The sequence below is a fragment of the Nicotiana sylvestris genome, chromosome 10, assembly GCF_000393655.2.
Source record: "Nicotiana sylvestris chromosome 10, ASM39365v2, whole genome shotgun sequence".
NCBI classification, from domain to species: domain Eukaryota; kingdom Viridiplantae; phylum Streptophyta; class Magnoliopsida; order Solanales; family Solanaceae; genus Nicotiana; species Nicotiana sylvestris.
The window spans coordinates 2,875,845-2,947,933 of NC_091066.1; the positions used below are offsets into that span (position 1 = coordinate 2,875,845).

The window sequence follows — 72,089 nt, forward strand, 5'->3', positions numbered from 1 at the left end:
ACATCTTCAGCTGAGCAGCAGCTAGAGCCCCCAGTGGCAGCTCCTACGAGGGGCAGAAGACGAGGCCGATGCCATGCCAGAGGCCGAGGCAAGGGCAGGGCTCAGCCTAGAGCTCGAGTAGCAGCACCAGCGGTGGAGCCTCAGGTGGAGTTTGATGAGGAGGCTCCATCCCGGACCTTTCCAACAGGACCAACTCAGGTCCTAGAGGGGTTCATCGTCACCCCAGTACTTCAGAATGCTTTGGTCCATCTAGTGGGCCTAATGGAGAGTGTGGCATATGCCGACACATTTACTATACCACCAGCCATCTCTCAGGTTGCGGGAGGAGCACAGACTCCCACTACCTACACTACAGAGCAGATGGCTCCTCAGTTTTAAACTCCAGCAGCTCAACCTGTTGAGGTAGTTTAGTTGGGTGTTGCGGTACAGACCGTTGATGGATCAACTATGCCTTCTGAGGATTTATGGAGACTGGATAGGTTTACCAAGCTTTTCCCAATTCACTTCAGCAGTGCATCTTTAGAGGATCCCCAGGAATATCTGGACAATTGTCATGAGGTGTTATGGAACATGGGGATAGTGTAGACCAATGAGGTCGACTTCGCTGCATTTCATTTGTTGGGTTCCGCCAAGAAATGGTGGAGGGATTTTATGTTGACCAGGCCAGCTGGGTCACCGGATCTTACTTAGGACCACTTATCTCAGCTATTCCTTGAGAAGTTCCTTCCTATAACTTAGAGAGAGGACTATTGGAGGTAGTTCGAGCGTTTGCAACAGGGTTCTATGACTGTCACTCAGTACGAGACTCGATTTGTAGATTTAGCCCGTCATGCTTTTTTCTGCTTCCTATCGAGAGAGAAAGGGTGAGGAGGTTTATTGAGGGACTTGCTCAGCCTCTCATATTGCAGATGGCTAAGGAGACTGGGAGTGAGATATCTTTTCAGACGGCTACCATTGTTGCCAGGCAAGTCAAGATGGTACCAGCTTAGGGGAGTGGTCAGGGATCTAATAAGAGACCTCGTCATTCTGGTGGATTCAGTGGTGCCTCGTCTGGAGGAAGGGGTACTTTTGCTAGAGGTCATCCTCCCAGGCGGTTTCATTCAACACTCCAGGCTTCTTACGGTGCTTCAGGTGGCAGTGGCTCTTATATGCATTATTTCGATCAGCTAGCCTACAGTGCACCACCAGTTCCTATTAGTGCACCTCTGCTCTAGAGTTTTCAAGGTGGTTACTCAGGCCGACAAGGTCAGTTTTAGGGTCAGCAGTCGCAGCAGTCGAGGTCTTGTAATACTTGTGGTGATCCGAGGCACATTCCTAGGTTTTGCCCTCGAGCATCGAGCAGTTATCAGCATCAGGTTTCTTGTGCCATGATCCTAACACCAGGTGTTTTACCACCCGCTCAGCCAACTAGAGGTAGGGGTCAGGAAGCTAAAGGTGGAGGTCGGGGCATTAGAGGTGGAGGCCAGCTAGACAGGGCCCATCCTCGAGATTTAGTTCAGTAGGGATGCCTCAATACTATTTGATCCGGGTTCTACTTATTCGTATGTGTCATCCTATTTTGCTTCATATTTGATTATGCCTCATGATTCATGATTCTTTGAGTGCTTCTCGATATGGTTGATTTTGATGTCATTTTGGGGATAGAATGACTGTCAACTTAACATGCTATATTGGATTGTCATGCCAAGACGATGACTTTAGCCTTGACAGGGTTGCCTCGATTCGAGTGGAGAGAGACTCCAGGATATTCTACCAGCAGGGTTATCTCTTATGTGAAGGCTCGACATATGGTCGAGAAGGGGTGTTTAGCTTATTTGTCTTATGTCTGCGATTCTAGTGCAGAGGTTCCTTCCATGGATTCAGTACCGGTCATTCGTCAGTTTCCAAAGGTGTTTCCTACAGACCTGCCGGGAATGCCATCGGATCATGACATCGATTTCTGTATTGATTTGGCTCCAGACACTCAGCCCATTTCCATTATGCCATTATCGTATGGCCCCGCCAGATTTGAAAGAATTGAAGGAGCTATTGCAAGATTTTCTTAATAAGGGCTTTATTAGACCTAGTGTCTCGCCCTGGGGTGTACCCGTGTTATTTGTAAAGAAGAAGGATGGATCGATGAGGATGTGCATAGATTATCGGAAGTTGGACAAAGTCACCATCAAGAACAAGTATCCATTGCCAAGGATTTACGACTTATTTGATCAGCTTCGGGGTGCCAAAGTGTTTTTAAAGATCGATTTGAGGTCTAGCTACCACCAGTTGAGGATTAGGGCATCCGATGTCCCTAAGACAACTTTTCAGACTCAGTATGGGCATTATGAGTTTCTAGTGATGTCATTTGGGCTAACAAATGCCCCAACAACGTTTATGGATTTGATGAATCACGTGTTCAAGCCCTATTTGGATTCCTTTGTGATTGTGTTTATTGATGATATTTTGATCTACTCCCTTAACCGAGAGGAGCATAAAAAACACCTTTGGATCGTTCTTCAGACTCTGTGAGACATCCAGTTATATGCTAAGTTTTCAAAATGCAAGTTTTGGTTGAGCTCAGTTGCTTTATTGGGGCAGGTTGTGTCAGCTGAGGGTATTCAAGTGGATCTAAAGAAATTTGAGGCAGTCAAGAAATGGCCTAGACCCACTTCAGCTACAGAGATCTGGAGTTTCTTGGGACATGGTATTACTATCGGTTTGTGGAGGGGTTTTCTTCTATAGCAGCCCCATTGACCGGTTGACTTAGAAAGGTGCCCCATTCAGATGGTCAGACGAGTGTGAGGCGAGCTTTCAGAAGCTCAAGACTGCTTTGGCTACAGCGCCGGTGTTGGTGTTACCCACAGGTTCAGGGCCTTATAGAGTATATTGTGACGCATCTTGTATTGGGCTTGGTGCAGTATTGATGCAGGGTGGCAAGGTAATTGCATATTCTTCACGGTAGTTGAAGGTTCACGAGAAGAATTATCATGTCCATGATTTAGAGCTGGCAGCCATTGTTCACGCGCTAAAGATTTGGAGACGCTATCTTTATGGCGTGTCGTGTGAGGTGTTCACGAATCATCAGAGTTTGTAGTATTTGTTCAAGCAGAAGGATATCAATTTGAGGCTGAAGGGGTGGTTAGAGCTATTGAAAGACTATGATATCACCATCTTGTATCATCTCGGGAAGGCCAACGTGGTGGTTGATGCTTTGAGTAGAAAGTTCGTGAGTATGGGCGGCCTTGCGTACATTCCAGTCGGTGAGAGACCTCTTACATTAGATGTTCTGGCCTTGGCCAATCAGTTCGTGAGGTTGGATGTTCTTGAGCCCAGTCGTGTTTTAACTTGTATGGTCTTTCGATCTTTATTGTTTGAGCGTATCAGTGAGCGGCAGTATGATGACCCTCATTTTCTTGTCCTTAGGGATATAGTGCAGCACGGTGATGCCAAACAGGTTATGATTGGAGATGATGGAGTTTTGAGGATGCAGGGCCGTGTTTGTGTGCCTAATGTGGATGGACTTCGTGAGTGTCACGACCCTAAACCCGGACCCGGTCGTGATGGTGCCTCTCGAGAAGAGAAGGCCATTCGACACTTCCCATATGCAATTATTAACAATTAAACCATAAGAAATAAATCTAAAGCATGATAAGATAATCCAAAGTTAATAAATAATATCATAATTCGCGGAAAAATAACCCAACACAGCCTGATACTGGGGTGTCACTAGTCATGAGCATCTAGCAAAAATGGAATACTCCAAGTATAGCTACAGAGTTTAATACAGAAAACTAAGAACATGAATGACTAAGATAGGGAAGAGCTCCGTGTTACGAACGCCAACAGCTACCTAGAGACTCCTCGGATCCGCCTGAGCCAAAAATGATCAGCACTCGGGAGCGGGACCAGATACGCCTGAATCTGCACACAGGGTGCAAGGAGTAAAGTAAGTACTCCAACTTAGTGAGTAATAATCATAAATAAAGACTGAAAGCAGGAAATCATGTAAGGCACAAAAGCATGCTATAATGAAGCAATAAAACTATTAAAACAGTAAACCAGTGAAAGATAGGTAAAAATCCTTTAACTTAAATTTAACTTCATGAAAAGTCTTTTTCAACAATTAAGCAGGTAATTTGACAAGCAATTAAGAAAGGATAAACACATAAAGGTTCTCCCCTCGGACACAATATCAACAAATCCGCCCCTCGGGCAACATCTCAGAACAGTACCAGTCCCTCGGGCAACATCTTAGACAATATTAGCCCTTCGGGCTCAATCTCACATCATAATGGGTATCCGCGCTCACTGGGGATGTACAGACTCTTGGAGGGTCCCCTTACGGCCCAAGCGCAATATAAAGCCAACTCATGGCATCATCACTAGGCTCTCGGCCTCATATCAATCAAGCTACCTCATGGCGTACATATCTCAGGCCCCCGGCCTCATAGTCAGTATCAAATATTTCCTTACAACATAGGCCCTCGTTCTTACTCAGTCAAAATCCTCACAAGCCCCTCAGGCAACAATAAAACAGTGATTCTCAGCCCAATTATCATTTAAAAGATCATTTAAGTATTTAAAACATAGTAAACATGGCTGAGTACGAAAATAGTGAAATATATCATGACTGAGTTCAAGTATAAAGTCAAACCAGTGAGGAAATATCAATAAAAATTCCCGAAAGGTTCAAATATTTGGCACAAGGCCCAAATATGGCATTCAACCGAAATCATGATGATAGCAAAGAGATTTCAGTCAAATAAGTGGTAAAACAGTCATCCGGGATGGACTAAGTCACAATCCCCAATAGTTCACGACCCCATGCTCGTCATCAAGTGTCTGCGTCACCTCAATATAGCACAACGATGTGCAATCCGGGGTTTCATACCCTCAGAACATCATTTACAATCATTACTCACCTCAAACCGGTCAAATCTCCAGCTCGTGACGCCTTTGCCCCTCGAATCAGCCTCCACTCGCGTCGAATCTATCCAAAATCAGAGCGAGGATGTCAAAATAGGCTAAGGGAACAAAGCCCAAGCGAAAATAATTAAAATATGACACAAATCCCAAAATTACCAAAACCCGACCCCCGAGCCCACGCCTCGGAATTCGATAATTTTTACATGAATAGATTCCTTATCTGCCCACGAGTTCATACATATCAAAAGTTCTAAAATCTGACCTCAAATGGTCCTTCAAATCCTCACGCAAAGGTCTAAGTTTCCAAGCCTTAGTTCTTCAATTTTTTTGGCTTAATTTCCATGATTATTTAGGTGAAATTCACATTAGAATCGAGTTTTAAGTCCAAGAATCTTATCTCCAAGTGATTCCCCTTGAATCCCTCTTCAATCCCCTTCAAATCGCTCCAAAAATGACCAAAAATGGAAGAAATAAACCCCACATTTGTGACAAGATGACCTTTTAAACCTTTTGCCCAGGCCTAAATTCCTTCATCGCGATCAGGGGACATCCTTTGCGATCGCAAAGCACAAATTCTCAGCTCCCAAAATTAACCCTACGCAAACGTGTAAAATCCCAAGCGAGTGGGATGCTTAGGCATCTAACACTACGCGATCGTGGACTGGCTATCGCGTTCGCAATGAACAACTTCAAGCCAAGACCCCTGGTCCAGTTAACTCTACGCGAACGCGACCCACTCCACGCGTCCGCGATCAATAATGCCTTCACCTTATGCGATCGCATCCCCAGCTTCGCGAATGCACTGAGCAAACTGGATTGCCCCCATAACAGCTCTACGCGATTGCGAGACCTCCTACGCGATTGCGAAGAGTAAAAATTCTGCAACAGCTGAACTCTAAAATCTGCAACTCTCCAAGGCATGAAATGATCCGATTGACCATCCGAAACTCACCCGAGGCCCCCGGGACCTCAACCAAAGGCACAAACATACCCCAAAACCTCATTCAAACTTGTTCCAATCTTCAAAATACCTCAAACAACATCAAATCAACCTAAACACATCGGATTCAAGCCAAACTTTCTAAAATCTTTCGAATTTCGCTTTTGATCAAAAACCCAACCAAACCACGTCCGAATGACTTGTAATTTTGCACAAACATCCCAAATGACAAAACGGAACTACTGCAACTCTTAGAATTCCATTCCGACCCCTATATCAAAATCTTACCAACCAACCGAAAATCGCCAAAAATCCATTTTTGCCAATTCAAGCCTAAATCTACTCCGAACCTCCAAAACTAATTCCGATCACGCTCCTAAGTCCCAAATAACCTCCTGAAGCTATCCAAACCATCGGAACTCACATCCAAGCCCTCTAACACCTAAGTCAACATCCGGTTGACTTTTCTAACTTAAGCTTCCTCAAAAGAGACTAAGTGTCTCAAACCTTACCAAAATCATTCCGGATTTGATCCGACCAACCCGATACCACAAAACACAAATAAACAAAACATAAAAAAGCAGAAATGGGGAAAATAGAGCGGTAACTCATAAGATGACTGGTCGGGTCATCACATCCTCCCCAACTTAAACAAACGTTCGTCCTCGAACGAGTCAAGAAATATACCTGAAGTCTCAAACGGGTAAGGATATCTGCTCTGCATCTCCCGCTCGATCTCCCAGGTAGCCTCCTCTACGGGCCGACCTCTCCACTGCACTTTCACTGAAGCTATATCCTTTGACCTAAACTTTCAAACCAGAAGACCCAAAATAGCTACTAGCTCCACATCATAAGTCAAATCATCATCCAACTGGACTATGCTGAAATCCAAAACATGAGACGGATCCCCAATATACTTCTGGAGCATAGAAACATGAAATACCGGATGCACGCTCGACATGCTGGGTGGCATATCAAGCTCATAAGCCATCTCCCCAATCCTCCAAAGCACCTCAAAAGGTCCAATGAACCGCAGACTCAATTTGCCTTTCTTCCCAAATCTCATAACACCCTTCATGGGCAAAACTTTCAACAGAACCTTTTCACCAACCATGTAGGACAAATCTCGAACCTTCCTGTCAGCATAACTCTTTTGTCTTAACTGTGATGTATGAAGCCTCTCCTGAATCACCTTCACCTTTTCTAAAGCATCCCGTACCAAGTCTGTCCCCAATAACCTAGACTTACCGGGCTCGAACCAACCAACTGGAGATCTACACCGCCTCCCATACAAAACCTTATATAGAGCCATCTGAATATTCGACTGGTTGTTGTTGTTATAAGCAAACTCTGCAAGCAGTAGAAACTGATCCCATGACCCTCCGAAATCAATAATGCAAACATGCAACATATCCTCCAATATCTGAATAGTGCGCTCAGACGACCCCTCTGTCTGAGGGTGAAAAGCTGTGCTTAACTCAACCTGAGTACCCAACTCTCACTGCACAGACCTCTAAAACTGCGAAGTAAACTGAGTGTCCCTATCTGAAATGATGGAAACTGGGACACCATGCAAACGAACAATCTCCCAAATATATATCCCAGCCAACCGCTCTAAAGAATAGGTAGTACACAGAGGAATGAAGTGCACGGACTTGGTCAGTCGATCCACAATCACTCAAATAGCATCGAACTTCTTCAAAGTCCGTGGAAGTTCAACTACAACGTCCATAGTGATCCGCTCCCACTTCCACTCTAGAATATCCATCCGTTGAAGCAAGCCACCTGGTCTCTGATGCTCATATTTCACCTACTGACAATTGAGACACCGATCTACAAATTCCACAATGTCTTTCTTCATTCTTCTCCACCAATAGTGCTGCCTCAAATCTTGATACATCTTCACGGAACCCGGATGAATGGAAGACCGCGAGCTATGGGCCTCCTCCAGAATCAACTCCCGAAGCCCATCCACATTGGGCACACAAATCTGGCCCTGCATCTCAACACCCTATCATCACCATGATCACATCTCTGGCATCATCATGCTGAACTCTGTCCTTAAGGATAAAAAAATGCGGATCATCATACTGGCGCTCTCTGATGCGATAATATAAGGAAGAACGAGAAACCACACAAGCCAATACCCGACTGGGCTCCAAAATATCTAACCTCACGAACCGATTGGCCAAGGCCTGAACATCTACTGCAAGAGGTCTCTCCCCAACTAGAATATATGCCAAACTCCCCATACTCATCGCCTTTCAGCTCAAAGCATCGGCCACCACATTGGCCTTTCCCGGATGGTATAATATAGTGATGTTATAATCCTTTAGCAACTCTAACCATCTCCGCTGCCTCAAAAAGATCCTTCTATTTGAACAAGTGATGGAGGCTACAATGATCAGTAAACACCTCACAAGACACACCATACAAGTAATACCTCTAAATCTTCAACGCGTGAACTATGGCAGCCAACTCCAAATCTTGAACGGGGTAGTTCTTCTCATGGGGATTCAACTGACGGGAAGCATAAGCAATAACTCTACCCTCCTACATCAATACACAACCAATACCAACTCTCGAAGCATCACAATACACGGTATATGAACCTGAAGCTGATGACAAAACTTACACTGGAGCTATGGTCAAAGCTGTCTTGAGCTTCTGAAATCTCTCCTCACACTCGTCCGACCATACAAATGAAGCACCATTCTGAGTCAACTTGGCTAAGGGCGATGCGATAGATGAGAATCCCTGAATAAAACAGTGATAATAACCCGCCAAACCAAGAAAGTTGCGAATCTCTGTGGCTGAGGCTGGTTTAGGCCAACTCTATACCGCCTCTATCTTCTTCGGATCAACCTAAATACCCTCACTGGACACCACGTGCCCCAAGAAAGCCACTGAACTGTGCCAAAATTCACACTTGGAGAATTTTGCATAAAGCTTCTCCTCTCTCAATCTCTGTAACACAACTCTCAAATGCTCTGTGTGCTCCTCCTAACTACGTGAATACACCAGAATATCATCAATGAAGACTATGACAAATGAGTCAAGATAAGGCTGAAACACGTTGTTCATCAAATGTATGAACGCTGCTGGGGCATTGGTCAGCCCAAAAGACATCACCAAGAACTCATAATGACCATATCGGGTCTTGAAAGCTGTCTTAAGAATATCTGAGTCCCTGTTCTTCAACTGGTGATAACTTGAATAGAGATCAATCTTGGAGAACACTCTCGCTCCCTGAAGCTGGTCGAATAAATCATCAATGCGAGGCAAAGGATACTTGTTCAATTGCCTATAATCAATGCACATCTTCATAGTGCCATCTTTCTTCTTTACTAATAGAATCGGCGCACCCCAATGTGACACACTAGGCCGAATGAACCCTTTAAGCTTCTCCTTTAATTCCTTCAACTCCGCTGGTGCCATACGATATGGTGGAATAGAAATGGGCTGAGTGCTCGGCCCTAGGTCAATACCAAAACCAATATCCCTATCCGGTGGTATGCCCAACAGATCTGCAGAAAACACATTGGGAAAATCCCTCACAACTGGAATAGAATCATTACTGGGAGTCTCAGCACCGACATCCCTCACAAAGGCTAGATACAAAAGAAAACCCTTACCAACCATACGCTGGGCTTTCAAGAATGGGATCACTCTACTGTGAACATAATCAGTCACACCTCGCCACTCAATCCGTGGCACACCCGGTATAGCCAATTTGAGTGTCTTAGCATGACAGTCCAGAATAGCACGACACGAAGATAGCCAATCCATGCCCAAAATGACATCGAAATCCACCATACAAAATAACAAAAGATCCACACAGATCTCCAGACCCCCAATCGTCACCACACATGACCGGTACACACAGTCTACAATAACAGCATCACCCACCGAGGTAGATACATGAACAGGTGAAACAAGAAACTCACGGGGCGTACCCAAATAACGAGCAAAGTATGATGACACATAAGAAAAGGTAGAACCGGGATCTATCCAAAATCAGAACAAAGACATCAAAATATGCTAAGGGAACAAATCCCAAGCAAAAATAATCAAAATACGACAAAAATCCCGAAATTACCAAAACTCAACCACCGGGCCCACGTTAATTCAATAATTTTTACATCAATAGATTCCTTATCTACCCATGAGTTCATACATATCAAAATTTCTGATATCCGATCTCAAATGGTCCTTCAAAACCTCAAGCAAATGTCTAAGTTTCCAAGCCTTAGTTATTCAATTTTTTTGTCTTAATTTCCATGATTATTTAGGTGAAATTCACATTAGAATCGAGTTTTAAGTCCAAGAATCTTACCTCCAAGTGATTCCCCTTGAATCCCTCTTCAATACCCTTCAAAAAGCTCAAAAAACGACCAACAATGGAAGAAATAAATCCCACATTCGCGGACAAGACGATCTTTTAAACCTTCTGCCCAGGCCTAAATTACTTCATTGTGATCATGGGACATCCTTCGCGATCGCGAAGTACAAATTCTCAGCTCCCAAAATTAACCCTATGCGAACGCGATGCTCAGTCATCTAACACTACGCGATCGCGTACTGGATACCGCGTTCGCAATGAACAACTTCAAGCCAAGACCCCTGGTCCACTTAACTCTGCGCGAACGTGACCCACTCACGCGTTCGCGATCAACAATGCCTTCACCTTATGCGATTGCATCCCCAGCTTCGCGAACACATTGACCAAACTAGACTGCCCCCACAATAGCTCTACACGATCACGAGACCCCCTACGCGATCGCAAAGAGTAAAAACTCTGCAATAGCTGAACTCAAAAATCTGCAACTCTCCAAGGCATGAAATGGTACGATTGACCAACTGAAACTCACCCGAGGCCCTCGGGACCTCAACCAAAGGCACTAACATACCCCAAAACCTCATTCAAACTTGTTCCAATCTTCAAAACACCTCAAACAACATTAAATCAGTCTAAACACATCAGATTTAAGCCAAACTTTCTAAAATCTTCTGAATTTTGGTTTTGATCAAAAACCCAACCAAACCACGTCCGAATAACCTAAAATTTTGCGCACACATCCCAAATAACACAATGGAACTACTGCAACTCTATAAATTCCATTACGACCCCTATATCAAAATCTCGCCCACCAACTAGAAATCCCCAAATATCCACTTTCGCCAATTCAAGCCTAAATCTACTTTGAACCTCCAAAACTCATTCTGATCACGCTCCTAAGTCCCAAATCACCTCCCAAAGCTATCTGAACCATCGAAACTCACATCCGAGCCCTCTAACACCTAAGTCTGTATTCAATTGACTTTTTTAACTTAAACTTCCTCAAAAGAGACTAAGTGTATCAAACCTTACCAAAACCATTCCGAATTCGATCCGACCAATCCGATACCACATAATACGGATAAACAAAATATAAAGAAGTAGAAATGGGGGAAATGGAGCGGTAACTCATGAAACGACTGGTCGAGTCATCACAATGAGTTGATTCTAGAGGAGGCTCGCAGTTCCGGTATTCTATTCATCCGGGCACCGCCAAGATGCATCAGGACTTGCGGCAGCATTATTGGTGGAGGAGAATGAAGAAAGATATAGTGGCATGTGTGGCTCGGTGTATAAATTGTCAGGAAGTAAAGTACTAGCATTAGAGACCTGGTGGTTTGCTTCTGAAAATAGAGATTCTTGAGTGGAAATGGGAGCGGATCACTATGGATTTCATTGTGGGACTCCCACGGACTCAGAGGAAGTTCAATACAGTTTGAGTTATTGTGGATAGACTGACTAAGTCACATCATTTCATTCCTGTGGTAGTTACCTATTCTTCAGAGAAATTGGTAGAGATTTCTCTCCATGAGATCGTTCGTCTTCACGGTGTTCCCGTGTCTATCATTTCTGATCAAGGTATGTTGTTTACCTCGCATTTTTGGAGGGCAGTGCAGCGTGAGTTGGGCATGCGGGTTGAGCTGAGCACATCATTTCATCCTCAAACGGACGGGCAGTCCGAGCGCACTATTCAGATATTGGAGGATATGCTCCGCGCATATGTTATTGACTTCTGAGGTTCATGGGATCAGCTCTTGCCGATAGCGGAGTTTGCCTACAACAACAACTATCAGTCGAGCATCCAGATGGCTCTCTATGAGGCATTATATGGTAGACGGTGTCGATCGGCGGTTGGATGGTTTGAGCCAGGGGAGGTTCGGTTATTGGGTACAGATTTGGTACAGGATGCCTTGGATAAGGTTAAGATCATTCAGGATAGACTTCGCACAGCTCAGTCTAGGCAGAAGAGTTATACCAACCATAAGATCAGTGATGTTGCATTCATGGTGGGGAGAGAGTGTTGCTCCGTGTGTCACCCATGAAGGGTGTAATAAGGTTTAGAAAGAAGGCAAAGTTGAGCCCTAGGTACATCGGGCCTTTTTAGATCCTTGAGCGAGTGGGAGAGGTGGCTTACAGACTTGCGTTGCCACCTAGTTTATCAACGGTACATCCAGTGTTTCATGTGTTCATGCTTCGGAAGTATCACGATGATCCATCCCACGTGTTGGACTTCAGCACTATCCAGCTAGACAAGGATTTGACCTACGAGGAGGAGCGGGGATCTATTCTAGATCGGCAAGTTCGTCAGTTATTTTTGTAGACCTCCTATATATATATATATATATATATATATATATATACATAAATAAGAGGAGCATTATTGTCTTTTGTATAAAAAATCTAAACCCAATTTTCGTCTTTGTTTTCTTCTCTCCCTTGTCAATGACATCCCTCTCTATTCTATCTTCGATTTTTTCTTTCTCAACTAAGTACAAACATAATTTTCAAGGAAAAGAGGTGCTGGAAAATGGAAGAGAGAAAATTATTTAGCTCAAATATATAATTATTTTTAAGAAAGAGATTGTGTTTTCTCTTTAATCGGTTGACAAGTTTTATAATTGTGGGTTGTGGTTGGTGTCACCATTGACGAGCAGATGCCAATGCTTTTTGCTCACTAAATCTAAAGAATCCAAATTTTAGTTTCTATAGTGTGATGACCCGAAAGGTCATCTTGTATTTTAAAACTTAATTCTGTGCTTTTAAGCCTTAAAATCTCATTTTGTTTACCCTCCTCAATTTACGTGTGTAGTTCAAACGTGTTTCCGAAAAGCTTTTATGTTAAAAGTTGGTGAAAATAAGAAATTTTGCCTAAAAACTTCATTTGAGTTGACTTTGGTCAATATGTTTTGTAAACGGATCCAGATTCATGATTTGACGGTCCCGATGGGTCCGTATTGTGATTTGGAACTTGGGCGTATGCTAGGAATAGAAATCGGAAGTCCCTAGCCTGAGATATCGGACTTTGTCGAAATTTAAAGTTAAAAACTTAATGAAATGGAAGTATTTGAACAAGGTTTGACTTTTGGATATCGGATTCGTATTTTGGTTCCGAAACCCGGCTTAAATAGAATCGTTTGGTTGATAAATTGCTAGATTCTATTGGTCCGGAGGCTTGTTTGAAGGGAAACGCTATGGTTGAGCTTTGAGTTGATCCCGAGTTTAGCAGCTGGACTTTATCGTCAGGAGACCAAGGTAGATTTGCTGGCATCCGCAGATCCTGGAGTCTCTTCCTAGTCTTGTTATTTTACTGTTTCTTTTCCTTCAGAACAGTGTATTATCTTTCAAACTCTGTTTGTAGTAAATCGTAGTATCTCGTGAGTTGTGGACTCCAGATCCTAAATTTTTCAGATATTTTGGATTTTATAATATTCCGCAAACTCTGTTTAGCCTAATTAGTTGTGTTATTAAAAATTGGCTGAAGTTAATTTTGTGAATTCTCTAACGTTGGCTTGTCTAGAAAGTAAAATGTTAGGCACCATCACAGTCCCGAAGGTGGGAATTCTAAATCGTGACATATAGAAACTATCTAATTATAAAAATTAAGAAGAGAGAATGATAGAAAAGCAAAAAAATCGTAAGACATTCAGATGCCTCAAACTTTTCTTCATAGAGGGGAGAGCCACGTCTAAGGAAGAAAGGAAAAAATGGGAACTAGGTTTAGGTTTTGGTGGAAAGACAAAAATAGCCATCTTATTTATTCATTAGTGGTATTGTGTTAAGGGTTTTATAAGGAAAGCAAATGTGTGTACAATGTTAACCTACTACAACTATGTAGTATATTAGCATAACCTTATATATATATATATATATATATATATATATATATAGGTCCTTTGATTCAATAGTAAATCTTGAATGGAGAAACCCATGGTAGGAAGCAATTGGGGTATTACCACTTTTAGCCCACGCCAGAAACTATTTACATCCGGTAGTCGAAAAAGTGTATAAAATTTGTATAATTTTTATATATAACATACAAAATATATATATATTTTATACATTTATTCGGCTATTATGTTTACAGCAGTTATACATTGTCATTTCTCCTAAGCAATTTCCATGTTAACGGGCCATATGCAGCTCAATTTATGTTGGAAAATAACATTGTATAGCCACTCTCAAAATAATAGCTGAAAAATATATTTTTTTTGTGTTTTTTTTGTGTATATATATACATTCTGTATATTATATACAAAAATTATACAAATTTTATATACTTTTTCGGTAATTTTTGACGCGGACTAAAAGTGATAATACCCTATTTATATTATTTAGGTCAGTAAACTGCAAATATCAGATGGTTAAACTCTTTTTGAGAGAAAGGTAAATTTGCTTTTTTCACGAAGAGAGAAAGGTAATTGAAAAGTTTAAAAAGTGAGAGCTCCTTCCTCTTGGATTAATTAGCTTAAACCGAATGCTTAGTTTGAAAGACAGAAAAATGTTACCTGTCACAATGTATTATGGACGTATGAGTTATTGACAAAATATCATATGGCAAAACCACAACAAAAAATGCATTTAAACTACCATAAAAAAAATGCAATATATCCATAAACTAATACTAATCCATACATTATAATATATCCATGAAATAATTCTTGTATTAACTCTCCAGTTTTTACTATATTTCCACCACTTTTTCCACTTCATTCCTTCCCCTTATAGTTACGTTGCATGGGTTTCTTATTGGATCGTCCAAGGTTTAGTTTTTTCTGCAATATTTGTCATTGCCCATGAACGTGGCCACAATGCCTTTTGTGATTACCAATGGGTTAATGACACTGTTGGTTTTATCCTCCATTCTGCACTTTTAGTCCCATACTTCTCATGGAAAAATGGTCATCGCCGTCATCACTCTAACACTAGTTCCCTTGAACGTGTCATGTACATTTTTTTTGTGCCAAGGCTTAAATCCGAACTAAAATGGTACTATAAATACTTGAACAATCCATTAGGACAAGTAGTCACACTTGCCTTCACAATCATTCTTGGCGAGCCTTTGCACTTGGCATTCAATCTCTTCGGCAAACCTAGTGATCTCTTTGCATGTCATTTTGATCCATATGCTCCTATATGTAATGACCGTGAGATAAAACAAATTTACATTTCAAATGCAGGTGTGATTGCAGCTACTTATGTGTTGTATCGTCTTGCTTTGGCACAAGGGCTACCTTGGCTTATATGCTTCTATGGGGTACCCCTCCTAATCGCGAAAAACCTTTATATATTAGTCACTTTTTTGCACCATACTCATCCTTCATTATTAGGAGAATATTACCAGTTTGATGATACCCCAGTTCATAAGGCAATATGGAGGGATTTTAAGAAGTGCATCTATGTGGAGAAAGATGAAGAATCTCCTGATAAAGGTGTTTTTTGGTATAAAAATAAGTTCTAAAAGTTGAACACCGATGACTATTTACCTAAATTGGTTTAATGTTCAATAATACTCATGGTAATAATTATTTTGGATTGTGTATCGTATATGTTGTTACTTTAAATAAAGTGTTTGTTTCCCTCGCTACGTACGTAAATATGATAATATCCATTTTACATAACCACCAATTTGGTGTGACGGAATTATTATGTTATTTTTCTTTTCATTCTGTCATGTTATATGTGAACTGAATAATACATGATACCATCACCCAAAAAAACTCAGAAAAAGTGTGTCATTCTTTTTGGGTTGACTAAAAAGGAAAGAGTATCACATAATTTGGGACAGAGGATGTATTCCATTTGACGGCAATTTCTTTGTATTTTTGCAAATAAAAAATCAGCTTCATAAATATTGTTCTTTCTCCTCCCAAATCGAATCGGGAAGTTTCAAATATTATGGACAACAAATTTGATTTAGTTTCATAATTAATGAATAGTATGAAGTTAGTTTATGATAAAAAGCGATCATAGATCCTTAAGCAATTATGATTTGAAATATAAAAAAAAAAACGTTTATATAGTACTCATAGTGGCTTTCCACGAATTATGCATGTCATTAGCATATGAATTTGCCAGCAATTTTTGTTTATCATGATGGTTACGTGAAGATTGCGGCGAAATTTCAACTAACATCGTCATATTAAAAAATTTAACAGAATATAAAGGGAAAATTCCAAATCTTTACTTTAACAGTCCAGCCCGCTAGTAATATTGTCCGCTCTAGGTCTAGGCCCTCACGTGTTTAAAACGCATCGTTAGGGTCTAAGACTTGTTAATTTATCTGCAGCATCCCTCTTGTGTTTTGCTGATGTGAGACTCTATCTAAAGTCTGGGGTGTTACATTTACGCGGTGAATGGGGGATGTAAATGAAGGCTTACATATTATACTTGACAACAATTTATTTGTATTTTCCTGTAATACATGGCAGTTTCGTAAAGAATATATATATATATAATTTGATAACAATTTAAGTTATACATAGTGTTTCAAATCAACCACCTGTTGTTGAGAAAACAAAGAGTATATATAGTGTTTCAAAATCAACATTCCGTTGTGCATAATCACTGAAACTTGGACTACTTGGAGTGTATAATCGGTTGTTAATTATAACAATTCGAACTTTGTGGTAAGCTAATAACAGGACGATTATATATAGTTGGTGAAATACAGACAGACCCTTAAAGTTGACATGATCACGAGTCTGGTAACATTATTGGGACATTATTTTTTCTCTAACGTACATGTCCATTTATTTATATGGATAACAAGACATATATGATCAGATTCAACGTCTTCATCAGCTAGTTTTTCTAGAGTGACGAGAATATGGGGACGCCTGTTAAGGTACTTCCGCCATCAACAATGAAAACATTGCCCGATACGTATTGCGAAGAATCATGGATTAAGTACCGGACCACAGATGTTAAAGCCGGATCTGTTGTTACAAAAGTTTTCAGAGGAACAGTTTTGAAAACAACATTATGGAAACGTTTCTGTCGGACAAGGTTCTCTGTTATCTCAGATTTGAAAACTCCTGGTGCTATTGAGTTCACTCTGATCTTGTGTACTCCCAATTCAAGGGCCATTATCTGCCATTGTTTTTTGAATAATTAATGCAAATTAATATATGTATAACAGAGAAGAAAATTGCAGATAAATCAATGGTAGATGCATCCTTGTGGGAATTAAACCAATTAAGACAAGTGAAGCTTGCTCAGTTGGTAAAGTATCTCCACCCACGACCGTTAGGTCCTGGGCTCGAGTCACGCTAGGGGAGAAGTGTGAAAACACTATAGATCCTCCTAAATTGGGAGGAAATTTATTTTAAAAAATGTAGTATGTAGCCCAATGGTGTATCCTAGTGGTAGCAAAATGGTTAAAAAAATAGTTATCTACCCATATTATTCAGTAAAAAATCGGTTGAATAATTAACTTTTTAAAAACAGGTCAAATATGGATAAGAACCATATTATCCAAACTAATGGGTTTAACTTTTGCATTTGTAAAGCCTCAAATTGAAGGTTCTTCAAGTTTAAGAGACTAGGAATTCTCCCAAAAGTGATCATATTCAAGAAGCTATGGATCCATATTAAATATGGGTCGGGTAGATTGTATAAGTCAAAATCTGCCCTAAGGGAATTTAGCATAAAGTGGCATCAAGGAAAATGATGCGGCCGAAGTCGACTAGTAAACAGTGGGACTCGTAACCGGGCAGTTAACGATGGTCGAGGTCGAGCACCAAAGGCAAAGCACTAACGAGTAGTTTTTGTAATAAGATATTAAAGAGAATATTCCATTGAATATTCTCTGCACTTGTACTATTAGAGTTGATTAGGGATATGTTCCATATAAATAGAAAAGGAGATAATGGATAAAGCATGTAATATTCATTTGGTAGGAACACTTTTTGAGAAGAAGACTCTCTCTCTAGAAAAGATACAAACTCTACATTTCTACTAAGATTCCATCATCCATTATTTCATACTTTTCCATCAGATCCGAGAATAGTTCCAGTATTCAAATATTTGTCTGTCATTCATCACTGTGAGAAAGAAAAATCATCCACCTCATTCAATATTGGGTGAAACGTTCTCCTTATTTACATAAATATCATTTATTGCTATTTATTGCTTGATATTCCTCTATTATTGCTTAAATCCTTCGGAATATTATGCGCACTATTTTTAATTCCCCATCAACATTATCTCAAGTTATACATACAAACTAGTTATAAATCTAGAGATATTATTATTAACTAGGTTTAACTCTTTATTATATAAGATTTAATAGTTTAACTGAAAGTTTATGCTTTTTGGTCAAACATGGATAATTTATCCGTTTTTGTATTACATGTTTTCTGTTACACCCCATATCTTCGTACGAAAGAGTATTCGTAAGTCAATTGATGTAAGCTCAGAAATGAGATCATTTTTCAGAGTATATAAAGTAAGTTAATCATGTTACCTTGGAGATTACAAATCTTTAATATCATGGATAACAAGTACGAAGAGAGTTGAAAGGCTAAGAAGCTTAACAAATTGAAGAAAATAAGTTTCGTCGAATGTTGACAAGTTGAGAATATTATAACGTGTACTTTTGTGATGAGATTAGGGTGCTTAACAAGATAAGGAGGTTGTGTTATGAGTTATTTTAGTCGTATGATAGTCACGTGCTATGTTTTTAAGTCAAGCAAGTTGTGGAACAAAAGTTGGCTAAGACCATCACAAGTTACATTCAAAAATATGTTGATGCGATTTTATCCCAATTTACTTTGAATTATGGGGTGATCTACCTACCAAATTGATGATCTATGAGTCTAGGTTCTAACTCATTAAACCATTTGTCGATATGACATCAGCGTAGAGAGATATTTGCATTTTCGCGAGACTACCAAGCAGCTCTCTATGGGACCCACAATAGCGGTTGAGATATATTGATATATAAAAGACACCCCAATCCCGATTTAACTCATTATTTTTCAGTATCTTCATAACCTAGACACCTAAAAAGACTCTCTCAAGGTTGTCTCATGATCCAAGAACCAAACTAAGGGCAAACAACACAAATCAAGTGTCGGGAATCCTATCGCGCTAGTAAGTTTCTTGTTCTTCTTGTTAATATTGATTTTTGGGTGCTTCCAGCTCGTGTGGGAGGTTGTTTTTAAGTGGTTTAAGTTCTGTAAAATACTCTCCCAAGGTTTTTATATAAACCCTATGTTATTTCAAGTCTTTCAAATGGATTACACCATATTTCAACATCAAAAGTTAGTTCTAGTGAAGAACAACACCTCTTTGAGGTTGTGTTGTCATTGAGGATGGTAGTAGGCTGTGTTTGGATGGAATTTTAAGTTGTTTCTACTGGATAAGATGAGTATAAGAGACTAATAATTGTGCTTAATCTTGCTTGTATGTTAGTTAAGTTGTTAGGATGATAAACTACAAGATAATACTTGGATTAGCTCAAGTCACTTCTATGATGTTGTATTGCCATTGAGGGCTGTTGTAAGCTAAATATAACTTGGATTTTGACTTTAAGCTACTGTAAGATGTATTTTTATTGTGTTCTTGCATGTGCTTAAGGTTATCTTGATGTTTATTAAGTTAAATGAATGTACTAGACATGAACTAGTGAATACAGTTGCTAATTAAAGATAGTTAGAGTTGTGGATTATTTCTTTTGTTATAAATATATGGTATAAGGGTGGAATCATTGATGAATGACTTCATTATCATGTTAATAATGTTGTTAAGTTAATGTAAGAAGTCTATTAGGGGTGAGAATGGGGTTGAAGGATGCTGAAGGGATTCAATCCGAGCTTGCCGCTCATCGTGATAAGTTGATGACTTGTTAATGAAATATTTTGTACCCTATTGTTGATGTTGTTCCTATTGTATTGCTCTGGTTGTTGTTTTTGTTATATGGTATTGGAGGAGATCCTTGTTAAAAGGGAGATGCTGCCAAAATTTACATAAAACGAGCTACTAGCTTAAGTTACAAACTTAGCCTTTACTCAATACTGATTTTGAATCTCCTTATGCTATGGTAGACTAAGTTGAGTTGTTTGAAGAGTTTCTTGAAAGCTATTAAGGACTCAATGAGAATAAGGTATATTAAGGCTAAACATTTCCTTTATTTTGGCATGATCCTGTAAGTACTTGAGTTTGATAACGAGGCATAAAGAGAAGTTCGTATTCCTGAACTTATGTACATTATCCTAGTTTCATAAGTTATAGCATTTACCCTTATCGGGACTTCATATTCAGTTAGTATTGTCTTCTTTTAGCAAGAGATCATAGAGTATATATATATATACAGTATTATAGTATTTTCACCACTATCGAGCTATAATTGATGGGCAGACCCCTATTGGGCATCCTCTGATCAGATGGTAAGTTATATATCGAGCGTACTATGGCCGACTGCCTATGAGCGAGCCCAAAATAGCCGAGATATAGAGCCTAGTATGTCCGAGCGCCTATGAGCTAGCATACTAAGGTAGAGCAGTTACACATACCTAGCCTTATAAAGTCGGACAACTATTTTACTTACTATATTGATAGAGTTGAGTCAGTATCAACATGTAAGCATATCTTCAAATTATCTTTGACTCCCGGTTACTTTTTGTTATTATACTATCAGTTCAGTTTTAGCTTTAAGTTATTCTGCCTTACATACTCGGTACATCATTACTGACTTTCTTTTTGCTGGGGATGCTCCAGTTCATGCCTACAGGTCTTGATTGACAGTTAGACAGACCCTCTCAGCAGACAAAGTCAAACATTAGCTTGGAATCCATTTTATATATACATGTTTGATGGGTAGGTCGAGGCCCTGTCCCGACCATGATATAGTTCAATTTTCTCTAGAGGCTTGTAGACGAGTCCTGTATATTTTGTGTATCAATAGATGTTCATGGCGGCTTCATCGGCCTGCATAGATATATATATTAGCTTTTGTGTATGTTTACCCCACATATAAGAGCGACGTTATTTCCAAACAATTCAGAATATGGTCTCATCGGCCTAAGTTGAGGGTTACACCTCCAAAGTTCACAGTTATAGAGCGGTTCTCGGGTCGAGTATGGCACCGGGTGCCGGCCACGCCTCCCTATTTTTGGGGTGTGACAACCTTGGTATTAGGGCAGTTCTTTCCTAAGGAGTCTACAAGCCATGTCTTGTAGAACCTTGTTTATAGATGTGTTGTGTCATGAGAGTTCGAGCCAAGACTTATGTTTGCTAATTATAGAGATGCTTGAATTAGAAAAATTACAGCTAGCCAGAGGGCTAATACATCAGCATGTAAGGGCAATAGTAGAGAGAGAATTCTTAGCGATGTGGCCCTGTTTGAGGCCCTATTAGATCGTGCATACAAGATGGTGCACTCTAGAATAGTACATGTTAGATATAAATACTAGAACTTTCAAAAATATCAGAAGACATGTAGTGGCATCCTAGAAGGGATAAATATTTACTTTAGTATGACTCACGCCCCTAGTAAGAAGAGAATAGCAGGCTACCCTAAAGAGCTAGTGAGATGGATCAAGGGGAGACAAAAGGGAAAGAATGTTTTGTTGAAGTTTTTAGAATAAGGTAATAAATAGATATATTAGCAGGAGAATAAGAAGAGAGTAAATGAAGCATTACGAGTAAGATGTGATAAAAGGGTGGTAACAGTAAATCATAATATGACAGGATGACATAGTCTATAGCCGAGTAAAGGAAAAGACAAGAGGTGACATGCCCTGAGACTATAAAAGAGTATAAGCCATAAAGTCATATCCTCATTTCAAGAAAATGAGTTGGCGACTCCAACGTAATTACTAGAAGACTAAGTTAGACCCCTTGGATTAATAGAAATCAACACAAGCTAGTAAACAAGAAAAAAAATCGAACATGATTTAGGGACCAAAGGATTCGATAATGGTCGGCATCATAAAAATTTCAGAAATCGTGTTCCGGAAAAGATATAATGGACAACGGAAGAATAACCTTTAAAGGTCATTCAAGAAGACGCTTCCCTAAAGCAAAGCAATGTGAACAGAGTTATGCTTAAAGGACTAATTGTGCCACTTACACTAGGTGCCACCCTCGCACGTAAGAAATTCAGTTATCCCTGGTATAGAAAAGTCACCACAAGGAGAGTAAGAGTCTGTGAAGATGTGAAAATATGCCAAAGATGCAGAGGTAACTATAGACTAGTAAAGGAAGAATGCGGTAAAAAGGCGAAAAGGGTGAGATTGCTTTTATTCAGATCCTACATATATGTTATGACTCCAGAACATTATACAAGCACGATGGCAGGGGAGATGTTGTAAGGGTTCCCTCCCAGGATGTTATTGATAAATAAGTGCAAATGAACGCTTGATACATAAGGAGCCAGTGTGATAGGCAAGTTAAGACAAGGGAAACAACCCAAGAGAGATTACGCGGAATATAGAAATGAGAATGGACCAACGAGTAGTTAGTAGTTGGTTCAGTAAGAGCCTAGTTATGTATAGACAAGATGATATAGATAAATCAGTAGATCATGCAAGATAAACGTAGTATACCTCAGCATAGTGAATTTAAACCCACGTATATGACATCATAATCCTTGAGAAATATTCAGATAGGACTTGGGGAAGTTGAAGGTACCGTGTAAGTGTTACAGAAATAAAAGAGAATGCTATTGGGTAGACAATAAAAAATTTTAGTTCAAAAGTAACCCTACGTGCACAATGGCATAGAGGTAAGTAACTGAGGATAATTATGGGCGAGTAAGAACATCAAAAATTATATGGGGTATACAATGTAATAAGCTCGCAGCTTTACATGAGTCAAAAGGTCTTCCCTAAGTGCTACAACAAAAGACTAGATAAGGAAATAAGGAAGAAGGCTTCAACATAAGCATAGTGACCTAAAAAAGAAATGATCTTGTAACAACATCGTATGCACTCTCTAAGAAAGCGGTACCTATTGTGACTAAGAAACGGGAAGTAAAATCCAAAATCATATTTGAGATCATATGAGTTGCACAAATGCCAATATATATGAGGCACTAAGATAAGCCAAGTATTTATGCAACAAGTGGCTGAATGACCAAGAAAACTAATTGCTTACTTTTAACTAAAGTTGAGAAGGCACGAAAGAAATTATTCGATCTATGACCCAGAGTTTGTAACGTTATGAACATACTTAAGATTTTAGAGTATTATCCATGCAGAATATATGTTGACAATGAAACAGCCATATGATACTCCAGTATAAGTTAAATGAAAGAATTGAGTCCACATCACAGACAAAAGCTTGAATTGCTAGAAGGTTATATCATGGACGTTCCATAGCATCCACGATGGGCTAAAGTAATAACTAATAACCTGAGCCATAGATCAGAAGATAAAGTAAGCCTACTTAAAGGCTGAGATAGAAGAGGAAACTAAAGATTTTCATCGGTTATGATTATTAGACCCCAATGAGTATAGAAATCGTAATTCAGAACATTGTAGAATCACTCTAAATGTCAGAGGTACAAAGAGATAGTATAATAGCCATATTCTATAATGGCTCTACGATAAATCTAGTTAGAACAGTACCAACCTCGTAAGAAGTCAGTATGAAGCCTTCGTCGGATTGTGTATGCACTTAATGTGCAAGTATTATAGTAGTGCTTTAAGATGTGGATGTGAATTCTAACTATGTGGAAGGGATGTTATGAAAGAGATAGAAGACACGATTCAAGATTTAAAGGTAAGTAAGGAACAAGTGAAGAAGGTACGAGATGCCCAAGTACAAAAGGTTACAAATAATCCAGATATCTGATAGAGGGCTAGAAGCGTCATAATTCTGTATCAAGAAATGATAGTGTTGTCGTTAGTGGCATATGTTCCAGCCTATGGTTTCCAGGTACAAAAAGGTCTAGATAAGAGAGTAAAGAAGAGTTGGAGACGATATGATGTCTCGTTTAAGAATAACATAAGGAAATCTATGGTGCTAGTAAGTTAAAGAAGGTTGCGAGTAGTATAAATAGATATATGTAGGTCGCAAGCGAAAGTATGGTAGAGCGACAAGGTTTTAGGTGGACAGGAGTAAGGATAAGAAAAGGTGAGTGAGAAGGTGATGAGAATAGGTAAGTCCCCAGGATTAAACCCATCACAACAAGAGAGTTGATGGTTTCCATAAATTAAAAAAAGCTCAGTATAGCATAAGTAAGCTCAGAAGAGTTTAAGACTAGTAGAATTTAGAAGAGATTGAATATTTCCCTAGTGATAGAATAAGGGTGTAATTGTGATAGCTAACCAAGGCTATTAAACAAGATATAGCAATAGTCGTAATTTTGACAAAGTACTGAGCGAAAAATATCAGTGCACCTATAGATTCCCAGAGGGACAACTTGTCATAGTTCTGTATATGTTCACAAAGTGAGGCCTAGAGATTGGCTAAAATCTTAAGGAAAAAGTAGAGAAGAGCCACAAAGATGCACATATAAGGACAGAGTCGTACATGCGGCATGATATAATGCAGCAATAGTTACGATATTGGAAGAATTTCGACCACAAGTCGTGGTGTGAGAAAGAGGCCTAAAGGGGGGACTGCCATGGCCCTTGAATTTTTTACAGAACAATTGCCTATATGGAAAGGGCATCAGTAAAGTACTTGCAAGAGCTATAGTTTATGAGACTAATAAGCGCATCAGTCAACATTGGAGGACGAATGTTCTAAAGTGGGGAATGATGTTATACCCTATATCTTTGTACGAAAGAGTATTCGTATGTCAATTGATGTAAGCTCATAAATGAGATCATCTTTAAGAGTACATAAAGTAAGTTAATCATATTACCTTGGAGATTACAAATCTTTAAGATCATGGATAACAAGTACCAAGAGGTTTGAAAGGCTAAGAAGCTAAACAAATTGAAGAAAATAAGTTTCGTCGAATGTCGACAAGTTGGGAATGTTATAACGTGTACTTTTGTGATGAGACTAGGGTGCTTAACAAGATAAGGAGGTTATGTTATAAGTTATTTTAGTCATATGATAGTCGTGTGCTATGTTTTTAAGTAAGCAAGTTGTGGAACAAAAGTTGGCAAAGGTCATCACAAGTTACATTCATAAATGTGCTAAAAATTAGGTAAAATATAAATGCGCTTTTATCCCAATTTACTTTGAACTATGCGGTGCTCTACCTACCAAATTGAATATCTATGATTCTAGTTTGTAACTAAGTAAACCATTTGTTGATACGACGTCATCATAGAGAGAAATTTGCAGTTTTATGAGACTACACAAGCAACCCTCTATGGGACCCACAATGGTAGTTGAGATATATTGATATATATAAGATGCCTCAACCCCGTTTTAGCTCATTATATTTTAGTATCTTCAGACCCTAGACACCTAAAAATACTCTCTCAAGGCTCTCTCGTGATCCAAGACCCAAACAAAGGGCATACAACACAAATCAAGTATCGGGAATCCCATCGCGCTAGTAAGTTTCTTGTTCTTCTTGTTGTTGTAGATTTTTGGGTGGTTCCAGTTCGTGTGGGATGTTATTTTAAGTGGTTTAAGTTCTGTAAAATACCCTCTCAAGGTTTTCATATCAACCCTAGATATTTCAAGTCTTGCAAATGGATTACACCATATTTCAACATCAAAGGTTAGTTTTAGTGAAGAATAATACCTCTTTGAGGTTGTATTGTCATTGAGGATAGTTGTGGGCTGATGAGATTTTAATGTTCTTGCCTTATATTTTGATGATCTAACAAACTTACTGTTAAAAAGCAGATAAGGAACCTCACACACTTGGTATACATTTCAAATGAACGAAGTCCAGCCTGAACTCCAGCTAAGGTGAACTGCTGCAAACAAAGAGAAATGAGGAACAAGACAGGGGCCTAATCCCTTGGTGTTCTCTGACATAAGTACAAGTCAACTATAAAGTTGGAAAGCAACTGTAGATAGTAACTGCCTGCAACTATACACGCGACAGTGCAGCAGTCACTTCCCATTGGGAAGAGATTTGTACCAACCAAGAATTGACATCATCCTTGTGATGTCTTTGGTTATATAACAACATGGTGCAAGGCACAAGATATTCACTTGAGCATTTAGTGATATTCTCTCAAGCATTAAAGATTTTATCTAGTATTGAAGTCACTAGTGTGTGAAGAACAAGAAGATAACTACACTAAAGGATCAGTTTCACAATGAGTCCATGTGTATCCGTAGTTTAGTTGTAATCTTTTTAATTGTTCTTCATTGTAATTCCTAAATTGCTTAGCTAGAAGCATTGCTTTGGAACCCCTTTGTAAAACCATAAACTTTCTAAGTGTGTATTATGACTAGATATAGTCATAAGTTAAAGTCTTTGTAACTAGTGAGTGACAAAGTGGCGTATGGTAAGTGTATCACAAGTTAGTTAAGTTGAAGTCTTTGTAATAGAGTCATTACAAAGTGGCTTGTAATAGTGTGATTATAAGTTAGTGAAGTTGAAAGCCTACAAGTGTAGGTCGTGGTTTTTTGCCCCCTTGAGTGTGATTTTTCCACGCAAAAATCCCATGTCTCTCTTACTTACTGCTTACTTAGTATTCTCAATGGAAACTCATATAGGACCAGATACTCTATAGTTTGGTGGACTCATATAAACTAACAATAGGTGTTAGAGCATGTTCTTTCTAAAAGGTTAACACCTAAAAAGGATCTCAATGGCTGCTCCACCCAACTTTAAGGAAGGACAATCAATCTACAGACCTCTTAGATTCAATGGTCAGTACTACGGTTGGTGGGAGACTCGTATGCATGATTTTATAATGGCTGAAGACTCAGAACTGTGGGACATCATTTGTGATGGTCCACATATTTCTATGAAGAAGCTTGGAGAAACTAGAACAATGGTGCCGAAAGATAGAAAAGAGTGCAGTGATATTGACAGAAAAGTCATAGAAAAGAACTATCATGCCAAGAAAATCTTGGTATGTGGTATAGGATCTGGTGAGTACAACAGAATCTCAGCTTGTGATTATGCCAAAGAAATATGGGAAGTATTACAAACCGCACACGAAGGAACTACTCAGGTTAAACAGTCCAAGATTAACATGTCACCACTAAGTATGAGCTCTTTAGGATGAAGGATGATGAGTCTATACAAGATATGGACACTAGATTAATATCCATTATAAATGAGCTTCATTCACTTGGAGATGTTATTCCCAGAAACAAGCTTGTAAGGAAGATTCTCAGTGTTCTACCTAGCTCTTGGGAGAGTAAGGTGAATGCCATCACTAAAGCTAAAGATTTACAAACTCTAACCATGGATGAGCTGATTGGAAATCTGAAGACATATGAGATGAAAAGAAAGAAAGAAAGTGAAAGGGGAGAGTCCAAAAAAGAAAAGAACTCGGTGCTCAAGGCTGAAAACAGTGACTCAAGTGAAGAAGATAGTGACATAGCCTATCTTACCTAAAGGTTTCAAAAGGTGGTTTGAAGAAATAGTGGTATACCAAAGAGAGGCAGTTCAAGTTAGGCAAGGAAAAATGATCTATGTCACAAGTGCGGAAAGCCAGGACATTTCATCAAAGACTGTCCACTTCTGAAACAGGAGCAATACAATAAAACCCTAACAAAGAAGCAAAATGGAACCCGGTTCCGGACAAATGATTCAGTCGAAATAGTGCAGCTGACAATATTGTGAAGTAAGCCCTTGCTGCTTGGAAAAACTCCTCCAGTTAATCAGAAGGGGAACCAGATGCAGAAAACAACTCCATGATGGCAGTGGAAACTGAAGCAACGAAATATGACTTACTGTTTGCACTAATGGCTCAATCTGAAAATGATGAAGAGGATGAAAATGATGAGGTAAATTTCAGGGATGTTCAGAGAAATCTGAAGTACTACTCTTCTAAGAAATTAAGGTCATTAGCAAATGTTCTAATTGATGCATATTATAGCCTTATTAATGATAATGAGTTCTTGACCATAGAGCTAGGAGATGCTGAACATTCTAGAGATGATCTGGTGGTCTGTGTAGTGGATCTAAATGAGACCATAGCTAATCTTGAAAAAGAAAAGGAAGCTTTGAATAAAAAAATAAATAGTGTAGAAAATGAGAGAGATGACTTGGTGACAGTGGTTGTTGATTTGAAGGAAACTATAGAAGGCTTTAGCAATGAAAAGCACACTCTAGAAGAGAAAATTGCAGTTACTAAGCAAGAGAGGGATGATTTTTTAGTGTTAATTACTGACTTAGAGGAAACTATTGAGAGACTCAAATAAGAACTTAGGCCTACAAGTATTGAGAAAGGGAAAGAAGTAGCCAGTGAGTCACACATCAAACTTGAAAAGGAATTAAATGATGTTAAAACTAGTCTATGTGATGTACTTGAGAAAAATTAGCAGCTTCAAGATGAACTGAAGAAAGTAAAAATTGAACTTGAGAAATCTCTCAAGTGGACCTGGTCCTCAGATGCTGTCACTACCATGTACTTCAACAATAGTGGAAACAGGCAGGGAATCGGGTTTCAAAATGAGAAAAAATCCTTACAACCTTCACAACAAGTATGTCACAGTTCCTGACAACTAGCTTTGTACTCACTGTGGGAACAATGGGCACTTCAAAGAAAATTGCCAGGCCAGGGTTCAATCTGTTTAGATAAACAAATTGTTTACTGAAAAAGTGACTACTAAAGAGGGACCAGGTACCACTTGCAAGAAACGAATATTGCTTCCATGGACTAAAATAGCTCTTATTCATCCTTTTTCTCGTAATAAGGGACCCAAACTAGTTTGGGTTCCTAAATATAACCCATAATTTATGTGTGCAGGAAATAGTGAGAGGAAGAAGACTGTAATGGTTCATGAACAATGGATGCTAAAAGCACATGACTGGAAAATCCATGGAGTGTCTCTCACTGAAAGCCGTGCAGAAAAAGGGAATGTATCCTTTGGAAATAAAAAAAGGGAGGGTACATTCTCGATATTGAAAAACTTGGAAAGTCTCTTTCACACTCGATTGTGAACGTGTACTATGTGCAGTGCCTAAAGTACAGTCTCTTGAGTGTTGTTCAAATAGATGATAAAAGGAACAAAGTAGAGTGCTTATCAAAAGTGCGCATAGTTACCAATCTGGTAACTGGTAAAGTGGTTTTGGTAGCCAAAAGATACAAAAACATCTTCGTCGCTAACCTTAAATCTCTACAAGCTGGTGATGTGAGCTGCTTGAAGGCAATTGTGCAGAACTTTGGCATAAAATATTGGGGCATGCAAGCTTCTCACGTTTGAATGAACTGATTCAAAAGGACATGGTTCAAGGGATGCCAAATTCAAGATCCACCTGGACACTGTTTCTTAGGACAAAGAAAGATACTTTTGAGGTATTTGCGACATTTGTCATGAACATCCAAGTGAAGATGGAACTGAAGGAAGCATATATCATATCTGACCGCGGGGCAGAATCTATGAATGCCAAATCTGATGAGTCTTGTAATAAAAATGGGATCACTCACAACTTCTCAGTACCAAGGACTCTACAACTAAATCGTGTTGTTGAAAGGAAGAATAGAACTCTAGAAGACATGGCATGGACAATGCTCATCGACTAGGGAATCGTCAAAATTCTGGGTAGAAGCAATAAACACTACTTACTACCTGGTGAACAGATGTATGATTAGGTCCCTCCTAAACAAAACCCCTCATGAGCTGCTCAACGGAAGAAATCCAAAAGATAACTCATTTTAGAATCTTTGGATGCAAATTCTATGATCTCAACAACAGAAAGAACCAGCTTAGGAAGTCTGATGCAAAAATGGTGAAGTAATCTTTATGAGATATTACTCTTAAAGCAAAGTCTACAAAGTCTGTAACAAAAGGACATAATGTGTGGAAGAAAGTGGTCATGAGATATTCAATAAGACTTCTTCTTCTAACAAGGGAGGAAACAATGATGCTCAAGATAATGAACCATTTTTGGCTCATGGGGAAATATCTGATGTTCCAAATGGCAAGGGAAATATGATCAGTCTAATGAAGGAGACAGATAAAGACAATGCAACATCTTCTTTCACCTCTCAAGAGGAACCTAGTACTTCAATTATTATCAACTGAAGCTAAAGAAAGAATTGGAGATGTAGTGCAAGAGACTTCACAAGTAGCTGAACAAGGAGTGCAAGGAAATCCACTTAATTTACTTAGTTCCTCCACTAATCAAAGTTTAAGTTCCCATGAGGAAATGCATCACTTTGAAGGAAACAAAGTTATCTGGTGGTAAAAAGAGCACATCTGGAATGACTCATTGTATTAGATCATGCTTGATCTCATGGGTTATGAGGAAATACAACCCAGCGGTTCTCTCAACAGCTGAAGCAGACGCTCTTAACATGGAAAAAGACTCGGTCCATCAATAGGACCAAACTCGTTGGTGTCATATACAGTTGTCTCAGAAATAATGTGAAAAGGGGGTTTATCTGTATGAGATTTTACTGCATAAGAACATCAGATTACAGATATCTTCGCCAAAGGCATTAAGCGAGGAACATTTTGAAAGAAACAGAGTGAAGCTGGGGCTTTTGAAACTTAATTGAGAATCTGATACCTCATCAATTGGTTATGAAAATCTTCTTGAGGTAAAACTAGCTAAAGCATTTTCTGGCCAAGCCTAACTCACATCGATACCATTGCAAGTAAACACGCATGACGATCATAGAATCTAAAGGTACAATGATGAACTACGAAACAAGAGCTGCTAAAATCTTTTTCAAAAACCGTTCAGGAATCAGGTTCCTTTATCATAGGTTAGTAGTAATGTGTTGTCTTTGCATGCTTTCTCATAAAAGGTTAACAAAATTATTTCAACTGCCATATCATCCGACTTTTCAAAGTCTACATGTCACGTCTTGTCTTTCAAATGCCTTCACCTACTCTGCACGATAACGTTTTCCTACAAACCTACCGCCGTTTTCAAGACCCTTCAGAACCCGTTTCTCTCTCTCTTCTCATCATTAGCCCTTCTTCCTATAAAGCTCTCTTTCTTCCTCACAATAAGTCATGAACATTCATCTTGTTTGTATCTCTATGATCCTCTGACAACTAGGAATTATGATGCATTTTACACTCATTCATGCTCAAGTTTTGATTAGAAATGTGTACAAAATAGTCCCAAAGGCTCACAAGTTGTGCTTGATTGCAGGCTTGATCAATAAGGTGACAAGATATCAAAGATCAGCTCAAACAGGAGTGAAACTTGAACAAGTACCAAGACGAGACAAAGCTCAGTCAAATAGGGCTAGTACGGCCGCACACCATTCTGTGTGGTCTGCACAAGTTAAGTTTAGAGTGGGTGTTATTCAGGCCAAAAGGAAATGCGGCCGCAAGGGGTTTTGTGCGATCCACATTGGAATCATTGCGGCCACAGTCGATTTAGTGCGGTCCGTGGAGCCAAGGTTCAGAGAGGTGGTATTTTGGAGGTTGAAGATCAATGCGGTCCACAATCCATTTTGTGCGGACCGCAATGGAAGCCACCGCGGCCGCACTCAATTTCGTGTTGTCCGCATTGCCCAAGTTTAGAGAGCTGAGGTTCGGAGCCTTAGTACGGCCGCACTCGTTTTTGTGCGGTTCGCACTAGCCCCGCAGGGGTATTTTTGTCTATGATTTTTAGCCTAGTATAAATAGATTCTTTTCCCATTTTTAGATCATCAGATAGTTTTTGTACTGAGATGCACTCGTGACTTCGTCTTTTCGACCTATTTTGACTAATTTTAGCATGGTTTCAACATTGAATCTTCAAGTTTAATTTAGCAACTAATTATTATGAGTTTCTCTTCATCTATTTCTTTGTTTTCTTCTCTAATTATGAGTATCTAGACTCATTAGCTAGGGTTGTGGTTCAATCCTAGTGTGGGTAATTGATGGGTCTTTTGTTTTGATGCTTGATTGTCTATATGTGTTTGATATTTGGGCTAATTTAGGATTTTAATTGTGAATTAGTAGTTGCAAACACTAGTTTATGCCTAGTAGACTTTGGTTCTACTTAAGAAAGAGAGCCTAAGTCCATGAAATTAGTCCATAAGGAATTGAGGTGTATTCAAGAGATAGATAGCCCCAATTAAAGGGTTAAACCTAGAGATAGTAACACCTGACTTGAACCTTAATTGCTTGTGCAAATTTGCATACCCAATTGGTCTTGAGAAAGTTAATCTGGGCAAAATCACTCGAACTACCGAAAGGTATGGAGGGAGTAGAATCATACAATGGTTATATCATACTCCCCAAATGTAACAATCTAGCTTTAGACTCAAGAATCCGTCAATTGACCACCTAGGCGAAAGTCACTACCCTAGTGCCTTTTAATCATTTGAACAACTCGCAATAGTTTTACCTTAGTATTATTTAGCTTAATTTAACATTGAAGCATTATAAAATTAGAATCATAATCAAAACCAAAAATGTGTAGAAGTGCAATTAAGAGCAAATACGCAATTACGCTTTAGATAGACACCCGACTTCAATATCTAGCTCCCTGTGGAAATCTATCCCCGACCTTAATCGGGTAAAAGCTGCTTCGACCTTTCTCGCTACTCCATAGTAGTGCAGGGTTGACCTCGATCACTTTTTGGCGTCATTGTCGGGGAGCTAACGGTTTTGGCTATCTATCTATATAGTTTTGTGTATTGTTCTTCTTTTCTTCTGTGTTACTAATTTGTTTGTGTCACAATTTCAGGTACAAAATGGCAGCAAATGTAAACAATTCACCTCTTGGAGATCTTCCGCCGGGGGAGAAAGTAGATGACAATGTTGAAGATGAGGTCCCTATTGTGCCTCAAGGACAAAGGAGGGGCCGCCAGGCCAATGATAATATTCCAGACCCTCTCCCGCCACCTCCAAAAGTGGCTCCTCTAGTTCTTCCAAACCAAGGCTATGCAAGTGCAATTGTCCCGCCCCGGATTCAGCCGGGCAATTTTCAAATTACCAATGTTATGCTGACATTGCTGGAGCAGCGTGGGTATTTCACGGGCGGTGCCAATCAAAATGCTTACAAACATCTCAAGGGGTTCGTGGATACCTATTGGGGGAGCAAGCAAACTAATGTGTCCGAGGATGCACTTCAATTGATACTCTTCCCATTCTCACTTAGAGGGAAGGCATTGGATTGGCTTGAGCCACTTCCCAACCATTCCATCACTACTTGGGATGAGTTGGCGGACATGTTCATTGCAAAAATTTTCTCACCAGGGCATATGGCTGCATTGAGAGATGAGATATTGGCCTTCAAGCAGGAGCTTACAGAACCTTTGCATGAGATTTGGGAGCACTATAGAATAATGGTGAAGGAATGACCTAACAATGATATGACTGAGGCGATGATCCAACAGACTTTCTACCGGGGCATTAACACAACAAACCAATGCATAGTGAACCAACATGCTGAGGGCAACTTTATGAAGCTGTCTTATGATGAGGTTTGTGACATTCGTGATGAGATGAATGACGCTTTTTCTGCTTGGCAAAGTACAGCCAATGTGCACCTGGGTGACCCCACGGTCACTCATTTGCACAAAGAGTTATATGATCATGGGCAGGTTATAGCTGAGTTGATAACTACTATGAACCAACTAGCAAATGCACAGTTGCAATAAGTTCAAAATCCTTTCCAAGTGAATGTCATGGAGGGTGTCTACATGCTTGTCAATAAAACAAGACAAAGAAGTCAACAAAACCAAGGGAATTCGGATCAATTTGACAATGACTGTGGTGGATTTCAAGATGATAGTTATGATTGCTAGAGTAAAGAGGTGCAATACGTGAACAATTATCAAAGACAAAGGGGCAATCCTTCCAACCAACAACAATGGAGGCCCCAAGGCAATTGGGGTAATCAACAACAACAAGACAATGGTAATTGGGGGAACAACAACCAAAACAACAACTGGGGTAATCAGAACAACAATCAAAATAATCAAGAAAATTGGAATGGTAACAATAACAATTGGGGTGGTAACAACAATCAAAGTGGATGGAATAATGGAAACCAAGGAAATCGGGGGCAAGGCTTTCAAAGGACCCCCATGTACCAACAACCGAATAATACACCCCTATTTCCATCCCAAGGTCCTAGTTCTTCTATCAATGATATGGGTAGAATTGAAATGATGTTCAAACAAATGATGAAAAAGAATGCAGATTCTAATGCGCAGTTGGTTCCCACAATAACTCAATCAGAAACATGGAGGTGCAGTTAGGCCAAATCTCACAGTCTTTGAATACTCGTCATAAGGGGGCTCTACCTAGTGATACGGTGGTTAACCCGAAGGGTGGGAACAATCATGTTATGACAGTAACTACAAGAAGTGGGAGAGGCGGTGATGTGAATGCCTCCAACCAAAAGCAAATTTTGAGTAATAAAGCTGAGTTGCAAGAAGATGAAGTTCCTTTGGTGGTTGAAAATGTGATTGATGACACTGTGAATGAAGAAGTGAGGATTGATATTCAAGATGCCGAGGTGGAAACTCAAAATGACATGAACCCATCTAGGGAACACGTAATAGATATGCCGGAGCTGGTGGTTCCTAAAGCCAAGGTACCTTTGCCAATGCCACCTCCACCTTATCCTTAAAGACTCGCTAAGCGAAAAAATGAAAATCAGTTTAAAAAGTTCATTGACATGATGTAGAGCTTATCCATTAATGTGCCTTTGGTGGAGGATCTTGATCAAATGCTGGGATATGCTAAATTCATGAAGGATTTGGTGATAGAGAAACGGTCCATGGATTGTGAAACTATAAAGATGACTTACCAAGTTAGTGCAATAGTGCATTCAATGGCCCCGAAGCTTGAAGATCCCGGTGCTTTCACCATTCCTTGCACCATTGGGAGTGCGGACTTTGCTAAGGCTTTATGTGATTTGGGGGCTAGTATCAATTTGATGCCCTACTCAGCTTTCAAAACGTTGGGTATTGGGTAACCTAGACTGACTTCCATGAGATTACAAATGGCGGATAGAACAATGAAGAGACCATTGGGTATTATTGATGATTTGCTTGTCCGGGTGGACAAATTTATCTTGCCAGCTGACTTTGTGATCTTGGATTGTAAGGTGGATTATGAAGTTTCTATCATTTTGGGGAGACCTTTTCTTGCTAATGGGAAGGCGTTAGTTGATATGGAAGCAAGGGAACTCACCTTCCGGGTGGATGATGAAAAAGTGGTATTTCATGTGTACAAGTTAATGAAGCAGCCCAATAGTTCCGAGGTGTGCTCTTTTGTGGACCTTGTTACGACAGTGATAGTTGATGATACTAGTGCAATGATCAATGTGGAGGACCCTCTTGAGGCTGTTTTGTTGAATCTTGATGTCAATGAGGATACAAGCCGGGTGGAGTGTGTGAATGCGTTACATGGAATAGGCTCGTACTCTTATGAGCTTAGAAAACTTTCTTTGGCTCTCGAGAATAGAAAGACTCCACCAACAAAGCCTTCAATTGAGGAACCTCCGATGTTGGAGTTAAAGTCGTTGCCTCCGCACCTCAGGTATGAGTTCTTAGGCCCAAGTTCTACTTTGCCAGTTATTCTTTCCTCTTGTCTTACTAACATGGAGGTTGATGCCACATTGGCGATGCTACAAAAGCGGAAAAAAGGCAATTGGATGGACTTTAGCTAATATTCGGGGGATAAGCCCCACATTCTGTATGCACAAGATTATCCTAGAAGATGATGCAAAGCCCTCCTTGGAGCATCAAAGAAGATTGAACGAAGCAATACAAGAAGTTGTGAAAAAGCAGGTGATCAAGTGGTTGGATGTCGGGGTTGTGTACCCCATCTCTGATAGCTCTTGGACTTCGTCGGTACAATGTGTACCGAAGAAGGGTGGCATGACCGTGGTTGCAAATTCACAAAATGAGTTGATTCCTACCAGAACCGTCACCGGTTGGAGGGTATGCATGGACTACCGCAAGTTAAATACAGTGACCCGTAAGGATCACTTTCCATTTCCTTTTCTTGATCAGATGTTAGACCGACTTGCTGGGTGTGCCTTCTACTATTTCTTGGATGGGTATTCTGGGTACAACCAAATCTTGATTGCTCCGGAAGATCAGGAGAAGACCACATTCACTTGACCATATGGCACCTTTGCCTTTTCTTAGATGCCTTTTGGGTTATGTAATGCACCGACTACATTCCAGTGGTGTATGATGGCTATTTTCACCAATATGGTGGAAGAAAATTTGGAGGTGTTCATGTACGACTTTAGTGTTGTGGGAGATTCATTTGATGAGTGTTTGAAAAATCTTGATAGAGTCTTGGCTCGTTGTGAAGAAACTAATCTTCTTCTCAATTGGGAGAAATGCCACTTAGTGGTGGAAGAGGGCATAGTTCTTGGGCATAAAATTTCAAAGCATGATATTGAGGTAGACAAAGCAAAAATTGATGTGATTTCTAGGATCCCTCCCCTACCTCTGTCAAGGGAGTTCGAAGTTTTCTTGGAAATGTCAAGTTCGTGTTTAATGACAAATGTATGCAAGCCTTTGAACTTCTCAAGCATAAGTTGACCACCACCCCTATCATTACCGCACTGAATTGGAGCTTGCCCTTTGAGCTCATGTGTGATGCGAGAGATGTTGCGGTTGGGGCGGTTTTGGGTCAAAGAGTGAACAAAATATTTCATCTGGTGTACTATGTGAGTAAGGCAATAAATGATGCTCAAGTGAACTACACGGTGACGAGAAAGAACTTTTGGCTATTGTGTTCGCAATGGAGAAATTTCGGCTGTATCTCATGGGTGCCAAGGTCATAATCCATACCGACCATGACGCACTCCGGTATTTGATGACGAAGAAGGATTCCAAAGCTAGACTGATGCGATGGGTCTTTTTACTTCAAGAGTTTGATTTGGAGATTGTGGACCGGAAGGGTAGTGAAAACCAAGTGGCAGACCACTTGTCCCGCTTGGAGGAGGAGGGGAGGCCTCGTGATGTCCTAGAGATCAATGATTCATTTCCCGACGAACAACTCCTTTCGGTGTTAGTGAATGGTATGTCATGGTTTACAGATGTTGCTAATTTCCTTGTGACTGGTATAATCCCGTGTGAGCTCTCTTCTAACCAAATGAGGAAGCTCAAAAGAGATAGTTTGGATTTCTATTGGGATGAGCCGTACTTGTTCAAGATTTACACGGATGGTGTGATCCAAAGGTGTGTCCCGGAGAAAGCGCAATTGAGTATCTTGGAGGCTTGTCATTCCTCTCCCTATGGTGGCCATCATGGCGGGGCGAGGATGGCTTCTAAAGTTTTTAGTTGTGGGTTTTATTGGCTAAATTTGTACAAAGATGCAAGTGAACTAGTGAAGAGGTGTGATGAATGTCAAAGAGCGGGTGGAATTTCGAAAAAAGATGAGATGCCTCTCAATACCATTCTTGAGGTTGATAATTTTTATGTATGGGGCATTGATTTTATGGGCCGGTTTGTTAGCTTGTGTGGGAACACATAAATTCTTGTGGCGGTGGACTATGTTTCAAGGTGGGTTGAAGCTGTGGCTTTGCCCAACAATGAAGCCCAGAGTGTTGTTGCATTTCTCAAGAAGAGCACTTTTACAAGGTTTGGTACTTCTCATGCAATCATAAGTGATGGGGTGTCTCATTTTTGCAATAGAGCTTTTGATACTTTACTTGCAAAGTATGGTGTCAATCACAAGGTTTCTACTCCCTATAATCCTCAAGCAAGTGGTCAAGTTGAAGTCTCCAGTAGGGAAATCAGGAGCATATTGTCAAAGACGGTTAATGCAAATAAGACCAATTGGTCGAAAAAGTTGGATGATGCTCTATGGGCTTATAGGACTGATTACAAGACTCCAATCTCTATGTCTCTGTATCGGTTGGTGTTTGGGAAAGCTTGCCATCTACCGGTTGAGTTAGAGAACAAGGCTATGTGGGCTTTGAGGAAGCTAAATCTTGAATGGGATATTGCAACCAATATTCGTGTGGAGCATCTTAATGAACTTGATGAATTCCAATTCCATGCCTACACCAGTCCGTCTTGTACAAGGACAAGATAAAGTACCTTCATGAAAAATATTCTCGTAGCAAGGAGTTCAAAGTGGGTGATTTGGTTCTCTTGTTCAACTCTTGGTTACATCTGTTTTCGGAAAAGCTTAAGTCAAAATGGAGTGGACCTTTTAAAGTGGTGTTTGTGACCTCGTTTGGTGCACTTGATTTGAAGAACAAGAATGGGGAAGTTTTTAGAGTAAATGGGCATAGGGTCAAGCACTACTTGGGAAAAATTGATGACAACCACGTAGTGGCACTTCTTCATCTCAAATGATTTGATGGTAACTTGCGTCGTGTCTCGATGTTAAATTAGGCGCTTCTTGGGAGGCAACCCATTTGTTTTTTTTTGTTTTCCTTTGATATTCATTATAGTGTAGGACTTATTTTTGGACTGACTGGTTGTGAGGTGCTACAGGATTGTGTTGATGCAGTGCAGGACAAAGTGAAGAAAGAATTGTTCAAGTCTCTGAAGTTTTCAATGCGGACCGCACTACATTTAGTGCGGCCACAAAGAACTTAATGCGGCAGCACAAAAATCAGTGCATACCGCACCATTGATGGACGAAAAAGCCAACTCTCTAAAGTTTGCCACCGCTGTCGCATTACATTTTATGCGGTCCGCAGTGGACCACTACGGCTGCAAAGCATTTTGTGCGGACCGCAGTGGTTGCCTTCTCAAACTTGTATAATGCCGTGTGGTGCAGACTGCACTGCATTTTGTGCGGTCCGTGGTGGGTAGGTAAGTTGGGCCCCAGGTCTTTTCTATAAATAGGACCTGAGGTCCTCATTTTGAACTTTTCGATCTTTCGACTCTCAGAGCTTTAAAAATCACTGCTCATCCCCACTTATTGCATGTAACTGATCACTAAGGCCTAATCATCATCACAACATCTTACTTCTTTTACTTTCATTTCTTTTCAATTGTTAATGTTATTATTTTCATTAAATGTTTGTTTTCTTAGCTCTTCTTCTGTTTCTCCCGTATTTCTTTCGATTTAGTAAGATTAGGTTAGTTACTTTCTTGTCTAAAGTAGGATTAGGTAGTTAAATGACTTAACCAACACTTAGGGATCCTTTAATAGGTGAAAATTGGACTTAAATTGAACATTTGATGAACCCTAGGTTGGTGCTGTGTTTTGGTACTCAGTGCGGACCGCGGTGAAAATTGTGCAGTCTGTGGTGCCCCTGTGCGGTCCGCAATGGCATTTCGTATGGACCGCATTGAAGAATGTTCTGAAACCTGATCATTGAGTACCGCGGCCTTGTTGCATTTTGTGCGGTCCGTGGTGCCTCAATGCGGACCGCATTGACATTTTGTGCGGTCCGCGATGCATTTATTCAGAGAGTGGGTAGTCTGAACCCCACCTCTATGCGGACCGCTGTGCCATTTTATGTGGTCCACATTGGCCTCTGTGCGGCCGTAATACATTTCGTGCCAACCGCATTCTGCAATGTTTTACTGTCTGCAACTATCTTTCCTGCAACTTTGAATTACATTGATTATATTGATACTAACAAATCGTGATTGAATTTGTTTGCAGACAATGGTGAAACAAATAGGCAAAGGTGCTAACCAAGCAGGTAGAGGAGAATCCTCCCGGGGTGGGAAACAAAAGATGATAAAGTTGACCCCCCAAGCCCGACAAAACATAAAAAACACAAGGAAACTCATCAAAGCTACTGATAGGGCTATTGATCAGTCGGGGAGTGAGTATGATCCCTCCTGGGAGGCACCATCAGTTTCAGTGCCAAAGTACATTGCTGACTGGCCAGAGAGAAATAGACTGAGAGATAATCCTCCACTTTCCCCCACTGCCCATGCTTCAGTGCGTGTATCTTCTAAGTCGTCTTAGGGCTCAGCTGCCGGTAGTGGAAATGAATACTCCACCTCTCCCACAGCTTCATTATCCCGAGAGGGTGCAGAAAAAGAAGAAGAGACAGTAGGAGAAGGGGGTGAACCTCAGGTGGGAGGAGTAGCGAGAACTAGAAACCCGGAGGTATGGCAATACTGTTTTGTGAGTAAGGTGGCCTACCATAAGTTCAGAGAATGGTGGCCTGTGAGGAAATTGATTCCGGAGCGAAGTTTTGTTGATAAAGACCTTTTTCCTCACAACCCTAATGTGAGAAGACAGTTTAGAGAGAGAGTGGGCTAGGAGTACTTCTTAAGCAACTGTGTGGATGCAAACGAGCACCCGGTCAAGGAATTCTACACCAATGCTGCCCACATCAAGAAGGGCACCAAAGTGACCAAGGCGCGGAATTTGAAAGTGTCATTTGATGGGAAAGCAATATGACTACTTGGTCTTCAATGAGGAGGATGAATCACTGTATATAGAGAAGATGGCATTAGGTGAGGCGACTCGTCCTTGGTTGGCACAGTACTTGGCAATCCCAAGTACTACCCCCGATTGGTTGAATGCGGGAGTGAATATCTTAAGGGGAAGTTTGAATTTCGAGGCTAAGGGGTGGGAGACATTCGTGTGCAGCAGACTGGACCCCACTACCCACGACAACTCACTCCCTCTTCACTGGGCGGTACTGGTAGCATCAATCATGGCAGGGTACCCGATTAATGTTGGGAATGTAATGTCTCGGGTTATTACGCAGGTAGTGAGTGAAGGTGACAGAAACTACCCTTTCCCCAGCTTCTTAACCATGTACCTCAGTGACCTAAAGGTAGAAAAGCGGAAATTTGATGTCGAAGTGGAAGAAAGGGCACCGTTCTCATGGTACAACATGCAGGGTGATGAAAACCCTAAAGGCAAGAACTATTAGGGAATAGCCATTGCTTCAACTGGCCAGTCTGAAGAGCCAGTAGTGGTAGTGGCTCCTACTCAGCCTTCTTCCACCTCAGCGGACATGCCCCCTGGTCCATCCTCTTTGGCAGTTCTAGACATACCCTAAACCTAAGCCTACCGAGTGACTGCCCACCGTCTGAGCCAGGCCCTTCTCAGCATCAACAACCGGATGCAGACAACTTCCTCTAAGTTGTCTGTCCTTACTACTATAGTGGCAGCTCAGTCGGCACCTCCGCCTTCACAGGTCCCACAGTCTATTGAGGACGGCTTCAAGGATATTCTTGACAACCAGAAGAAGATCCTGGACACTCAGAAAGTGCTTACAAATTCTATGGATTCTTATAGGAAAGCTCTCAAGGAGCTTGCTAGGGAGGCTAAGAAGATGAGAAAGACTCGGGCTTTCAAGGAGTCCGTGAAAGATTTGCGGGTTGAGGTTGATAGGTTGAAGGCCGATCACCTACCTTTGGATTTATTGCTAGATGACCTGGTGCCAGCAGCCCATCCCCAGCCAGTGCAGTCGGAGAGGCCTCCCAAGAGGAAGAGGGTGATTCCCCATGCAGATGATGCAGTCATACAGTTGGAGGACCCGCATGGAGATTCCTCCAGCCAGCCCCAGGAATTAGTCCAGGCCTCGGTCCAAGTCCAGGTTCTAGCAGTAGAGCCATAGGTCCTAAGGAGCCAATCTCAGGTTCCCGGGCTTATAGAGGACACAAAGATCACTCAGGATCCCATGCAGACAGACGGGCCATAGGGAGTTTCTGTATCCTCTTCCCTTTATTTTTTGTGCTTATTTTGCTTAGTTGGCATTGAGGACAATGTCAGCTTTTATTAGAGGGGGTAGGCCCTACTTTGATTTGTTGGATGACTGTATATATATGACAAATTTAATCTTTCTTTCCTTTTTCATCTTTTTTATGTATATAATTTTAGTAATTCATTACATTTTTTAGTACTTTTCACTTTGGGTCAGTATATAAAAGTTATGTTACATTGTATATATTCATCCCCCTTATTGTATTTTCGATCAAACCCCTCTTGTATATATTCATTTTAATTTCCGCAAATTTTTATTTCTTAGCTTCTTATTTGAGTTCGTAGCTTCTTATTTTGGATTTTTGCAATAAGCCTTTGGTTTTATTAATGTCACGGTTCTTTCCAAAGGTGGAATTTGTCTGAACTGGGTGGCTCTTCCTGATGATGGATGGCATGACTACCTTCTTAAGGGTTTGAGTCTGTTTTTCCTTTCTTTTTGCTTTTTAGTAGTTAGTAGTTAAGAGTCCCTCAAGAAAAGCTTCACTTGGGCCTAGCACATTTGCCTTTGATCTTATGGTCAAAAACAAACCGTTGTGTATAGGATGGTGAAAGTTGTGACCTTGAGACTCTTGTGTTGGCCGATAATCATCAAGTGGTTTTTCGGAACCATTGTATGCTCAAATCTTATCTAAGGTTGTTGCGGGCCCCCGACTCTGTGTCTTTAGCAATCCCATAGCTTATGCGGTGAGAAATTTGCATTTCAAGTCTAAGTCCCGAGCCATTGGTCTAGAACTTGCCCTGAATGTTTGTTGAGGCAAAATCCTAGTGAATTTTGACTTGAGACATGATTATAAGCTCTCCTTGATCCAAATGATAGCTTGAACACTTCCATAGCCTACCAATGATAAAATCCCTAGTCAATCCTATTGAGCCTTAGACCTTTTTCCTTCAAGAACCATAATACAAGCCTTTACCCGTTCTAAAAGATACCCTCTCTTGGCACCCAATTTTTCCATAGCACATGGCAAAAGTATAAGTTTGGGGGGAGAGACGAGGAATGCAACAAAGTGGTAAAAAGGTACAAAATGAAGAAAAGGAAAGGCAATGAAAAAGAAAGAAAAGCAAAAAGACAAAAAGAATATACAATGTAGAAATGAATAAAGGAAATCAAGAAAAGCAAAGAATGAAAGGTGTGGAAAGTTAAAAAAGGAGAAAGGATTTTAAATAAGGCTATATTCTGGGCCAGGCTCGGGCCTAAATGGGCTAAACGTGTCGTGCCAAACGGTCCTAGGCTTTGGCGTGCCAGGTTTTGGCGGTCCCGGGCCTAATGGTCCCGGGCCTAATGGTCCAAATGGGTAGAACCGGCCCACTATGGGCCTAAGCCCACATGGTCCCGGGCTAAATGGGTCAGGCCCACGGGCCTAAACGGGCCTAAGTGTTCCGGGCTATTTTTTTTTAATTTCTTTTATCTAAGGCAATTTCTTGTAGACTATATATATATATATATATATATATATACACATAGTATTTATAGTATGTATATATATAGTATGTATATATATTGCCTTATATAATATATAGCTTATACATTGCTATTTATTTACTCATATAGATTGTCGCATTGCTATTACTACTGATATATATATCAGTAGTAATAGCAATGCGACAATCTATATGAGTAAATAAACAACACAAATATTGTTCATATTCATGTTTATATTTATAAATATCGCTCTTTACGGTTGCGCGAGGCCATCCTTTATAAGTAGGATTAAAAACTCTTCTAATATAATACACAAAATGAGGGTTAGAAGGAAAACTATAGGGTACACACATAACATAACCATTTTTTCCAATTCTTCATGATCTTTATTTCGATCATAATATAAAATGCCACCGGTAACAGTGTTAATTCCCGGTTGAACTAGATTTGACCCTATACTAGGGTTAACCATAGTATCTACACTTGTCCCCTCTTGCGCACCTTTCATTTTTAAATATCCAGCTTTATCTCTAGGTTATTTCTTTATGTGTCTAGTCAAAGTACCCGTACCGTTACGGTCTTCAGTATATTTATGAGCCATCAAAGACCCACAAGTTTTACACTTAGTCTTATTTTGTTCTCTTAGTTGAGTAAAAAAGTGTCAAACAAGAGATGTTTCGGTCTGTTTAGAAGGTTGTCTATTAAAAGTAGGGGTTACTACAAGAGGGTCAGGCGGGGCATCAATTGGGTTATTAACAGGACTAGTAGGTGTATCATCTAAATTCGGTTGCGTTTCATCTAAATCATAATTTTCCTCATCATTTTCAAAGATAGTTTGATTAGGATAAAGAGCATTCATAACTTCTTCATTTAATTGTTGACCTGGTGCAACATCATGACAAAATTGACTATCAAAAAATTGAAAACAAGGGTTATCACTATCAAGAATAACAGATGGAGGAGGACGGGTAACAGGTTTGGGTAGGGAAGCCGGGGGAAGAGTAGTAGTTTGGCGACTAGATTCACCAAGTTTAGATTTTCCCTTACCCTTACCACCAAATATTTTTTTCAAAGAAAAGTCCATATTAATTATAATTACACTAGCTAAAACAAACAAAAACTATAATATTAAAACTTAAGAGTTGCAACGAGTTTACCGAATTGACGAACAACTTCTTGAAAATTGAATATCTTTGAAGACTTGAATACTTCAATTCACCGACTTCACAATTTTTCACAAAATTGCAATAGTAAAGTAAGCAATTATAGAAGAAAATTAGAGAGAGATTGAGAGAGATTGAGAGAGATTGATGAATTTGTGAGTAAAAATGAAAGAATGAGAGGGTATTTATAGTTGAGAATAGGAAAAATGTGTAATTATAAAAAGTTTGGGGTTAAAACAAAGTTTGGGGGCCAAATGGCTATATTTGAAAGTGCCAAACTGCTAAAATTGTAGGCCAACGACTACTTTTTAAATTTCAGACCATTGGCCCTTTTTTTAAATTTTGTTTTTTTGGAAAAGTAGCCATTCGTCCCGGTTGAACCAACCTAGGCCAGCCTACCGGTCCCGGGCTAAACGGTCCCGGGCTCACGGGCTATTTGGTGAGGACCGGCCCACTGTAGGCTTTTAGGACCGGTAGGAACCGGCCCGTTTGTCCCGTCTGCAAGCGGTCCCGGACCGGTCCCGGGCTGGGCCTAGCCCACAATACATCCTTAATTTGAAATGAACAAAAAAGAGTGATAGTGTGTCTCTCTAACCCCTTAGAAATAAGTGAAATGATTCAAAAAGTCAAGTGAATGTGTGCCAAAATGAAACAAAAGAAGTGCTTGAGGGAAGATGGAACCTACTACCTACCCGGAACCAAAAGCCTTCACTATGTCTCCACAAAAGCCTTATATGATCTTGAGTTGAATGAAGCTTACATTAGTGGTGACTCACATAAGGGGCAAGCATATGGTACTTAGAGTCGGACTTGTGACTTTCCTTGAGAGAGATGAGTGTGCTTCCATTAACCTCGTTCTGAGTGTGACTATCCTAAAGGCGAGGTTTGCTTAGGGATAGTTGAGGATGTGTGAGTTTGGGTTCTACAATGACCAAAGTAATAGAGTAAAAGAGTAAAATGTTGTTAATGATTCATTTGTATTGAGGGCAATTATTAGTCCCAATTGATACTAGATGAGGTCACTTTAGGACAACTGAATTTTCTTGGATTTTCTCTTAAGGGGTAGGTCTTATTTTGTTTGCTTGAGGACAAGCAAAAGTTTAAGTTTGAGGGAGTTGACAACGAGGAATTGTGATGCATTTTACACTCCTTCATGCTCAAGTTTTGATTATAAATGTGTACAAAATAGTCCCAAAGGCTCACAAGTTGTGCTTGATTGCAGGTTTGATCAATAAGGTGACAAGATGTCAAAAATTAACTCAAAAAGAAGTGAAACTTGCACAAGTACCGAGACATAACAAAGCTCAGTCAAACAGGGCCAGTGCAGCCGCACACCATTCTGTGCGGTCCGCACAAGTAAAGTTCAGAGTGGGTGTTATTCAGGCCAAAAGGTAATGCGGCCGCAAGGGGTTTTGTGCGGTCCACAATGGGATCATTGCAGCTGCACTCGATTTAGTGCGGCCCACAGAGCCAAGGTTCAGAGAGGTGATGTTTTGGAGGTTGAAGATCAATGCGGTCCGCGGTCCTTTTTGTGCGGACCGCAATGGAAGCCACCGCGGCCGCACTCGATTTTGTGCGGTCCGCATTGCCCAAGTTCAGAGAGCTGAGTATTCAAGTTCAGAGCCTTTGTGCGGCTACACTCATTTTTGTGCGGTCCGCACTAGCCCCACAGGGGTATTTTTGTCCATGATTTTTAGCCTACTATAAATAGATTATTTTCCTATTTTTAGGTAATCAGATAATTTTTTTACTGAGATGCACTCGTGACTTCGTCTTTTCGACCTATTTTGAGTAATTTTAGCATGATTTCAACATTGAATCTTCAAGTTTAATTTAGCAATTAATTATTATGAGTTTCTCTTCATCTATTTTCTTGTTTTCTTCTCTAATTATGAGTAGCTAGACTTATTATCTAGGGTTGTGGATCAACCCTAGTGTGGGTCATTGATGGGTTTTTTGTTTTGATGCTTGATTGTCTATGTGTGTTTGATATTTGGGCTAATTTAGGGTTTTAATTGTGAATTAGTGGTTGCAAACACTAGTTTATGCCTAGTAGACTTTGGTTCTTCTTGAGAAAGAGAGCCTAAGTTCATGAAATTAGTCCAACAAGGAATTGAGGCGTATTCAAGAGATTGATAGCCCCAGTTAAAGGGTTAAACCTAGAGATAGTAACACCCGACTTGAACCTTGTTTGCTTGTGCAAATTTGCATACCCAATTGGTCTTGAGAAAGCCAATTTGGGCAAAATCACTCGAACTACCGAGAGGTATAGAGTGAGTAGAATCGTGCAATGGTTATATCATACTCCCCAAATGTGATAATCTAGTTTTAGACTCAAGAATCCATCAATTGACCACCTAGGCGAAAGTCACTACCCTAGTGCCTTTTAATCATTTGAACAACTCGCAATCATTTTATTGTAGTCTTATTTAGCTTAATTTAGCATTGAAGCATTATAAAATTAGAATCATAATCAAAACCAAAAATGTGTAGAAGTGCAATTAAGAGCAAATACGCAACTCTGCTTTAGATAGACACCCGACTCCAATATCTAGCTCCTTGTAGAAATCGATCCCGACCTTAATCGGGTAAAAGCTAATTCGACCTCTCTCGCTACTCCATAGTAGTGCAGGGTTGGCCTCGATCTTCCTCTCTTAATTTCTCTGTCACTCAGCTTCCCTACCAATTCCTTCTACAATGGCAATCGAACAATCACTTAATTCTCCCACCATTAACACTACTCCCACTTCCTAGTCATCCTTAAAGTCATCTCCAGAAATTCACTCTTCCACTTTTACCAATTCTACTGCACTCACACTTGTTTCCTCCTTATTTCCTATTATTTTTCCTTCTTTGTCAAACTCTGTCTTCCTTCTATGTGTTGAAAACCCCATGTCTCCTCCTTCTTCTGATCTCACCAAAGAACACTCAGAAAGTGTTACCCCTCAGGTGTCAGAGGTCTCTGAGGATGATCCTGATCAGTATCTGAACTCCTCCATTTTGGACTTAGTGGCTCTCATAGAGTCACCAGAAAATAAAGCAGTGCACAATATCATGGCTATCGCTACTGAGAGTTTTTTGAATGAAATAGCCTATCTCTTGTCTGAGTATCAAGGGGAAGAAACTCCATTCCTAGGAGTTGAAAGAACCATGGTACTCTTCGAGTCTCCAATCCATGAAACAATCATAGAAAAACATATTAAAGGACCTGATTCTCTTCCAGTTAAATCAACTCAGGAACCTCTTGTTTATCCTAAGTCCTTAGAATCCTCTTCCAAGTCATCCACTACCAGGTTGCAGCAGAAAGAGGTTTTCGAGTCTACCTTGTATAAAGGTAAGAGGAGTGTCAAGATAAAGAAGAAGAGGTTGATGAAACAAAGGGAATTTGTGACTGACAAAAGCATTCCAGTGGCTGAGGTTGACAAGGATGCTTTAGAGGAACCCAGTTCCTTAGTAAAATGATCTTTAAAAACCCAGAAGTCTGTGGATGGAGCTTCCGATGAAGCTATTGAAAAACAAATTGGAACATTCGTGGAGGGTAGCAGTAAGTCTAAGAAGAGTGTAGTTGAGTAAGCTATGTCTGAAGGAGATATTGTAGGGTTTATAAGTTGGAAAAGGAAGTCTGTCGAAGGATCTAGAAAACAAAAACTGGAAACTGTCTGGGAACCTGGTTCTCTAAAGACCATACCTAGTGATAGTGGTCTTTGGCAGGAGAGATTGAGAAGTTAGAAAGTATTGTGGGGTCGTATGTTTGATCCGACAATCTTAGAGATGGCAGGTATGAGGGAAGTTCTAGATATGGTGGAATTTCAGCAATGAGAGCATTTGTTTTAGGAGGATATGCCTAAGGTGTACGAAGATACGGTACAAAATTTTTACGCATCTCTCTTCACTGTTGAGGGGGATCACATTTGTGTGCTAGTAAATGGAGTAGACATTTTGCTTGACGCTTCAACATTGGGGAAGGTTCTCCAAATTCCATGGTGTTAACTATAGGAGAGCTATCATGAAAGAGTAAGTAGTTCAGCAGGGGGAATAGGGGCATAAGAAGGTACTACTTCCTGAGTATCAGCTTCTCTTTGAGCCAGTCAATAAGGTGCTTTTACCTCGTACTGAGAGGCGGACTATCGCTACAAAGTCTGGTCTAGTCTTAATGGAGGCTCTTGATGAGTTTGCGCAGATCAATCTGCCAACAATCATGATAGACCATATGCAAAAGGTGGCAAACTTTAAAGGTGGCAATCATGGGCTTCCATATGGATTTCTCCTCACTCGAGTGTTGAGATCTACAAGGTTCCTCTGGCTAATCCCGAAGTGGGCACATGCAAGCAAACCATCTCTAAAACCACTCTAGAAGAATGTGAGTGCGTAGAAAAGGTTGGTGGAAGCATCTCGAACATTTCTCAGCTGATCAATGCTCAAAATGCTACTTCAGAAGAGATCAGGAGATTGGAGGCTCAGAATGGCATACTAGAAACTCAGCTCAGTCAAGCTGTTAGAAGACCTGGTTCCGTTAATTCCACAAATGAAGAAGTTGCCCGCTTGACAAAAGAAAACCCTTGATTCTTGAGAAGAAGCTGTCTGCAAATGCCCGTCTGGACCTGGTTCTCAAAATCCTTGTTGCTTCTCTCTCCAAGTCTCCCTCTTCTAGTGTCCCTTAGAAACATCTCAGTGACCAGTCGTCTTCTGTTATGATGTTTTGTGACTGTTGTTTCTATTTTTGTTTGTCTTTTTGCTGATGGCACGTTAGACTTCATTATTACTGCTCCTGTTTTGCTCAGTCCATTGTTCATATCAATGAAACAACTCTTCTTTTTGCTTGTGCAATGCTGTTGTCCTTTGGCTTCTCTATTCTATCATGTTGTGTGCACATATTGGCATGAGTTAGCTGTGTTAGACTTCTTTATGTTGTTTGCCTGCTTGTGTTTTTTAATGATGCCAAAAGGGGGAAGTATAGTATTAAATTAAATACAATGCAAATTGATTGAAACGGAGGATCTGATTAAGGGGGAATCAAAATCAAAAGGTCAGGAGGAACTTGTGAAGTTCCTGTTGAATGCAATGGAAATTGATTGAAATGGAGGATCTGATTAAGGTGGAATCAAAATCAAAAGGCTAGGGGGAACTTGTGAAGTTCCTGTTACCTCATCTGGTTAGTTTTCCTCTAAATAAACATTATCAATGCCTAAGTTTGTCATCATCAAAAATGGGGAAATTGATAAGCTTTTAATATTCTTGCCTTATGTTTTGACGATTTAACAAACTTACTGTTAAGAACCAGATAGGGAACCTGACACACTTGGTACACATTTCAAATGAACGAAGTCCAGCCTAAACTCCAGCTAAGGTGAACTGCTGCAAACAAAGAGGAAAGAGGAATAATACACGGACCTGATCCCTTGGTGTTCTCTTACATAAGTACAAGTCAACTATAAAGTTGGAAAGTAACTGCAGAAAGTGACTACCTGCAACTGTACACGCGAGAGTGCAACAGATAGTGCAACAGTCACTTCCCATTGGGAAGAGATTTGTACCAACCAATAATTGACATCATCCTTGTGATGTCTTTGGTAGTATAACAACATGGTGCAAGGCACAAAATATTCACTTGAGCATTTAGTGATATTCTCTCAAGCATTAAAGAGTTGATCCAGCATTGAAGTCACTAGTGTGTCAAGAACAAGAAGACAACTCCACTAAAGGATCAGTTTCGCAATGACTCCATGCGTATCCGTAGTTGAGTTTTAATCTTGTTAATGGTTCTTCATTGTAATTCCTAAATTTCTTAGCTAGAAGCATTGCTTAGGAACCCTTTTGTAAAGCCATAAACTTTCTAAGTTTGTGTTGTGACTAGAGATAGTCATAAGTTAAAATTTTTGTAATTAGTGAGTGACAAAGTGGCTTGTGGTAAGTGTATCACAAGTTAGTTGAGTTGAAGTCTTTGTAATAGAGTCATTACAAAGTGGCTTGTAATAGTGTGATTACAAGTTAGTGAAGTTGAAAGCCTACAAGTGTAGGTCGTGGTTTTTTGTCCTCTTGAGTGGGATTTTTCTACGTAAAAATCTCGTTCTCTCTTACTTACCGCTTCATTAGTATTTTAAGTGGAAACTCATATAGGACCAAATACTCTATAGTTTGGTGGACTCATATAAACTAACATGGGTTGTGTTTGGCGGAAGTTTCAAATTGTTGCTATTGGATAAAATGAGTATAACAGACTACTAATTGTGCTTAAGCTTGCTTGTATGTTGGTTAAGTTGTTAGGATAATAAACTACAAGATAAGACTTTGATTAGATTAAGTCATTTGTACGGTGTTGTATGGCCATTGAGGGTTGTTGTAAGCTAAATATAACTTGGATTTCGACTTGAAGCTACTATAGGAGGTATTTTTATTGTGTTCTTGCATGTGCTTAAGGTTATCTTGATGTTGATTAAGTTAAATAGATGTACTAGACATGAACTAGTAAATAAAGTTGCTAAATGAAAATAGTTGGAGTTGTGGATTATTTCCTTTTTTATAAATATATGGTATAAGGGTGGAATCATTGATGAATGACTTTATTATTATGTTAATGATGTTGTTAAGTTAATGTAAGAAGTATATAAGGGGTGATAATGGGATTGAAGGGTGTTGAAGTGATTCAATCCGAGCTTGCCGCTCATCGTGCTATGTTGATAATTTGTTAATGAAATATTTTGTACCGTATTGTTGATGTTGTTCTTATTGTATTGATCTGGTTGTTGTTATTGGTATATGGTATTGGAGGAGGCCCTAGTTACAAAGGAGATGCTGTCCAAATTTATATAAAATGAGCTACTAGCTTAAGTTACAGACTTAGCCTTTACTCATCACCGATTTTGAATCTCGTTATGCTATGGTAGACTGAGTTGAGTTGTTTGAAGAGTTGTTTGGAAGATATTAAGGACTCAACGATGTTAAGGTATGTTAAGGCTAAACCTTTCCTTCATTTTGGCATGATCACGTAACTATATGAGTTTGATAACGAGGCATAAAGAGAAGTTAGTATTCCTGAACATATGTACATTATCCTAGTTTCATAAGTTACAGTATTCCCCTTTATCGAAACTTCATATTCTGTTAGTATTCTTCTTTCATCCAAGAGAGCTTAGAGTCTATATATATACAGTATTACAGTATTTTCACCACCATCGAGTTATAATCGATGGGTAGGCCTCTATTGGGTAACCTCTAATCAGATGGTAAGTTATATACCGAACCTACTGTGGCCGAGCGCCTATGAGCGAGCCCAGAATGGCTGACATATAGAGCCTAGTATGGCCGAGCGCCTATGAGCGAGCCTACTATGGCAGAGTAGTTACACATACCGAGCCTTATAAGGCTGGACATCTATTTTACATACTATATTGAGAGAGTTGAGTCAGTATCAGCAGTAAGCATATCTTCAGATTATCTTTGACTCCCAGTTACTTTCAGTTATTATACTATTAGTTCAGTTTTAGCTTTCGGTTATTTTGTTGCCTTACATACTCGGTACATTATTTCGTACAGACGTCCCTTTTGTTGGGGATATTGCATTTTGTGCCTGCATGTCCTGATTGATAGTTGGACAGACCCCCCCAGCAGATAGTGTCAAATATTAGTTAGGTTGGTAAGCTCCACTTCCTCGGAGTTATTACGTATAGACCTTGGAGTCCATTTTATAAATACAGTTTGATGGGTAGGTCGAGGCCCTATCCCAACCATGATACAATTCAGTTATCTCTAGAGGCTTGTAGATGAGTCCTATATATTTTCTATATCAGTAGATGTTCATGACATCTTCATCGGCTTGTACAGTTTTATATATATAGTAAGTAAACATACCCTCAACAAAAGGGTTTTGGGTATGTTTACCCCACAGATGAGAGAGACGTTATTTTCAGACAATTTAGAATATGGCCTCATTGGCCTAAGTTGAGGGTTACTCCTCCAGAGTTCACAGTTACAGAGTGGTACGCTCGGGCCGAGTATGGCACCAGGTGCCGGCCATGCCTTCCCAGGTTTGGGGTGTGACATTTTTAATTCGTCCATATCCGACCTGACCCGACCGTTTGCCACCCACTGGATCCACATATAGTGAAGAATTGTCAACTGTACATTCTTCATCAGAAATTATATTGTATATAAAACAATTACACTGCGGATAAATCAAAAATTACTTTTTAAACATGCATGTCAAATCATGAACACTCTTAATAAAATTTCTGGCTTCGCCACTTATACGTACCTTGGTGACCATGTCAAGAGCCGCCTTTGAAGAAGCGTATGCAAGACTCCCAGGTAATAGTGTGCGGTTCAGTGCAGCAACTGAAGAAATATTAATGACAGATCCTCCACCATGTTTAGCATCGCGCATGCATCTACAGACATATTTGGAAACCAGCCAAGCCCCTCTTAGGTTTGTGTTAAAGGTATGCTTCCACTCATCCTCTGACAATTCCAATGAAGAGCTTATACTACCTATATAGATATAGAGTTTTAAGTTTTATACATTGATAATAACGTAAAATATACAATTAGATTATCTATAAGGTAATTATAAGTATATCTCTTGATAATATAATTGATAATATGATAAAGATGATAATTAATCTTGGCATCTTGCTATCATACGTTAAAAATCCACTAATATTTTAATATTATTAGTCTCATTTTATTGACACTTTTTCTTTTTTATTTTTTCCAAAAACAATTATACTTTTTCATATTTAAGAATAATTAACTTTAACCTTCTCATTTACCTATAGCTTATAACCAAAATAAATATCTATGATTTGTTTTGGATATATACAATGTAGGGCATGGGCGAAGCCACCTTGAGCAAAGATTGTATATATAAGTAAAATATTGATTTTACATATATAAAATCTACATTGAACACCCTTTGTTGGAATTTTTTTTCTACTTCTTTCAAATTTAAATACCCTTGGAAATATTTCTGGCTTTGCCGTTGATGTAGGGGTGTCAATAGATATCGAAAAATGACTAAACCGACCGAACCGTATCGCACCGAACCGGTTTTTAGGTTTATTTTAAGAAAATCGTAGGTTTTTATATAAATCTATAACCGCACCAATAATTATGATAGATTTTTTATTTTGTAAAAATAAACTGAAAAAATATCAAACCGTACCAAATAAATTTTACATGTGAAAAATATATTTATATTGCAAGTTTAAAAATAATAATACATTAAATTTTTCTTTGGGCATTGGAATTATGAAAACAGTTACAAGCCAAAAAGTAATTAAACTCAAAATACTAATTATTCTAGCAATTATAAATAGCAAACTACAATGTATTGAATATGTTTCCTTTCATATAATTTAGATTTATCTTTTTGAATACTTAATCTTCTATAGACTTTATTCTTGAGTCCTAGCTTGGATAATATCTTTCCACTCGTGTGATTTATATTTTCTTTGTCTTTGCTTGATTTCTTTTATGCTATTGTATAACAGTTGACGGATCTATACTCTAGCCATCTTTTTTTTTTATCATCTTTTAAACAGTAAAAATGTCTAGAGAGTTTTGTTACGTCCTATTAAAGAAGATATGTTATTGCATTCTACTTCTAATGTTGAATTTTACATAATATTTAAAAAAATACCGAAAATTAACCGAATCGTACCGTTATCGAAGAGAATCCTACATGATTGGGACGGTTCCGAAAAGTATAATTTTGGTTATACATAATAAAATAACCGAAAAATTGACATGGTACAAATTTTATAAAATAACTTGCCGAACCGAACCATTGACACCCCTAATACAATGTATATAACTTAAATTTTTTCCTTATTAGTTCGTTCCAAAAAAGGCAAAAATATATCATCAGATTTGACTATGAAGGAAGGAAAGACACTTTGTCAGTTCATTTTTTTTATAGAAATTCAATTCAATAAAGTAGCATGTCTCTAGCTTTTCTTTATGAGAAGCTTTTATAGTCACACAAATATTTAAAGCCATATGTTCCGAAAGTCTTATATATAACTACATAAATATTATAGTATATTCATAGAAAACTACTCCCTCCGTCCAAAATTATTTAGCAGTGTTGGACTAAGCATAAAATTTAAGAAAAAAATAAAGACCGTTAAAATTTGTGGTATGTGAATGTAAATCAATTCACTAAGAGTAAAATGGGAATTCTAAAAATAAATTATTTCTAACTAAGGAATGATAACATTCTTTTTAGAATGGATTAAAAAAAAAAGTGTCACAAAAATTTGGATAGAGGAACTGCAAGTTTAAGAAGTCTTTATTTCTTTTTTAAAAATAAATTGAATAGAGGGAGCTAGTAGTAAATTAGAACTTTATAATACTCAACCTCTAACGCCGGCATTATTAACCAAGGCATCGATACGTCCGAAGGTGTCCCAAGCTATTTGTCCAGCGGCCTCAATGGTAGCACCATTGGCAGTGATGTCAAGCTCAATGGCGAATGCACGCCGGGTGCCCTCTGAATTGATCTCGTCGCAGAGAGATTTCAGCTTGTCAACACGACGAGCGGCAGCGATGATGCTGCAGCCGGCTTTCGCCAAATCGAGACACAACTCTCGCCCTATTCCTGATGACGCCCCTGTCACCATCACTACTATTCCGCTCAGGTCTTTCCACGTCTCCATTGTTTCATTTAGATAGTTAAGCAACTAATTATGTTATTGTGCAGAGAGTTATATAACATTGTGGCAGGCAAGATGAGTCACTTAATTGTTTTACCAAAGAGGAATAGTGTATGCAATTAGAGGATGTGGCTATAGCGGCGGATTTAGCCTTAAGCAATTAACGGTCTCTATCAACTCAGTAGCTTTTGTTCAAATCCTGTATTTGTATTAAGAATTTTACTAAATGTTTATAAATATTTGATTGCAAACCTAATTATTATTATATATATAACTCAAGGTCGTTATAAAAACTCATAAACTTCAAATTGTGAATCTGCCTCTGCACTACTATATATTTCTTTTTTTTTAAAAGGATAGATACAATCAAAATAAGTGGGCTAGCTTGTATATATGGTCCATGGAATTATTTTTGTGGTAGTGGCGGACCACCTTGCTAAATTGGCCTTAAGGACATCTCCAACCTTTACTCCATTTTTGGTCCCCAAAGTAGGAATTTTTCCATTTTGGAGACAACTTACTCCCACGGTAAATACTTACCCATACCTATATATATATATATATATATATTCAAACTTCTTTATAACTTCCTCATTTGTTCCTAATATTTTTGGATGTTATAGGCGAAGTGTTGTTATAGAAATCATATATTATAACATAACATAAAAATTAATTTCGGAAAAGCTTGGCTTTTATAGTGAGGTATTGTTATATAGGGATGTTATAAAGAGATCTGACTGTATTGGGATATATAGGTTCCTAATATATTCACCTAACGACCTATCACTAATGCTAAGATACTATCTTTAGAAAAGTAATATATATATATACTAATAATGCATTTCCCTAGCTTATCTATGTAGCTTGATTAACTCCCGCAATACCACTTTAGTAATTATTGTACTCACATCACTATGAAACCATTCAAATAAAAGAAGCCAGACTAAAAGAGCCAACACTAAAAATATTGTTGAATTTGGTATGCCAAAGAACATCAAAGTTGGCTAAATACATTATTTGCAAAAGTTGCAGTAGCGTGGAAAGTACTCCTCTCCTGAGCGAATATCGAATATCGAATATCGGATTAAATGATTATAAATACATTTTTTTGTTTACGTAATATTAGAATGACTGCAATGTAAAAACTTATATTTTGATGGAAACATCGAATGCAGTAAGATTAAACGTTGGATTACGTCCCAAAGCCAAGTGTTACAATAATACAAAGACTTTGTCATTTGCATTAAATGCTATACTTGTAGTCTACTCACTAATCCATCTGGCCAAAAGTCGTAAGCTAGCTTAGGGCTTAATCTTCAATTGTACTTATTCATTTGAGCCTCCTTTTCCAGATTACGGCGTAAAACACTATTCTTTTCCCCAAGAATTAACTATTTATGAATAAAGTATAAATAAACCTACCTCATGTGGAACACGTTTTATTCATTTTAACTCCTGGTATATATGAATTGGTATACTAGCCTTTTTTCAATTGAGTTTCGCTTATATACATCGAGAGTAAGGGGTCGTTTGGTATGACGCATAAGATTAATAATGCTGAATAAGGTGTATTAGTAATACTGACATTAGTTATGCTGGCATTAGTTATGCTGGCATTAGTTATGCTGACATATTTCTTATCAATTGTTTGGTTTGATGTATTAAAGTATTGCACAATTTCTAAAAAAATTATTTGTTTACAAAAATACCCTCATGCACTACAAAAGGAAAGTGTTATTACAGCGGTTATTTTAGCGTATAATGGCGGTTTAAAACCACCACAATAGCGTATAATGGCGGTTTTGGAAAACTCCAAAATCACGTTCGCCAAAACAATATTAAATCTTATATTTGATAAACTTGCGGTTTTTGTTTGCGTATTACGGCTGTTGAAAATCGCCGTAATGTGTTCCTTTAATTTATTGTTCAAACTGTCGGCCAAGACCGCCACATTTGTGGTCTAATTATTTTATTTATTATTTATTTGTGTACTTATGTTTAAACCTTCTTATCACATCAATGCATCCAAACTTGCTTAATACTTTACAGTAACTTTGACACAAATACAAAACATCAATTAAGTAAAATATTTATTATTTAAAAATGGTACAGGTACCTCAATATTTACATCATCAAATGAATTAAAATTTCAAAAAATTATTCAATAACAGTATAAACAATCATAGTCAATCTTTGCAACATTTTGAATGAGCACTCAGTGATTTACATTGAGCCTGCCTTCTCAACATCGATAAAAATACCAAAAATGTTATGTATTTTATCATGAAAAAGCTTCTATTTGGAGAGATCTTATAACTAATTTCTAAAACTCATCTTCATCTCCCATAATTTCTTTTTCCAAAGATCATTCCCTCAGCAGCTCCAATTTCTTGTTCCCTACATAAAAAGATTGTATCACATGAAGAGAGATAAATATGTAAATGTGGGAAAGAAGCAAATACTTTTTCAGTCTAACTCAACTCCTAATAATGGGCACCATATAAATCAGAGAATACAAAAGTTGTTGATCAACTCAAATTAAATGTGAATGCCAATTCAACAGAAAACTCAAATTAAAGTTAAGAAAAATCCAATAATTGACCCAATTGTCTAATCTAGCGAATTAAAGTAATTGAAAAAACTTTCGCATATCTGAGTCCTAGTCATGTTTATGCATTATTTACATTGTCTTACAAAAAAAAGTTGAAAAGCAACAAATTACATGTGACATGTTCATCTGAGAAGCATCAAATGAATGAGCTGCCGAACGAGCTGATATGGCAAGGTTGCCAGGAACCTGAACAATGCATAACATAAACTGATATAGTATCAGTTTTTGGAAAGTTTTAAAATTAGCAAGATAATAGTGCATGATCTCTTCAGCAATCTTAGTGTCTGAGTATAGATTTCAAACTACATATACAACACATCATATTTCTCATTATCTCCACCATCTTCTCCTCATGTTCTATTAGTCTGTTTGCAGCTTTGGGGGGGGGGGGGAATGCAATGATCGGAAGAATAATTCCAGACACGTAATGCAGAATGCTGATAGTAACTTCAGCAGCGTTGCTATACTTATAACTCGCACCAAAAGGTAGACATGAACTTCAACTAATTTAGGATGCTCCTCAAAACTTCAGCATGAAAATCGAAAACAAATAAAGATCAAAACCAAAGGCAGAAGATAGAAAGATGAAGAAGAGTAATTTCAGTAGACTTTTCACGGCTGGAAGTAGCACTGATAAGGTTCTCAAACATTCATAAAGGGATCAAACATATAAAATAAATAACTAGAAAAGTGCTTCTTTAGCATGCTATCACAATTTAACATTTTAACATTGATACACATAAGCAAAGTAGTCACACAATAACGGCCTGAATTTTACAATATAATGAAAGCGCCTAACAAGGAATTTTATTTTTCTTTTTGAATTTGAGAGGATTTGGAATAATAGTCAAACCATAAATGAAAAACGTCAGTTAAGGCAACTCTAAGCACTTCCGTCCAAACGAACTGAACCTCTCATGATTTGAGAATCTACTAGACATATGTACTCAAAGAATTGAAGCTCAGGTTAGGTTCCTCAACAAAATCATCCATGTAGAGCTTACTTTTTTCCATCTTTTAAATTGTGAGGAAATTTTAATTATTAGATTAATTGTCTTTTCTTGAACATAAAAACAAAGACAAATAAAGCAAAGTTATAATCTTTTGGTCAAATATAGATTTTACCAGACATGCACATCAACAACCTTTAAATTATTCAGATAAATAATACCTTCTACACAAATCAACTTCTTCAGTTCAATCAACTTTTGCCACAAAAATATACCTATCTGTTTCGCGGTCGTATCTAAAAAAATTGCAAGATGGAACTTAAAATTAGCATTTCAGCATGGGATTGTTCGAAACTTCATTTCAGAAAAGAACACGAAATGCGTGAAACATCCTAATCTAGAAGCCAAGATTTAAAATTGCAGACACAGAAAAGGACACTTCATTTGCTTACCTTTTTGAGGAACTTATGCTCAATATCTGTCCTACAAGATATCCCAAGTAAAATAAACAAACAAGAATATGTTAACAAAATACTCGATATAGCCTTGGCCTGAAGAGAAGGTACGAAGCAAAGAATCATCTTGCCATCAAAATAATATCTACCTTAAACATTTAACTGTGTCAACTTCTCACTTAAAATCTGGCATTACTAGGTACATAAAGGTTCGAAGATACACTTAAATGAAAAAAATGCTATTTCATTAATAATACACATTATGTACTGTAAACTAAACTCAAAAGTCAAAACAACTACTATTCCCCAAATCAAGAAAACTTATGATTAATTTGTAAAACTACACTATCACACTATGCAAGAAAGTCAACTAAATGGATAGAAACGTTAACCTATTTATCCAACGGTTCAATAAACACCAAACTCATATCTTAGAGCTAGTTTGCACTGCCTAGTTAAAAGCAACAAAAAAAGGATATAGTAGCATGCCAAATCATACTAAAATCAATCCAAGCAGACTACTTTAATTCTTCAACAAGTAGAATTCCATAGCTGACATAAGGATATATAGAAATAAATGATCCTGAAACGCCAATTCCAACGGACAACTCTTGATTTAATCAATCACTAAGTCTTGATCCTAAACTAGTTAAGACCACTATACAACCCTCAGTACACATTATGCGAATATATCTTTGAACGGGCAACTAAGAGTTCTCGCATCCTTAAAGGACTTCTAGCAAATTTGTTTCTTACGATATCAGATATATAAAATCTCTATATAAAATAGCAAGCTAAGAACAGATCTAGCAATAAAAATGATAGAGCATCACAAAACAACAAAGAAATCATATATCCACACAAATACCTACACAAACATAAGCAAAAACTAGAAGAAAATAGAGAGACCTGGCTGAACCTGCGAGCTTCATCGGAGACCTGGCGAGAAGAATAGATAGAAATGAGGGAAAAAGAGCTGTCGACTACGATGAACTAGTGAAACACCGGCGACGATTTGCACGAGATTTGGTGAGAGGAAGAGGAAGAGAGGCAGAACACAGAGAGCAGGGTTTTTACTATGGGGTGTGAGAGGGGGGATACCTAATTTATGAGTGTTGAGTTACAGCTCTATTTTTCCTGTTTCTACTTTCTTCTGTGCTCTTCATCTATGTTTTATCTTATCATGTTAGGTTGATTCGGGACCGGAGTGGTCTTGGAGTTAAATGAGGCACTTAGCCTCATATTTAGAAGCTTAAGTTGGGAAAAGTCAACCGGATGTTGACTTATATGTAGACGGTCTCGAAATGGAATTCTGAAGTTGGAGTAGCTTCGTCAGGTCATTTGCGACCTGTGTGCAAAATTTGAGAATATTCGGACAAGGTTTGATTGGTTTCGGAGTCATTTGTGGAATTCATGAGTTTGGAGTTCTTAGGCTTGAATCCGAGATTTGATTCAATGTTTGGCATTGTTTTGAGTGATTTGTAGATTCGACTAAGTTTGAATGATGTTACGAGACGTGTTGGTATGTTTGGTTGAGGTCCCGAGGGCCTCGGATGTGTTTCGGATGGTTATCGGAGGAGATTAGCTGTTGAAACATGTGTTGGGTTGCTGAGGGAGTTGCTGGTGTTTTTGGGGGGTTCTCTGAAGTTAAGAACGCGAAACGCGCCATAAATTTCACGGTCAGCGGTGTGACTTCGCTGGGGTGGTAGAATTCTGCGCTCAACGGTGGAGGTTGGCGCGGACAGCAGAATTGGAGTAGAGATCGCAGGAGCTGGCAGTTTTCGCAGCCGCGGAGGAAAATCCACGGACAACAGAGTTAGAGGTGCGCGGGAGTTTGTTTTTGCATGGTCATCAAATTTGGGATCCGGGAGGTGCACTATAAATACGAGAATCAGGGTTTATTTCATATTTTGACCTAGAAAACTCGGGCTTTGGTGATTTTTCGAGGGATTTTCAAGAAAACCATCAAGATAAGTGATTCTAACTCAACTTTGGCTAAAATACATGATTATAACGTTGGATTCATCATTTGAGTAGATATTTGGGATGAAAATTGTGGGAAATTTGTGGAACTTCATAAAATGAACTTTTGAGATTTGAAAGTCGATTTGAAGTTGGAATTGAGTGAAACTAGTATGGTTACTCTCGTAATTGAATGGATTGACGAATTTTGTAACTTTAGTCGGATTTTGAGACGTGGACCCCGGGCCCGTCTTTTGAGTTGACTTTTTAAATTTTTGGTCTTAAGCTTAGCATTTGTTTATGGGATTGATTCCTTTAGCTCCTGTTAATTGTGTCGAATTGTTTATGGCTAGATTCGGAGCATCCGGAGTTCGATTTTAGGGGCAAAGGCATCGCGGAGTAGGATTTTGTCTTGGTTGAGGTAAGTAACGCTTCCAAACATGGTTCTAAGTGTTCGAAACCCCGAACTATGTGCTATATGATGGTATTGAGGTGACGCACATTCCAAGTGACGGGCGTGCGGGAGTGCGGGCGTGCACCGTGAGAGTTGTGACCTAGTTCATTCCATGGAACCGATTAGTAATTCTATTTTGTTGATATCTGTATTTCTTCATGTGATGAAGTAAATGGATTGTAAATCATGCTAGTTATCCTACTAGGGCTTTACGCTGACACTATTGAGACCCGAGGGGTCGTTTCTTGCTGTCATTTTATTAGATTCATTGATATCATGTACTCAGTCTCATTCATGCATATCATATCATGTCTCAGTCTCAGTTGTTGTTATTTGGCACATCATATCATTGTTTCGAGCTAGTTTTATGGCATTGTGAGACCGTGTGTGTGAGACTGGAGAGTGATGACTGAGTGAGGCCAAGAGACTGATTTTGAGTAATAGTTATGGGATCGGGCTGCATGCACAGCGGTTATGTTGATGATTATGATAGCGCTTGAGTTGTAAGAGCCCCTCCAGAGTCTATAATACACCCCCAGTGAGTGCATGTGATATTGAGGGATGGATCCCTCTAGACAGAGATTTGTCCGAAGTATTGATATATGGAGATGGATTTCTCCACATGGATGGATTTCCCTTTTTTCTCGGTACTGAGTGACATCTAGTCATTGTTGAGTATGTTCCGGAATGGATTTCCCTGGGCCGGATGGCCATATACAGTACCGAGTGGTTGAGTGTATATACATATATACCTGGAGATGGATTTCTTCTCAGGGTTGGATTACCCTTGTTCCTCGGTACTGGATGACTTTCTGTCAGCATTGTATATGTTCCAGGATGGATTTCCCTGGGCCGGATAGCCATATGCAGTACCGAGTGGTTGAGCACTTGAGAGTGGGAGCACATGGTGCATTTCATACATTCTATGCATTGGCATACAGGGTTAGCTAAGTCTTATATTTTACATTGTTCAAATTTGTATTTATTTCACTGTTGAACTGTATTCCTGAAAGAATAGCATGCCTACTTTACTACATAGCTTATTTCTATTTTCTATTAAGGGTACGTTCGTCATTACCTATCAGTCCAAAGGTTGGACTTGTTACTTACTGGGTTGGTGTAATCACGTTACCCCCTGCACTTTGTGTGTAGACCCAAGTGCGTTCGGTCCTAGTAGCAGTCACTCATCAAGGTTGCAGGCTTGGGAGATTTGTTGAGGTATCTGCATGGCGTTCGCAGATCTTGACCCTCTTTCTTTATTCCAGTTGTATTTCAGTTGTTTCCTTAGTGAACATTGTAGTAGACTATGTTATTTCTCTAGATGCTCATGTACTCTGTAACACCCTGGTTTTGGGCTGGTTGTATTGTATTATGAGTTTTGCTTTATGTTTCTAAACAGTTTATTTAAATGATAAAAGTGTTTATCCGCAAATATTTTACGAGTTAGTATTGTGGTTTGGATTACATTGAGTTGAGGCTGACCTAGTTCCATGATAGGCGCCATCACGACGGGTTGAATTTGGGTCGTGACAAGTTGATATCAGAGCCTAGGTTATATAGGTCTCATGAGTCATGAGCGGCTTTAGTAGAGTCTTGCGGATCGGTACGGAGATATCTGTACTTATCTTCGAGAGGCTGCAGAACCTTTAGGAAAACTTCACAATTCTTGAATTCTTTTCGTGTGAATCTATTGATACTGGCAACTAAACTTCTATTGTTCTATTCTCTCACAGATGGTGAGGACATGTACTACCAGTCCAGACAGACAGCCGCCAATACAACCGATTGGGGTCGTACATGAGAGGGCGAGGTCGCGACAGGGTCGTAGCAGAGGTAGAAGTGCAACTCGCACTGCAGCTAGGGCAGCACCAGCAGACCCACCAGCTGCCCCAGTTTAGGATCAGGTTCCGGGTGTGGATGTTCTAGCCAGACCAGCTCAGGCACCAGCTGTGCCTTTTGTTATTCCAGGTCTTAAGGAGACCTTGGCTCATATTCTGATTGTGTGCACCAGTCTTGCTCAAGCAGTCATTTTTTCTTCTATGGCAACTACTTCCCAAGCCGGGGGAGGTACTCAGACTCCTGTTGCACGCACACCCGAGCAGGTTGTTTAGGGACTTCAGACACCGGGGGAACCACTAGCCTAGCCGGTTGCACCTGCTCAGGACTATATGGTTCTAGTCATGCCTGATGACGAGCTGCGTAGATTGGAGAGGTTTGGTAGACTTCACACTCCGACTTTCATTAGTAAAGAGGGCGAGGACGCCCAGGTTTCTTGGACAAGTGTTAGAGGATTCTTCGTACAACAAGTATTCTTGAGACCAGTGGGGTCTCGTTCACTACCTTTCAGTTCTTGGGAGCTGCCTTTACTTGGTGGTAGGCTTATGAGAGGTGTAAGCATGTTGGTGCAGCGCCCCTTACCTAGCAACAGTTCTCTGTTATCTTTCTAGAGAAGTATGTAATGCAATCCTGCAGAAAGAAACTGCGCAGGCAGTTCGAGCAGTTACGTTAGGATGATATGACTGCAACACAGTATGAGATGAGGTTTTCTGAGTTATCCCATCATATTGTTTGGTTGGTCCCTACTGACAGGGAAAGGATTAGGAGGTTCGTGGATGGCCTCGCATATCAGCTACGGATTCTTATGACCAGAGAGGGGGTATCTGGTACTTCTTTTGAGGAGGTGGTTGACATTGCCCGAGAGAAAGAGTCGGTTCGCCGCCAAGAGCGAGTTGCGAGGGAGGCCAAGATGCCTCGGGGATCTGGTAGCTTTGGCGATGTTCCTTCTGGAGGTCAATTCCAGCATGGCAGAGGTCGTCTATTCAGACATGCTCAGTCAGCTCGTCCAGGCCACCGTGGTGGATCATCTAGCCATGGTTCTCACAGTTCACATCAGGGCCACTCATCTCTTAGTGCCCTTCCACCTAAAAGTTTGACTCATGCACCATCAGTTTAAGGCTCATCTATGCCTGGTCCTTCCAGTGGATATCCGGGTGCTCGGGGCTCCCTTTAGTCCCCATCGCCAATGACCGGTAGAGGTTGATTTGAGTGTGGATATTTGGGTCATATCAAGAGGTTATGTCCCCTCCTTACGGTAGGTTCATCCCATCAGAGGAGTCAACCTTTAACTTCAACACCAGTTACTTCCCCACCCGCATAGCCAGTTCGGTATAGAGGTTAGTGAGCTAGGGGTCACCCTAGAGGGGGAGGCCGATCAGGTGGCGGTCAGGCCCGTTTCTATGCACTCCCTGCCAGACCCAATGCTATTACTTTAGATGTCGTGATCACAAGTGTTATCTCAGTTTGCCATAGGGATGCCTCTGTATTATTTTATCTTGGTTCCACTTTTTCCTATGTTTCATCATATTTTGCCCATTATCTAGATACGTCGTGCGAGTCTCTTATTTCATCTATTTGTGTATCTACTCCTATGGGCGATACTATTATAGTGGACCATGTATATCGATCTTGTGTGGTGACCTTTGGGGTTTGGAGACCTGAGTAGACCTTTTGCTGTTTAGTATGGTTGACTTTAATGTGATATTGGGTATGGATTGGTTGTCTTTGTGTTATGCTATCTTGGACTGTCACGCTAAGACGGTGACGTTGGCTATGCCAGGGGTGCCACGGGTTGAGTGGCGTGGTTTGTCGGATTATATTCCCAGTAGAGTGATCTCATACTTGAAGGCCCAGCGGATGGTTGGGAAGGGATGTCTTTCTTATTTGGCCTTTGTGAGGGATGTCAGTGCAGAGACCCCTAGTATTGATTTGGTTTTGGTGGTGAAAGATTCCCCGGATGTATTTCCTGCAGACTTGTCGGGCATGCCGTCGGACAGAGATATTGACTTCGGTATTGATTTGGTACCGGGCACGCAGCCCATTTCCATTCCACCGTATCGTATGGCACCATTGGAGTTGAAAGAGTTAAAGGAGCAATTTCAAGAACTCCTTGATAAGGGGTTTATTCGGATTAGTGTGTCACCTTAGGGTGCTCATGTTCTATTTGTGAAAAAGAAGGATGGTATTATGAGGATGTTCATTGACTACAGACAATTGAACAAAGTTACAATCAAGAACAAATATCTCTTGCCTCGTATTGATGACTTATTTGACCAGCTTCAAGGAGCGAGAGTGTTCTCCAAGATTGATCTCCAGTCAGGGTATCACCAGTTGAAGATTAGGGACTTGGACATTCTTAAGATAGCTTTTAGGACCCGATACGGTCATTATGAGTTCCTTGTGATGTCTTTTGGGATGACCAATGCCACAGAAGCGTTCATGCATTTGATGAACAATGTGTTTCGGCCTTATCTCGACTCGTTTGTTGTTGTATTCATTGATGACATTCTCGTGTACTCGCGGAGTCAAAAGGAGTACGCTGAGCATTTGAGAGTTGTATTGCAGCGGTTGATGGAGGAGAAACTTTATGCTAAGTTCTCCAAGTGTGAGTTTTGGCTTAGTTCAGTGGCATTCTTGGGACACGTGGTGTCCAGTGAGGATATTTATGTTGATCCGAAGAAGATAGAGGCTGTCCAGAGTTGGCCCAGACCGTCCTCGGCCACAAAGATTCGTAACTTTCTTGGTTTGGTGGGTTACTACCGTCGGTTCGTTCAGGAATTTTCATCTATTGCATCGCCCTTGACCAATTTGACCCAAAGGGTGCTCCTTTCAGATGGTCGGATGAGTGTGAGACGAACTTTCAGAAGCTCAAGACAGCTTTGACCACAACTCCAATGTTAGTTCTGCCGTCAGCTTCAGGTTCTTATGCAGCATATTGTAATGCTTCTCGAGTTGGCATTGGGTGTGTGTTGATGCAGGAGGGTAGAGTGATTGTTTATGCTTCTCGTTAGTTGAAGCCCCATGAGAAGAACTACCATATCCATGATTTGGAGTTGGCTGCCATTGTTCATGCGTTGAAGATTTGGAGGCATTATCTCTATGGTGTGTCTTGTAAGGTGTTTACTGGTCATCATAGCCTCCAGCACTTGTTTAAACAGAAGAATCTCAATTTGAGGCAGCGAAGATGGTTGGAACTGCTAAAGGACTATGATATTACTATTTTGTACCATCCGGGGAAGATCAATGTAGTGGTCGATGCGTTGAGTAGGAAGGCAGTGAGTATGGGTAGTCCTGCATTCATTCCTGTTGGGGAGAAACCTCTTGCGGTTGATGTTCAGGCTTTGGCCAATCGGTTGTTGAGGTTGGATATTTCGGAGCCCAGTCAGATCCTAGCTTGCGTGGTGTCTCGGTCTTTATTATTGGATCGTATTAGAGAGCGTCAGTATGATGATCCTCATTTGTTAGTCCTCAAGGACAAGGTTCTGCATGAGGATGCCAGAGATGTGACTATTGGTGATGATGGGGTATTGAGGATGCAGGGCCGGATATGTGTGCCCAATGTAGATGGACTTCGAGAGTTGATTCTGGAGAATGCCCATAGCTCGCGGTATTCCATCCATCCGAGTGCCGCAAAGATGTATCAGGATTTGAGACAGCACTATTGAGGAAGAGAATGAAGAAGAATATAGTGGGGTTCGTAGCTCGGTGCCTCAATTGTTAGCAGGTGAAATATGAGCATCAGAGACCGGGTGGCTTGCTTCAGTAGATAGATATTCCAGAGTAGAAGTGGGAGCGGATCACCATAGACTTCATAGTTGGACTCCCACGGACTTTGAGGAAGTTCGATGATATTTGGGTGAATGTGGATCGCTGACCAAATCCGCGCACTTCATTCCTATGTGTACTACCTATTCTTCGGAGCGGTTGGCTGAGATTTATATTCGATAGATTGTTCGCCTGCATGGTGTCCCAGTTTCCATCATTTCAGATAGAGGTACTTAGTTCACATTATAGTTTTGAAGGGTCGTGTAGCGAGAGTTAGGTACTCAGGTTGAGTTGAGCACAGCTTTTCATTCTCAGATGGACGGCCAGTCCGAGCGCACTATTCAGATATTAGATGACATGTTACGTGCTTGTGTCATTGATTTTGGGGGTTCATGGGACCAACTTTTACTGCTCGCCGAGTTTGCTTACAACAACAGTTATCAGTCGAGTATTCAGATGGCTCCATATGAGGCTTTGTATGAGAGATTGTGTAGATCTCCAGTGGTGTGGTTTGAGCCATGCGAGGCTAGACTTTTGGGTACAGACTTAGTGCAGGATGCTTTAGACAAGGTGAAAGTGATTCAGGAGCGGCTTCGTATAGCGTAGTCAAGACAAAAGAGTTATGATGACAGAAAGGTTCGCGATGTGTCATATATGGTTGGGGAGAAGGTTCTATTGAAGGTCTCACCCATGAAAGGTGTAATGAGATTTTGGAAGAGGGGCATGTTGAGCCCTCGGTTCATCAGACCTTTTGAGGTACTTCGTAGGATTGAGGAGGTGACTTATGAGCTTGCTCTGCCGCCTAGCTTGTCGGGGGTGTACTCGGTATTTTATATTTCTATGCTCTGGAAGTATATCAGCGATCCGTATCATGTTTTGGATTTCAGTATGGTTCAGTTAGACAGTGATTTGACTTATGATGTGGATCCAGTAACTATTTTAGAGCGACAGGTTCCTAAATTAAGATCAAAGGATATAGCTTTAGTGAAAGTGTAGTGGAGAGGTCGGCCCGTGGAGGAGGCTACTTGGGAGACCGAGCGGGAGATACAGATTAGATATATATACCAATTTGAGGCTCCAGGTATGTTTCTAAACTTGTTCGAGGACGAACGTTTGTTTAAAAAGGGGAGGATGTAATGACCCGACCGGTCGTTTCATGTGTTATAGCTCTGTTTTCCTCGTTCTACTTTCTTCTGTGTTCTTCAGTTGTGTTTTATCTTATCACGTTGGTTGATTTGGGACTGGAGTGGTCTTGGAGTGGAATGAGGCACTTAGCCTCCTATTTAGAAGCTTAAGTTGGGAAACGTCAACCGGATGTTGATTTATGTGTAGACAGTATCGGAATAGATTTTCGAGAGTTGGAGTAGCTTCGTAGGGTCATTTGTTACCTGTGTGCAAAATTTGAGAATATTCGGACGAGGTTTGATAGGTTTCGGAGTCATCTGTGGAATTCATGAGTTTGGAGTTTTTAGGCTTGAATCCGAGATTTGATTCGATGTTTGGCGTTGTTTTGAGTGATTCGTAGATTTGACTAAGTTTGAATGATGTTACGAGACATGTTGGTATATTTGGTCGAGGTCCCGAGGGCCTCGGATGTGTTTCGAATAGATATCGGAGGAGATTAGCTGTTGAAACAGGTGATGGGTTGCTGAGGGAGTTGCTGGTGTTTTTGGGGGGTTCTTTGAAGTTGAGAACGCGGACTGAGCCAGAATGTTTGCGGTCAGCGGTGTGGCTTCGCGGGGGTGACAGAATTTCATGCTCAGCGGTGGAGGCTGGCGCAGACAGAGGAATTAGAGGCGCGACCGCAGGAGCCGGTAGTTTTCGCGGCTGCGGCGGAAAATCCACGGATAGTGGAGTTAGATGTGCGGGGGCGTTTGTTTTTGCGCAGTCAGCGATTTTGGAATCCGGGAGGTGCACTATAAATACGAGAATCGGGGTTTTATTTTCATATTTTGACCTAGAGAGCTCGGGCTTTGGTGATTTTTCAAGGGATTTTCAAGAAAGCCATCGGGGTAAGTGATTCTAACTCAACTTAAAATACATGATTATAACGTTTGTTTCATCATTTAAGTAGAGATTTGGGATGAAAAATGGGGAAAATTTGTGGAACTTCATAAAATGAACTTTTGAGATTTGAAAGTTGATTCGAAGTTGGAACTGAGTGAAACTAGTATGGTTAGTCTCGTAATTGAATGGGTTGGCATATTTTGTAACTTTGGTCTGATTTCGAGACGTCGGCCCGGGGCCCGTCTTGAGTTGACTTTTTGACTTTTGGTCTTAAGCTTAGCATTTTCTTATGGGATTAATTTCTTTAGCTCGTGTTGATTGTATCGAATTGTTTATGGCTAGATTCGGAGCATCTAGAGTTCGATTTGAGGGGCAAAGGCATCACGGAGTAGGATTTTGGCTTGGTTGAGGTAAGTAACATTTCCAAACTTGGTTCTAAGGGTTCAAAACCTCGAGCTATGTGCTATATGATAGTATTGAGGTGAGCACATGCCAAGTGACGGGCGTGGGAGCATGCACCGTAAGAGTTGTGACCTGGTTCATTCCATGGCACTGATTAGTAATTCTATCTTGTTGATATCTATGTTTCATCATGTGATGAAGTAAATGGATTGTAAATCATGCTAGTTATCATGCTAGGGCTTTACCCCGACACTGTTGAGACCCGAGTGGTCGTTTCTTGCTGTCATTTCATTAGATTCATTGATATCCTGTACCCAGTCTCATTCATACATATCATATCATGTCTCAGTCTCAGTTATTGTTATTTGGCACATCATATCATTGTTTCGGGCTAGTTTCTTGGTATTGTGAGCCCGTGTGTTTGAGACTAGAGAGTGATGACTGAGTGAGGCCGAGAGCCTAATTATGAGTGACAGTTATGGGATCAGGCTGCATGCCACAGCGGTTATGTTGATGATTATGATAGCACTTGGACTGTAGGAGCCCCTCTGGAGTCTGTAACACACCCCCAGTGAGCGCATGTGATATTTTGAGGGATGCATTTCCCTGGACATGGATTTGTCCGAAGTATTGATATATGGAGATGGATTTCTCCACAAGGATGGATTTCCCTTTTTCCTTGGTACTGAGTGACGTCTAGTCATTGTTGAGTATGTTCCGGGATGGATTAACCTGGGCCGGATGGCCATGTGCGGTACCGAGTGGTTGAGTGTGTATACATATATACCTAGAGATGGATTTCTCCTCAGGGTTGGATTACCCTTGGTCCTCGGTAGTGGATGACTTGCTAACAGCATTGTATATGTTCTGGGATAGATTTCCCTAGGCCGGATGGCCATATGAAGTACCGAGTGGTTGAGCACTTGAGAGTGGGAGCACATGGTGCATTTCATACATTCTGTGCATTAGCATGCAGGGTTAGCTGAGTCTTATATTTTACATTGTTCAAATCTGTATTTATTTCACTGTTGAACTATATTGCTAAAAGAATAGCATGTCTACTTTACTGCACAACTTATTTTTGTTTTCTGTTGAGGGTACGTTCGTCACTACCTATTAGTCCAAAGGTTGGACTTGTTACTCACTGAGATGGTTTGCTCACGTTACCCCCTACACCTTATGTGCAGATCCAGGTATGTTCAGTCCTGGTAGCAGTCACTCATCGAGGTTGCAAGCTTGGGAGATTTGTTGAGGTATCTACATGGCGTTCGCAGATCTTGACCCTCCTTCTTTATTTCAGTTGTTTCCTCGGTGAACATTGTAGTAGACTATGTTCTTTCTCTAGACGCTCATGTACTCCGTGACACCCTGGTTTTGGGCTAGTTGTATCTTATTATGAGTTTTGTTTTATGTTTCTAAACAATTTATTTAAACGATAAAAGTGTTTATCCGCAAATGTTTTAAACGTTAGTATTGTGGTTTGGATTATGTTGAGTTGAGGTTGGCCTTGTTCCATGATAGGCACCATCACAACGGGTTGAGTTTGGGTCGTGACACGTTTTTATACGAAAAAAGTTTTAAAAAATTTATCTGATTTGGTTGGTTACAAAAATACCCTCAAAGTTGCATTAATATGGTAGCATATTTTGATTAAGCATAAATTTTAAAGAACAATTTTGTCTTTAACTAAGCTATTGCACACATTAAAACTCACTACAGTTAATACCATAGTTTTCCATGCATTAGTTATGTATGTATAATTAATGCTTTCATAAATAATGCATAAATTCAAAAAGTGTATCAAACAAGATATTGTAAATACACAAAGTTAATGCATTTATTATTTTATGTAATGCGTCCTATCTGTAATGACCCGACCGGTCGTTTTGCTTTCTAGAAACCCGTTCCCCTAAATAAGACTTTCCGTACTTGCTTTAACTAATTTATGACTTGCGGGGATGGTTGGTTCAGGATTTGGAAGAGCTTGGGTTGAAGTCGGAACACTTAGTTCCTTAAGGTTGGCCTAAAAGGCCAAGTTTGACTACGGTCAATATTTTGAGTAAACAACCTCGGAATCAGGACTTGACTGTTCCAATAGGTTCGTATGATGATTTCGGAGTTTGGAGTATGTCCGGATCGGATTTTGGATGACCCGGGAGCATTTTGGTGCCAAATAGTGAAAGTTAGTTCTTGAAGAACTTTGAAGTTCTTTAAATTTTGTTTGGAGCGAGTTTTGGTGATATCGAGGTCCGAATTGAATTCCGAGACCGAGAATAGTTTTGTTATGTCATTTAAGACTTGCACGTAAATTTTGGTGCTATTCTGAATAGTCTAAGTATGATTTGGCGCATTCGGCGAATTTGGAAAACTTGAAGTTCAAAGTTTGATTCAATTTAGTTTTGGGGTATGTTCTTGGTTTTGTTGTTGTTTTTCGCATTTCGAGAATTCGAGCAAGTCCGTATTATGATTACAGACCTGTTAGTGCCTTTGGATGGGGTCTTGAGTGGTTTGAGTGAGTTTCGCAACCCTCGAAGTTAAATACATGATACTAGATCTGCCCAGTTCTGGTTTCCTTCTTCGCGAACGCGAAGGAACCCTCGCGTTCGCTTAGAAAGGG

The 72,089-nt window shown here is 39.8% G+C and overlaps 2 protein-coding genes across 2 annotated transcripts; one reads left to right on the forward strand and one right to left on the reverse strand.

The window, feature by feature from the left end:
* Positions 1–14,850: 14,850 nt before the first annotated feature.
* On the forward strand, positions 14,851–15,639 carry LOC104230317 (delta(12)-fatty-acid desaturase FAD2-like; the record flags this gene model as incomplete). The annotated part of the gene is made up of 1 exon (XM_009783082.2): positions 14,851–15,639. A coding segment is annotated over one exon (789 nt), but the record flags the coding sequence as incomplete, so codon positions are not given.
* Positions 15,640–16,801: 1,162 nt separating this feature from the next.
* LOC104230314 (uncharacterized) lies at positions 16,802–55,125 on the reverse strand. The gene is made up of 3 exons (XM_009783078.2): positions 54,736–55,125; positions 52,633–52,865; positions 16,802–17,270 (listed from the first exon to the last, which is right to left on the reverse strand). The coding sequence occupies exons 1-3, from the start codon at positions 55,031–55,033 to the stop codon at positions 16,992–16,994; spliced, it is 810 nt and encodes a 269-aa protein (XP_009781380.1). The 5' UTR covers positions 55,034–55,125; the 3' UTR covers positions 16,802–16,991.
* Positions 55,126–72,089: the final 16,964 nt, after the last annotated feature.

Coding starts and splice junctions, on each gene's coding strand:
- LOC104230314 (XM_009783078.2), bottom strand. CDS start 55,033: ATGGAGACGTGGAAAGACCTGAGCGGAATAGTAGTGATGGTGACAGGG. Junction 52,866..54,735: donor TAATAATGCCGGCGTTAGAG/GTTGAGTATTAT, acceptor ATATCTATATAG/GTAGTATAAGCTCTTCATTG. Junction 17,271..52,632: donor CTCTTGACATGGTCACCAAG/GTACGTATAAGT, acceptor AAACAATGGCAG/ATAATGGCCCTTGAATTGGG.